The sequence below is a fragment of the Hyaena hyaena genome, unplaced genomic scaffold (genome assembly GCF_003009895.1).
Source record: "Hyaena hyaena isolate Hyena2069 unplaced genomic scaffold, ASM300989v1 scaffold_189, whole genome shotgun sequence".
Taxonomy (NCBI): Eukaryota; Metazoa; Chordata; class Mammalia; order Carnivora; family Hyaenidae; genus Hyaena; species Hyaena hyaena.
The window spans coordinates 1,549,269-1,620,146 of NW_024080821.1; the positions used below are offsets into that span (position 1 = coordinate 1,549,269).

Here is a 70,878-nt window from a genome sequence, read left to right on the forward strand (position 1 = left end):
ATAAAAATAGCCCACTTATTGGGGCGCCTGGGTGGCTTAGTCGGTTAAGCGTCCGACTTTCGCTTGGGTCATGATCTCGCCGTTCGTGGGTTCGAGCCCCGCGTCGGGCTCTGTGCTGACTGCCAGCTCAGAGCCTGGAGCCTGTTTCAGTCTGTGACTCCCTCTCTCTCTGACCCTCCCCTGCTCACGCTGTCTCTCTCTCTCTCCTAGAAATAAATAAAACATTAAAAAAAAAATAGCCCACTTATTAACTACTAGGTAAGTAAATCAAAAAGTGCACATCATTCAAATTTCCATTCCATTTTCTCACATGGTATATTAAGTCCTTTAGTTTGCATGCCAAAGATATGAATTATGAATTATTACTATTCCCATTGTGAACATTTATTTTTTCTTATTTTTTAATGTTTTTATTTATTTTTGAGAAAGAGAGAAAGCATAAGCAGGGGAGGGTCAGAGAGAGAGGGAGACACAAAATCTGAAACAGGCTCCAGGCTCTGAGCTAGCTGTCAGCACAGAGCCCGACGTGGGGCTCGAAGCCACAAACTGTGAGATCATGACCTGAGCTGAAGTTGGACGCTTAACCAACTGAGCCACCCAGGCACTCCTCCCATTTTAAAGATTTTTTTTTTTAAAGTTCAGATTAAGTAACCCAAGATTACTGGACTAATAAATGCTAATACTTTATAGTCAGTGGACACATTGAAAAAAAATTTTTGGTAAGTTTTATATTCCTGTAACCCTAATGCTTTAGGTCTTCTGAGTTATCATTAATGTTATGAGTGGTACACAATTGATTAAAATAGCATAAAACATCACACATTTTGGTACATAATTATTAAACAGGGAAAATAAAATAGACATGGAAAGATATCTATTAAGGAAATAGATGGCGCTGCTTTTTTTATTATTATTATTTATTCAAGTCTTTCTGTATGAATATTGGTAAATGAGACAGGGTTCCACATTGATTCTAGATCAATTGTTTGCTTTTATAGATGTAAAGTCGTAAGAAAACTTGTTCATTTATATAAGTAGAGAAGAATAGAAGGGCTTGAGGCACCTGGATGGTTCAGTCAGCTGAACGTCTGGCTTGGGCTCAGGTCATGATCTCATCGTTCATGAGTTCGAGCCCCACATAGGGCTCTCTGCTGTCAGCGGAACCTGCTTTGGATCCTCTCTCTGCCCCTCCCCAGCTTATGCACACATGTATGCATGCGCTCTCTCTCAAAAATAATAAATAAGCATAAAAAGAATAGAAGACCTTGTGTCATTGGCAAAGTTAACCAATTGTTTAAACTCCTTACAAATTACACGCTAAAGTTTCCTAGAGACCTTCCTTTAAAAATTAATTTCAGGAGCGCCTGGGTGGCTCAGTTAAGAGTCCAACTTCAGCTCAGGTCATGATCTCACGGTTTGTGGGTTTGAGCCCCGTGTGTGGCTCTGTGCTAGTAGTTCAGAGCCTGGAGCCTGCTTCAGATTCTATGTCTCCCTCTCTCTCTCTCTCCTCTCCATTTGTTCTCTCTGTGTCTCTCAAAAATAAATAAACATTAAAAAAAAAGAATGTTATATGAGTGAAATCGTGAAATATGTAATCTTTTAGAATCGGCTTTTGTTTGCCCCAGCAGAATTCTCTGGAGCTTCAACCAGGTTGTTGTGTATGTCCACAGTCTGCCTCCTACTACAGCCTAATAGCATTCCATGGCACGGACGAACCAGTCTTTTTGCCCATCTGGGTTGAAGGCCTGTTGACTCTGTTCAAGGCCATTTGGGTTGTTTCTAGTTTGGGGCTATTACAAATAAAGCTGCTATAAACATTTATTTATTTTATGGGAACATAAGTCTTCATTTCTCTGGGATAAATGCCCAGGACTACAATTGCTGGGTCATATGATAGTTGCATGGTTAGTTTTTTAAGACATCGCCAAACTGTTTTTCAGAGAAGCTGTACCATTCTGTATTCCCACTTGCAATGTATGAGGTGATCCCATGTATTCATATCTTGGCCACCCTTTGGCATCATTGCTATTTTTCATTTCTGCCTTTCCGACAGATGTGTAGTCATATAGTTTTAATTTGCATTTCCCTAATGGCTAATCATGTTAAACACATTTCCCTGTGCATATTTGCTATCATTTTCAGTGAAATATCCCTTCAAGTCTTTTATCTGTGTTCTGTGTGGATTGCTTGCTTTTCCTTACTGTTGAATTTTGAGAGTTCTTTATATATTCTAGATACTATTACTACTATTCTGTTAGATGTGGTGTTTGCAAATATTTTCTCCCACTCTGTAGTCTGTCTTTTCATTCTCTTAACAGGGCTTTCCATAAAGCAAAGGTTTTCCAATTTAATGAGGTCCAGTTTATCAGTTTTTCCTTTTGTAAGTCATGTTCTTGGTATCTTTTGATAACTTGGTACCTCTTTGCCTGGCACTGTTCCAAATTTTCTCTTCTCCCCTCCCCCACAAACTCTTATATTTTATATTGAAGTCTGTGGTCCATTTTGAGTAATTTTTTTAATGTTTTATTTATTTCTGAGAGAGAGAGAGAGAGAGAGCTTGAGGAGGGGAGGGTCAGAGAGAGAGGGAGACACAGAATCTGAAACAGGCTCCAGGCTCTGAGCTGGCTGTCAGTACAGAGCCCAACACGGGGCTGGAACCCACAAACTGTGAGATCATGACCTGAGCCAAAGTTGGACACTTAACCAACTGAGCCATCCAGGTACCCCTGAGTTATTTTTTTTTATAAGATGTGAGACTTATATTGAAGTCTCTGGATATCCTCTTTTCTTTGCCTCTGGATATCCAATTGCTCTAACACCATTGGTTGAAAAGGCTATGTTTCCTCCATTGAATTGTTTTTGAACTGTAGACACTGAGGACACAGGTTGCCCCAAGATGGGCCACTTTGACATGAAGATTATTTTGAGCTGAAGGCAATCGAGACCCTATAGGCTCAAGAGAAAATTTGCCCCTCCCTTAACTACATAGAAGAATCTAAGCTGGGGGTCTTTCCCAGGATAAGGATTATTAGCAGAGAACAATTTTATCTGAGTGACCCATCTGTATGTCAGGGCAAACATCTAATTACCTTCTGTCTGCTCTTCTTATGGCTCTTACCGTTTCCTCTGAAGTTCCAGACCCTCACTCCTTTCTCCTCAGTTCAGGATGACATATGTAACTCATTTTGCTTGTCTGGAATTTCCATGCCTGTGTGGATTCCCCGTATGTAAGCTATTACATATGATTTTCTCCTGTTAATCTGTATATATATCTAGCTGTATATCAGCTAGAAGCACCTTTGAGGGGGGCAAGAATTCTTGCTCCTCCCAAAAAGTTTGTCAAAAATCACTTGGGGAGCAGGGACAGAGAGAGAGAGGGAGAGAGAAAATCCTAAGCAGGCTACATGCTCGGAGCAGAGCCTGATGTGGGGCTTGAAGCCACAAACCGTGACATCATGACCTAAGCTGATATCAAAAGCTGGACCTTTAACTACCCGGGTGCCCCCTAAGATTTTATTTTTAAGTAATTACGCCTTAGGTGAGTCTCAAGCCCACAACCTGAGATTGAGACTCATAAGCTCTACTGACTGAGCCAGCCAGTACCCAGGAGTGTGATCTTTTTTAAAATGTTTATTTTTGAGAGAGACAGAGCATGAGTGGGGGAGAGGCAGAGAGAGAGGGAGAAACAGAATCCGAAGCAGGCTCCAGGCTCTGAGCTGTCAGCACAGAGCCCGACTCGGGGTTTGAACTCATGAACCGCGGAGATGATGACCTAAGCCGGGGTCGGACACTTAATCAACTGAGCCACCCAGGCACCCCAGGAATATGATCTTTAGTAGTCAAACTAGAATCTCCTGGTCAACTCTAGTTAAGTAATCTACATGATAACTCCCCCAACACACACACACACAAGAAAGGCCTTGCCTGAAACAATCCTTTTCTTTTGTTGGTAACTTCCTTACCCAGAGGTTTCTGCCTACAAAAGCCTCCTATTTTGTACAGCTCCTTGGATTTTCTTTTTCTTTCTCTCTTTTCTTCTTTCTTTCTTCTAGACGGTATGCTGCCAGATTCATGAATCACTGAATACAACCAATACGATCTTTAAAATTTTTCTCAGTTGAGGGGTCCCTGGCTGGCTCCGTTGGAGAAGTGTGGGACTCTTGAGCTCAGGGTCGTGAGTTCGAGCCCCATGTGGGGAGTAGGGATGACTTCAATAGAGTAAAACTTAAAAAAAAATAATAAAACTTACTCAGTTGAATTTTATTTGTTCAACACACCTATATGCAACATTACCATTACTTCAGGAAATTACCTTATGTTCCTTCTCTGTCAATGTCTGTCATTTATCCCCCAGAGCACAACCATAGTTTCTAGTTGATTTTACACTATTGTTTTATCTATTGATTTTACACCAGTGAGTTCCCTGGCCCTCACCTGTATTGCCATCATCTCTACCGTTTAAGCCCATCCCATGCTTTAAAGTTATATAATACTGTTTGTCGACTTCTATGCAATTGTATCACTTCTATTCTATTTTAGAGAAGTAATCCCAAATATGAAAAATACCATACGGAAAAATATATTTATTGTAGTTTTATTTTTGCAATGAAAACATGAGACCTTGAAAGTGTAGCTGTAATGGAATGTCTGAGAGTATTCTGAAGCTCTGGTGACAGAGGCCAACTTGGAAGCTTTATTTATTTATTTTTTAATGCTTAAAAAATTTTTTTTTCTTTAGAGAGAGAGAGAGCACCCATGAGCAGGGGAGAGGGGCAAAGGGAGAGAGAGAAAGAGAGAGAGAGCGAGAGAGAAACTTAAGTAGGCTTCATGCTCAGTGAGGAGCCCTACACAGGGTTCAATCTCATAAACCTTGAGATCATGACCTTAGCTGAAATCAAGAGTCTGATGCTCAACTGACTGAGCAACTCAGTCACCCCCAACCTGGAAGCTTTAGATAGGAAAAACTTAAAATAATGTTTGTAACACAGTTATTTCTGTTTGACTAAGGGTGTAACTTGCATGCACATCTTCAATGTTCCCTCAGTACCCTCATTACTGTATTTTACACATTCTGGGACCACCCCCAGAGAAACCAGTTGCCTAATTCTTTTCTCTGGCCCAAATCTCAGTGTGCTTGCCCTTCACTGGCAGGACTATGATTTCACAAGGCTGCAGATAAAAACATCTGTCCATTTATGAGAGGCAGGGGGAGAGGGATACAGAGGAGCCAGAAAAAGACTTGTCACATGGACTTTGTTTTTGTTTCATTTTTTGTCATGTGCATATTTGAAATAGAATATATGGAAGTAGCCTGACTCTCATACTGTCCCTGTATTATCCTGTTTCCTAGCTCTATGAGGTGAGTTATTCAGTATACTCAGAAAAAAATAAACTTTAGACACAGATACACACACACACACACACACACACACACATAGACACATATACACACACATACACACATGAAACATCCGTACCATTCTTTCCCTCCTTTCCCCTTTCCAAACCTTTAATTCCCTCTTTAAAATGACTGTTGTGAAGCACCTGGGCATTAAGCGACCAACTTTTGATTTCCGCTTGGGTCATGATCTCACAGTTTGTGAGCCCCACATCTGGCTCTGCACTGACTACAGGGGAGCCTACTTGAGATTATCCCTTTCTCTCTCTGCCCCTCCTCCACTCACACTCTCTCTCTCAAAAATAAACATTATAAGTAAATAAATAAACTTAAAAAATAAAGTTAGGTTTAAAGAAATTTAAAAAATAAAATGATATGAAGACAATGTTAACACAGAATGATGCTAGTGACCAATTATCAACATAAAAAAACAGAATAATATTTTTAATGTTTTATTTATTTCTGAGAGAGAGACAGCGTGAGCAGGGGAGGGTCAGAGAGAGAGGGAGACACAATCTGAAACAGGCTCCAGGCTCTGAGCTAGCTGTCAGCACAGAGCCCGAGGCGGGCCTCGAACCCACGAACCGTGAGATCATGACCTGAGCCGAAGTCGGACGCTTAACCGACTGAGCCACCCCAGGCACCTGCAGAATAATTTTTTTTTTATTATTGTACTTAAAATGGTGAAGACAACAATGGTTTGTTTTTTAGGATCTAATTTTTTTTTAATTTCCAAAATGTTCATAATATATGCAATTTTATAGTTAAAATAATTTTAAACACAGGTCTATGAAAATGGAATCGCAGTTTTCAACGACCTTCAGGTCCAGGCTTCATGTGTTTGGAGGTAGATGCAGTGGCTTTTGAAATATCAGGCCTGTTGCCGGGGAGGGAAGAGATGAGCGGGGCCGGAAGGACGGTTCTCGTCGTTATTTCTCTGCAGCGTCTCAGTCCGGTCCCACGACCCAAGTCAAGCAAATGCATTAAACGCCTCGACCTCTCTGATCCATCCCCCAAACGGCGACGGAGGACGCGGTGGGGCAGACAGTGCGCCCAGAGCGCGGCTGCCTGGCTCTCGGTCCCGAGGCCCAGCAGAGCCGCCCAGGCGCCGCCCACGCCCCGCCCACGCCCCGCCCACGCCCCGCCCCGGCGGAGCCAGGCCCCGCCCACCGCCGTCACGTGGTGGGGCGCGGGGTTCAGCCTTCGGCTGATGCCACCGCACCGCATTCGCCATGGAGCTGGCGCTGGGGACCTCAGCCACGGTGCTGCCTCTGCTGTTGCTGCTGGGCCTGAGTACCGGTAGGTTCGGGCAAAAGGTGCATCAGCGGCCGGTCCATCCTTCTCTCTCCAGGGAGGAGAGTCTGTCAGTGGGTTTGTGCTCTTTAGAGCAAATCTCTTTCCCCGTTTCTACCTTCCGTGATCAAGTGCTTTAGGACCTCACTTTTTTTTTTTCTTTTTTTTAAAAATAACATGCTGAGTGCTTTTTTCTACCCCTTTCTGGCGCTGAGTGGTCTGGCGCTTCTGGCTTCCCTCAGCCTAGGGAGCAGCAGTTGTGCTAAATACTTGAGTTGGGGAAACTACTGGTGGGTGAGGTTTCCAAGATCCTAAATCCGCCTCCCTTTTCCTGCCGTGACTGGCTGCTGACTGGGATTTTGGGGACTTCTTCTTTTGAGCTGGAACGTGCGGTCCAAAGGACCCGGAAAAATCCCACCTCGAATGGTACGTTTCATTGAGATCAGACCTTTCTCTAACTTGATCGGGACAGGATAATCTCTCCCTTCACTACAATTCTTTTGAACAAAAACGAATTCGTGTTTAATGGGATGACTTGCAAATTGATTTTCAGTCTTTCAGCAAAATGGTTTATGATCTGAATCAAGATCAGAGAACTCGAACTGGCCACAAACTTGCCTTGTGACCTTAGGCGGATTGCTCAACATTCCTCCTCTTCCCTTGTGTAACTGGGGATCCTCTGGCCCTTCAGCTTGGGTCGGGGAAATGTTGTCAGATAGGTTGGGTCTCGCCCCCCGCCCCCTAAATTTTAGCAGTGCTCACTGCCAGGGAAGGGAGGAGTGCCAGCCATTAAGTCAAAATGGACCCAGGCCGTTTATTTTCCAGAGATTGTGTGATCTAATGTCACTTGTACCTGAAATCTTCCAGCCACGTCCGTGATCTAGCCATTCTATTCTGCTCCTCAAGCCACTTTCTGGTTTTCTTAATCAGTTACAAAACCCCTTCGTCTCCTCATCTACTCCCTTCTCTTCTTTTTGAGATCAGTTTTTGTTCTTTTCCTTGTCATGGGGGCTTGAAATTTAAGAAAAGAGGAAGTAGAAGGCAGGAAATGCCCATCATCCAGGGTGGCTTCTCATCATCTTTGGATTTTAGCTTTTTTTAATTTAATGTTTTATTTATTTCTGAGAGAGAGACAGCGTGAGCAGGGGAGGTTCAGAGAGAGAGGGGGATACAGAATCTGAAGGAGGCTCCAGGTTCTGAGCTAGCTGTCAGCACAGAGCCCGACGCGGGGCTCGAACCCACGAACCATGAGATCATGACCTGAGCTGAAGTCAGACGTTTAACTGACTGAGCCACCCAGGCGCCCCAGCTTTTTCTTTTTCTTTTTTTTTTTTTAACCCACAGAGGGTATTTGAGAAAAACAATGTAACTTGAGAGTTGTTACTCTCAAAGGTCAGCAAAGGTGACATAGAAAATGTACATAACTTACCCTTTTCTGATACATATCTTGCAGATGCTACAAAGATAACTAAGGAAAATTGGAGTGGCCAGAGTGAAGGATGTACATGTATATATATGGCTTTTAATCTGTGCAATATCTTTTGATCTTTGGAAAGCCAAACTACCTTCCCAAAAAGTGATGCCGGGTGCACCATTCCCAACAGTGCTGAGGGCTGGGCTCCTGTCTCCCTGTGGACATTGATCACCTGTTGTCTATCAAATAAGCAAAGAGTTTTTTAGGGACCTCATATCGTTTTAATTTTTGTATCTTCATATTAGTGATGTTAACCCTTTTTTCTCATATTTATCAGACTTTGAATTTCTTTTTCATAAATGATTTCCTCACAGGCTTTACCCATTTACCTATTAGGATCTTGCTTTTTTATTTTCTTTTTAAGTTTATTTATTTTGAAAGAGAGAGCGCCAGAGAGAGCAGGGAAGGGGTAGAGAGAGAGGGAGAGAGGATCCCAAGCAGGCTCCAAGCTGTCAGAATAGAGCCCGACTTGGGGCTCAAACCCACTGAGATCTGAGCCAAAATCAAGTGTCAGATGCTTAACCAACTGAGCTACTCAGGCACCCCAGGATCTTCCTTTTTTAAATTGATCTACACAAGTAAGGACAATTGCTGATTTTCATATTTGTCACAGCTCTTTCTTTGTTGTCTGCCTTTTAATTTTTGATGTACATAAATTTTATTGTACAGAAAATGTAACAAGTTTCTGTCCTCAACTCTGTTGATATTTTTCTTTATGGTCTCTGGGTCATGCTTACATCATTTCCCCATCCAGAGATCAGAAAAACATTCAATTATATTTTCATATTATTTTTAATATCTAAATTTTAAAATTGAAATACTTTATCCACTTGAAATTGATTTTGGCATATAGTGTTATGCAAGGACCTACATTTTTGGGGGCACCTGGGGGGCTCAGTCAGTTAAGAGTCTGACTGTTGGTTTTGGCTCAGGTCAGGATCTCGCAGTTCTTGAGTTTGAGCCCCACGCCTGGCTCTGCATGGACAGGGCGCTGAACCTGCTTGGGATTTTCTCTCCCTCTCTCTGCCCCTCCCCAGCTTGCTCTCTCTCTCTCTCTTTTTGTCTCTCAAAAAGTAACAAAAGTAAACATAAAAAAAGTTTTAATAGGACTTACAATTTTTTCCCTTCACAAAAGCTAACAGTTGCCCCAACACAAGTGAATATTAGTCCCTCTGATTTGGGCTACCTCTTCAATAATATACTAAATGAGATAGAAAAACCAGCATTTTGCATTCTGAGATTTTTCCTTTTTCGCCTCAAAATGTAAATCTGTCTTGCTTTTCAAAACAGAATTGTAGGAGTGCCTGGGAAGCTCCGTTGGTTAAGTGTCTGACTTTGGCTCAGGTAATGATCTCAAGGTTTGTGCGTTCAAGCCCCACATTGGGCTCTCTGCTATCAGTGTGGAGCCAGCTTGGGATTGTCTGTCTCTCTGTCTCTGTCTCTGTCTCTCTCTCTGTCCCTACCCCACTTACATTCTCTCTCTATCTCAAAATAAATAAAGTTTTAAAAAACCACCAGAACTGTAAACATGTTTCATGCTTCCTGTTAAAAATTCAAATAGTACACAAAGTGCAGAGGAAAAAGTGAAAGCCTCCACCCTCCTGTGCCACACTATTAAGTTTGATTTGTTTTTTCACAACTGAAGTGTCTTTTCCTTATCTCCACAGTACATTAATGTGAGTACATCGCTTAAAATACGAACCACATTATCTCTGGCTTAGCACGGCCATCTCTACAGCCTTGGAATTTACCTGCGTGGTTGGCACTCTTCAAGAATTCATGTTGTGCTTCTGTTTCAGGAACAGTCATTGACTGGCCTGCAGAGGAGGGAAAGGAAGTATGGGATTATGTGACTGTCCGAAAGGATGCTCACATGTTCTGGTGGCTCTATTATGCCATGAACCCCTGCAAGAACTTCTCGGAGCTGCCCCTGGTCATGTGGCTTCAGGTAAAAGTGGCCTGGCTGGCTGGCCAGGTTTTCCCCACTTACCACTTTGCTTGCTCATAAAGGCTCACCGCTCAGAAGGGGCAGTAGTGATCTGGGGGGGCTCCTAGGCTGAGGGGTTTGGTGTCCTGAGGCAGGCAAAGACAATTGTATACTAAGGAGGCCAAATCAGAGAGCGAGGGCTGCTAGCCTTTGCAGAGGTCTTTTTATAGTAAGCCCAGTCAAGGGGCACCTGGGTGGCTCAGTCAGTTGAGCGTCCGACTTCGGCTCAGGTCGTGATCTCATGGTTTGGTGAGTTCGAGTCCCAAATCCGGCTCCGTGCTGACAGCTAGGAGCCTGGAGTCAGTTTTGGGCTCTGTGTCTGCCTTTCCCCTGCTCATGCTCTGTCTCTCTCTCTCTCTCTCCAAAATAAGTAAACATTATATTGAGCCCAGTCAGTGGCAGGATGCCTCTGTGGCGGCTCCTGAAGGCACACGTGACTATATGCTGACAAAGAGTCCTGAGCAGCCCTCCCTCTCTCTCTCTTCTCCCAGTCCTTCCTAGACCTCAACTCCTTGCCCCCAGAAAAGCCCCCTTTGGAAGGACTCAGCCTTGTTTTTGTATCTTAAATGGTGGGTCCTATCCTTCTCCTTGGGTTTTAATCTGGAGCTCTGTCTATAGGATGGAAGGCTGGGAACTGGTTGAAGGCAGTTTTACGGGGCAGGCAGAGGAACCTCTGATGCAGTCCTAAAATACCTGCCCAGAGGTGGCCCACACCCACCTGGACCAGTCTCTGGGGCGGGGCTTGAGGAACAGGGTCTTGCTTCAGCCTCTGGAAACCTGCGGTCTGGCCCAGATTGGGCTCCAGGTTGCTCACCGGTAAGTGGGGTGTCCGGTCCTCATCTTTATGGGATTATGGGATGCATGTGTCACTTCCTCCCCAAATGCCAGTATTCACGGGGTACTGCCAGTGCCTTTGAGCTGGAGGTGAGACCCAGGCTGAGATAAAAGTGTCTGAGAAGATCCTGTGGGTGTACCCAGTGCACTGCTGTCCGCCCAAGGCTGCCATGGGTGAAGATGCAGCAGGGCTCTGTTTTCTGGGCTTTGGGTATTTTATTTTTAATTAAAAATTTTTTTAATGTTTATTTATTTTTGTGAGAGAGACAGCACGAGTAGGGGAGGGGCAGAGAGAGAGTGAGATGCAGAATCCAAAGCAGGCTCCAGGCCTGAGCTGTCAGCACAGAGACTGACGCCGGTCTCGAACTCACCAAGTGTGAGATCATGACCTGAGCTGAAGTCATACATTGAACCGACTGAGCCACCCAGGAGCCCCTGGGCTTTGGTTTCTAATCTGAGGGATTTTACGGTTTTTCAACTTTTTCCTAATCCACAAGATTTTTCCCTCCCTTAAGTGAAAGCTTCTACACAGCTGAGCAGAGCCCCGAAAGCAGAAGGGCTGGAGGGCCGGCCAGATCCCACCCAGGCTGCATTCCCTCCCTCATGTGCTGCCCCTCAGGCACTTTCTGGGCTCTCTGGAATTTAAAAACCATCGAATTTCAGAAGTAGCAAAACCTTTCTTTTGTTTTATCTGGATTGGTTGCCAACATTTTAAATTCAAGACATTTCTTTCTTTTTTCTTTTTTTTTAAATTTTTTATTTATTTCTGAGAGAGAGAGGGAGACAGCATGAGCAGGGGAGGGTCAGAGAGAGAGACACAGAATCTGAAACAGGCTCCGGGCTCTGAGCTGTCAGCACAGAGCCCGACGTGGGGCTCAACTCACAAACTGTGAGATCATGACCTGAGCCGAAGTTGGACGCTTAACCGACTAAGCCACCCAGGCGCCCCATTTCTTTCCTTTTTCTAAAATTCTAGAGACTTGGCAACCTGGGGCCTGAATTTGCTATCCTAAAGCTGAGTTTCAGATAGGACAGGAGCTTCTGGAAGAGGGGATCCCTCTTTCCTCGCCTGTTCTCTTCTCCACGCATACACTTCTCTGCCCCTGGAGGCTGCCTACTTTGTGACCTTGGGTTAGGTTAACCCTCTGAGCTGAGATACCATTTGAAGGTTGTCAGCTGGCTAACGAACCAACCTGTCCTTCATTTCCTCAGAGGCACACAGGAGAAGGAAAAAGACTGATGAGGGAAGAGACGATTAATTTAGATTAAAAGGAGATCTACTCTAGCAGCCTCCTGAGTATGAGTTCTCTGGACAGGTCTTTGAGAATGGAGGTCTGAGTGAGGTAACTCTAGAGTAGTGAACCGTTTCAGGTACACTTTCTTCTTTTTTTCTTTTTTCTAAAAAAATTTTTTGAGAGGTTGTGCAAAACTATTGTGTTGACAGAAATGGCACAGTGAATTCAGCGGTCAAGGCGCATGCTCGCTGCATTCCCGTCTTCAATGAAACATTCTCTAACATTGTAGAACTAAGAATACTAGCTTAAGGGGCAGCTGTTAAGCACTAGAGTCACATAAGACTGGGCAAGTATTGCCCAAGTGAAATTCTGTTGTTAGGGGCACCTGGGTGGCTCAGTCGACTGAGCTTCTGACTTCAGCTCAGGTCATAATCTCGTGGTTTGTGGGTTCGAGCCCCACATCGGGCTTTATGCTGACAGCCAGCTCAGAGCCTGGAGCCTGTTTCAGTTCTGTGTTTCCCTCTCTCTCTGACCCTCCCCTGCTCACACCGTCTCTCTCTCTCTCAGAAATAAATAAACATTAAGAGTTTTTAAAAAATTCTCTTGTTAAAACTGAAACAGGTTTAAGGCCATTCAAGTTCAAACACAGTGATACAAATCTTTCAGAGCCCCATCTATTTTTGTTTGAAGAATGTGACCTTTCTTCCAATGTGTGGTCTTAAACTTCTGTTTTACAAAATCCAAAAGGAAAATACAGAATAAATCAATACAGTAGAGGTTATATTAAATAAGAGTAACATACAAAGCTATAATTGAGATGAGTTAAAGAAAACCAAAGCATTACAATCATAAAACTTGTTTGTTACTTGTTGAACCAGTCCTACACGAGGAGTTAGGTAATATATACGATTATCTTCAAGTTGATTACTTTATGTCGCTCTAACATGTTCTCTTTATCTGCAGACTGTTGAACTATAAAAAAAGCTCTACACATGTATATTCCCTTACAATAACAGCATGCACTACCGCTACCTGAAAAGCTGTCATTCTCTTCTTTTTTTAATTTAAAAAATTTTTGATATAGAGAGAGACAGACCATGAGTAGGGGAGGGGCAGAGAGAGAGGGAGACACAGAATCTGAAGCAGGCTCCAGGCTCCGAGCTGTCAGTGCAGAGCCTGATGCGGGGCTTGAACCCATGAACCGTGAGATCATGACCTGAGCCAAAGTCAGACGCTTAACTGACTGAGCCACCCAGGTGCCCCAAAGCTGTCATTCTCAAATGACTTAGTGAAAGAAAGGAAAAAGCAGACAAAGTAACACATTAAGGAGAAATAATGGGAATGGGAGGATTCATGCAGTTCAGCTCTGTTCATCATCCAGCAGCTTGCTAGCAGCGGGGGGTGGTTCCCATTGGGGAAAGTCCTGTGGACTGGGACTGTGCTCACCAGTGACCTCTGTCTTACCCGGAGCCGCCCTGGGAAGCTGCTTGTGCTTCATGTTTGCTTCAGCCAGGTGTATCCCCCCAGACTCAAAGTATTTTTGCCCTTTCTGCAGTCGTTTCCTAAAGAAATCTGAACCTCCAGGCTTTTGTCCTGAATGAGGATACCTTGGTTTTAATTTTGATTCTTCCACTTTCGCTGGAGTAGTCACTTCATCTTCCATTTCCTTCTGCTCCTTAGCAGAGGTTGCCTCGGGCACTTCCATGGACATAGTGCTCCCTCTTACCCCGCTTCTCTCCCCCAATTTTTTTAATGTTTATTTATTTTTGAGAGAGCGAGAGAGAGAGAGAACATGAGTGTGGGAGGGGCAGAGAGAGAAGGAGACACAGAATCCGAAACAGTGTCCAGGCTCTGAGCTGTCAGCAAAGATCCTGACGTGGGGTTTGAACACACAAACCATGAAATCCTGACTTGAGCTGAAGTCAGACTTAACTGACTGAGTCACCCAGGTGCCCCTTAGGTACACTTTTAAGCCATTTAAGCATTTCCGTTGGTCTGCCGACACATTTCCCATACTTCAGAGTCACTGCATAGTCCTGGACCATGGCCAGCACCCCAACCCAAAGTTCTAAAGAAAAAAGGATTTTGCAGTAGCATGTTCTCAAATAGCATAGAAAACCTCCAGCCTGTTTGTCATTGCCATGGGGGTGGGGTAGGGAGGTGCCCTCTCCTGCTGCCACCCACAGCCTATCAAAAGCAGGACCGGAAATTGGGATTTGTCCCACAAAAGCCAAGCCCCTGGAATTCCCAGCTTCCCACCTTTCTCTTTGGTCCTGTCCTGTCTCCCAGTCTGTCTACTCGGAGAACGGGACCCAGCACTCACCCGATTGTACACACTTGCTCTTAATTTATTGCACGTTGCATTATAAGCGTTTTTCAAAGTTGTCACATAGTTTTTCTATAGTTTGTGATTCTATATGGCCGTTTCACATTCCATCCTGTGGACATGTTGTAACTTACTCACCTGTTCCCCCAGCGAGGGACACCGAAGGTGCATTCTTCCGCAGTTATAAATAACCTTGTGCTGAGTAGGCCCAGCCCGGCCCGGCCCTGGTCCGTGAGCTTTTTGCCACGGTAGTAGGAAAGCTTAAGAGACCGAGTGCATATACTTAGAGGGATTTGTAGCCTCCTGGTTTTACAATAGTGTGGTCTAGTTTCAAAACATTACATAGTTTCTTACAGTCTTTCTCTGTTGGGGTCCCCTGGTTACCCCTGACCCTATGTTGTCTTTTTTTTTTTCCTTAGATTCCCTATACAGATAACCCTGGTTTCTGTTTCTCCAAGGCTTTCCTTTCATCTCTCTGCACCTCCCTTTTCTGTCCATCTTGCTCGTGCACAGGGAGTCAGTATCCTTTTATCCGAGGCCCTACACATTTCCCCTTGGCTCAGCTGGTTCCCGAGACTTTGTCCTGAAAAGCACTGACCGTGCTTTTCCCTGACCATCTCCTGAAGGGGCTCCTCCCCTCGCTTTGCCCTTCACAGCTCATAGGGCCTTTGCCTGTCGTGGCTGGGCCCCAGCACTGAGCTCCGTTCACAGTCCTGCCTCCGCCCTTGACCCTGGATGCACACAGTATTGAGTCCTTCCTGCCCTAGGACTTCTACATTTGCTAAATTATATCCCAGGGCTCCATGTGATCAAACTGCCCCCTCGGTCTGTGTCCCTTATCAGTCTGCAGGGACAGAAGAGAGGGTGGTGGGGTGAAGAGTCACAGGGCCCCACTTCCAGGCCTGGAAGACCCCTAATGTCATGTCCCTTCCCTGGGCCTTACTGTTCATCTTGGAAATGAGAGGGGTTGGACAAGGTGTTTTGAAGGTCAGTGAGCCCCACGTGAGGTCAGGGTTCAGTCTCAGAGGATCAGAAGTAGGAAAGTTCCTTCTGGGGCTCCGAAGCCAGGTCTTTTCCATTTATTTATTCATTTTTAAGCAATCTCTTTACACCCAAGACGGGGCTTGAATTCACAACCCGGAGGTCAAGAGTCACATGCTCTGCTCACTGAGCCAGACAGGCGCCCCTGGGTCTTTTCCCTTTAGAAAGACTTCACCAGTTTCGAGGGGCTCAGTGGGTACGGACACCCCTGGTTCACCGGGTCAGTCGTGTCTTTTGTAGGACCTTGACCCGGCCATCACGAAATCATAAATCGTTTCGAGTGAATGTGGTCATTATTATCATGACAACGATTTGACTAATGCTTTCTCTGGGCGTATTTTGTTGTTCATTTTCTCTTCCACAGGGCGGTCCCGGCGGTTCCAGCACTGGATTTGGAAACTTTGAGGAAATCGGGCCCCTTGATAGTGATCTGAAGCCGAGAAGAACTACCTGGGTACGGTGAGCACAGCCCCTAACTGAAACTGCCCTGTGGCCTCTCCAAGGCTGAGCCCCCCCAAACCCCTGCCCTACCCCATTCTGGGTGGGGTCACAGATGATGCAGCCCCACGCCTTCCTCTTCCCCAGGGTCCTGGGCCTTGTGTGCTTGTCCATAGGCTTCCTCTCCAGCCAGCCTCTTCCAAAAGCCTATTTCAGCAGACACCCTGACCTTGCATTTCCTGCCTATTGGCCGCCTCTGCAGTCCAACTGCAGGGTCCCATCCTCTGGCCACAGCGTCCAATCCTGTCCCCTCTGCCTTCTCCTACCCTGCTTCTTGACTCCATCAAGACTTCAGAGCTTGTGTCCTCTGCCCTTTTGGTGTCTCTCTTGTTCTGTTTTCACCCCCCCCCCTTGTTCTTAATTTCACATCCTGCCTTAACCCCACTCTGCTCATCCCCTGGCTCCTTCATCCTTCTCCAGGGACAGCTTAGCCACCCCCAGGCTTGGGTCAGTCGCACTGCGCACCTGTTTGGCCCCTGCTCCCAGGAGCCAGACACCGGTGGGCAAAACCACAACCCGGCTGTGGGCTTCGCCTGGGCTTGTGGCCTCTCTCTGCTGTGTGCTGCTGCTCAGCTCCCTCCCTCTCTGACCTGTGTCCTGGCCTCACCGAGAAGACAGAGCCATCGCCTATTTGGCTGTCCCTGGTCCTTACAACCCCTCGGTGTCCCTTACTACCCTCCTGGCCATCTCAACACAACACACAGCTCGTCTCTGCTGAGGTCCCCTCTCAAAGATTCCGCTTGGACAGTTAGCTCCTGTCTGCATCCTTATGCCGTCTTTAGGCTCTCTGTTCCCTGGGGTGCAGGCGTGCACGGGTCTTTCCCAACCTATTACTAAGCCCCTCCAACTACCACTCTTTCTTCAAAGAATTCTTAATACAGGCATACCTTGGAGACATTGTGGGTTCGGTTCCAGACTATTACAGTAAAGCGGGTCAAATGAATTTCTCGATTTCCGAGAGCATAGAATAGTAATGCTTACACCATGTTATGGTCTATTACATGTAAAACAATGTATGTGCTTTAATTTAAAAATAGCTTATTGCTAAAATACGCTAACCATCATCTGAGCTCTCCATGAGTTGTAATCACTGGTTACAGAGCACAATATAACAAGTGCAATAATAATGAAACAGTTTGAAATATGGCAAGAATTACCAAAATGTGACACAGAGACACGAAGCGAGCAGACGCTGTTGGGAAAATGGTGCCTGGAGACTTGCTCAATATGGGGTTGTCCACAAACCTTTAATTTGTTTTTTAAAAAATGCAGTAAAGTAAGGTGTGCCTGTATTTACTGCTGTCTAGTCTTTACCTCCTAATTTTTTTAAACATCAGAGTTAAAAAATTATTTTTGACATTTATTTATTTTTGAGAGACAGATAGAGACAGAGCATGAGTGAGGGAGGGGCAGAGAGAGAGAGATACACAGAATCTGAAGCAGGCTCCAGGCTCTCAGCTGTCAGCACAGAGCCCAGACGCAGGGCTCAAACCCATAAACTGTGAGATCATGACCTGAGCTGATGGAGGAGGCTTAACCAACTGAGCCACCCAGGTGCCTACCTCCTATTTTTTTTTTAATTTTAATGTTTATTTATTTTTGAGAGAGAGAGAGGGAGACAGAGCAGGAGCGGGGGAGGAGCAGAGAGAGAAGGAGACCCAGAATCTGAAAAAGGCTCCAGGCTCCAAGCTGTCAGCACAGAGCCCAATACGGGCCTCGAACCTACTGACTGAGAGATCATGACCTGAGCTGAAGTTGGATGTTTAACCGACTGAGCCACCCAGGCACCCCTGGTCTTTACCTCCTGTTGAAGCCTTAGCCCAGAGCTTTCTAACCTGGGGCCTGGGGGCTGGGGGCAGGAGAGAGTGTGTACTAGGGAACCCAGTGCGCATTAGCTCTAAGATGCAGTACACATACCTCCTCCATGGCCGTGACAGGGTTGGGAAGCACTACCCTAACCCACTGTAGTCTGTCCCCAGAGCTCTGCTGGAGCTGTGGTCCCCGAGGTCATGCTGGCTTCCCAACTCCAAGTCCATTAGATCCTTCATGGGATTCTTTTCGTTGTGCTTCTTTGCCAAGCTTTTGGCCACGTCCGTGTCTTCTGGTGTTGGTGCTCCCTGTACTCTGTCCTAGGCAACATTCTCTTCTATGTGTTCTTGGGGCAGCCTTGTCCTTTCAAGCTGCTTTAGTGACACCTAGAAGGTGACGCGCCACAAGTCAGTATCTCTCGCTCAGAACTTTGTGCTCCAGAACCGTTTTTCCATCTGCCTCTGAGATGCCTCCTTGCGGGCGTCCCTCATACATCCCCTGTGCGACATATCCCAGGCTGTTTTCCTTATTACACAAGACCCTCTGTCCACGCACAAAACCAGCCAACTCTCCTGGGTCCCTTGTGGTAAATGGTACCACCATCCAATCAGGTGCCTGAGCCAGAGGCCGGAGAGCCGCCTCGTCTTCCCCTGCTCCTCCCTCTCCTGCCCTCCCCCTTATCCGATCAGTTTTTCCTAAAAAAGAATTTTTAAAGTACCGCTTTATTGAAATATAATTCACATACCATACAATTCACCCGTTTAAAGTATACAACTCAGTGGCATTTAGCATAGTCAGAGTTTCACAACCATCACCCCCATCAGTTTCAGACCATTTTCATTATTACCCCCCTCCCCCCCATCCCAGGAAACCTTGCACCCCTTGGCAGTCAACTTTGTAGACTCGGCTCTGTTGGCCATTTTGTAACAACGGAGTCACACAGAATGTGGCCTCGGGTGTGTGGCTTCTTTCACTTAGACGTTTTCAAGGTTCATGCATGTAGTATGTACCACCACTCCCCTTTTTGAAGGCTGAATACTATTCCATTGTATGGATATGCCACGTTCTGTTGATGGACGCTTGGGTGGTTTCCACCTGTGAGCTGCTGCGAATAGTGCAGGGAACACTGGCGTACAAGCATTTGACTTGAGTTCCTAGTCTCCGTTTCCGAGTGGAATTGCTGGGTCATATACTCTGTGTTGAATACCCAGGTGCCATTAATATTCTTCATCCCTTTTCCATCCTCTCTAATGGCTTTCAGAGTGCATCTCCAATGCCAATCACTCCTTAGTTTAGTATCTTTCAGTTTGCAGAAGATCAGATCCAGATTCCTGGGCGTGACCCAGTCTCTGCCCACCCCCTGACACATCTCCCAACATCTGCCCACGTACACTGTATCTTCAGGCCCTGGCCTGGGCAGTTTCTTGGCTCGGACTTTGTTCCTTTGGCCACTCATTCACACCTAGCTTACCGTACTCACACCTACCATTCAAGACTCCGTGCGGGATCACCTGTTCCTTCAGGGCCCCTCTGAATCCTTTGATTCTCTTTGTCTGTCTCCCCTGCTGGTCTTCCTTCAGTGCATTTTGCTTTTGCCCCAGGGTCTTTGCACATGCTGTTCCCTCAGCCTGGATCATTCCTGAACTTGTTTCTGACTGAAATATCACTTCCACTTGGTTTGTCCCCAAGCTTCCCGGAGCTAGAAGGGTAGTACGGCTCAGGCAGAGAGCCCGAATGAGAAGTGAGGAGACTCGGGCCTCAGTGCTGATGCTGCCACCTCCTGCCCAACTTTGTGACCGTGGACAAGTCCTGGGCCTTTTCTTGGCTTTAATTCCCTAATCAGTAAAGGACCTGGCTGGACTGTGCCATCACAGAAGATACTTCAGATGGGAGATTCTATAACCCTGAGCCTCTTTGGAAGAGGCATTAGGATAAATTCCATACTTGTAGTGTACCGGGAGATGAGGCCAGTGTGGAAATGGGACTCGTCTTCAAGAAAACTGATATGTGGTATTCAGACCTTGGATGTACTGTCACCACATCCAGCTGTTGCTCAGGCTGACACTGCATGGTTCTACCCGAGCTAACGTGATTATACTTAGGACAGTGTTGTGTGAAAACTGACAGCTTCGGGGCACCTGGATGGCTCAGTCGGTTGAGTGGCTAACTTCGACTCAGGTCGTGATCTCGTGGTTCGTGAGTTCGAGCCCCGCATCGGGCTCTGTACTGCCAGCTAGCTCAGAGCTTGGAGCCTGCTTCAGATTCTGTGTCTCCCTCTCTCTCTTGGCCCCTCCCCTGCTCACACTCTCTCTCTGTCTTCAAAAATAAATAAACATTAAAAAAATTTTAAAAAGAAAAAATGGACAGCTTATGTGTTTTGATCCCCATGTTTGCTAACCTTTCCTTCTTGCCTCTCCTTTTCTTTGTCTTAGTAGCCTATGTTTATAATTTTTTGAAATCCCTTTTAGCAGTAGGCTTGTAAACACAGTGATATCCTCACACGTGTGGGTTTTGTTGAGCTCATAGAAGGCAGTGGAAAGACGGTTGGTGACTGACTGAGTGATTGTGCCACTTGACTTTCCTGTGTGACGTGTAGCTCCAGTCGGCCAGTCTCCTATTTGTGGATAACCCTGTGGGCACTGGGTTCAGTTACGTGAACAAGAGTGATGCGTATGCCAGAGACCTCGACATGGTGGCGTCAGACATGCTGGTTCTCCTAAAGACCTTCTTCGATTGCCACAAAGAATTCCAGGTACGCAGTAACTCAGGGACAGCTAAGCAAGGGGCTCGCAGTCACACTCTTACATGCATCCTAATAAACTTAGATTTCCCCAAGAGTTCCATGTCCAGCCATTATCAGAGAAAACCTTTCTGCACCTGAGATCAGGTGTGGCCCTCTGTTTCTATCCTCTCTATAAAGGTGATTTTGAGCTTGAAAGAATGACCTTGGAGCCTGGTACTCTAACCAGATGGTGGGGAGGCAGGGTTGGAGGTGGGGTTAGGGTGAGGGTAAGGCAATATAAAAGCAGATTCGTTTTGTCTGGCGTTTACATGCAATATAAATTTGAAATTAATTCATATGGGAAAAAAGGCATTTGGGACATTTAATTCTGTGTAAATTCCTTTTCTTGCTAGACGGTTCCATTCTACATTTTCTCAGAGTCCTACGGAGGAAAAATGGCTGCTGGCATTGGTCTAGAACTTCATAAGGTAAACAGAAAGATGACTTTGTTGTTTTGGTTTCAGACAAACTGATTCTGTTCCTTTTTATATCATGTGGTATTAAATATAGTATGAATAGCACCTTGTGGTACCTTGTACGTGAGGAGTAAGGTGAAGTCTCTAATAATAACCATGAAAAGTTTCAAAGGGAACAGTGAAGGTTGCCTACTGGATATGAAACCAGTTATAAGGAAGCTGTAGCGAGTAAAACAATGTGGTACTAGCTTGGCAGCAGACTTGAATGCAGCAGGACAAAGAACCCAGAAACAAATTTAAATACACTTCTGTGTGTAAATGAGAGGTATGTGTCATGGATATGATCATGTGGCATTATCATATCAAGTGATAACATGGCATTTCATATCACTGAGCCGCAAACAATATTCAGCAAATGGTACAGAAATGAATGTATCTCACTTTGAAAAACAGTAACATTGAGTTCCTTCCATAAAACATCAATTGTAGATAGAATAAAAGTCAGAATATAAAAAGATCTAGAGGCACCTGGGTGGCTCAGTCAGGTAACCCATCTAGCTCTTAATTTAGGCTCAGATCTGTGAGCTTGTGGTTCATGGGATCGAGCCCCATTTCAGGCTCTGCACTAATAGTGTGGAGCCTGCTTGGGATTCTCTCTCTCCCTCTCTCTCTCTCTCTCCCTCTCTCTCTCTCTCTCTCCCTCCCTCTCTCTCTCTCTCCCTCTCCTTCTCCCTTTCCCTCCCTTCCTCTCCCTTCCTCCCTCTCTCCCTCCCTCTCTCTCCTTCTGCCCTTTTTCCCTGTGCACACTCTCTCTCTCTGTCTCTAAAAAACAAAACAAAACAAAACAAAACAAAAGATCTATCTATCTCTATGTATAAATATAACAGAAAAGGCATTCTTATTGATAATCTGTAAAAAAGACTATATCCTAAGAAAGACATCTCCTTCACAAATTGGCAAACAATGCAAACAAGCAGTTTATAGAAGAAATGCAAACAGCCTGTGAACATGTGGAAAATGCTTAACTTTTATTAGAAGCCAAATCTATGGGATTTACAAATATTTAAAAGATTGGTGATACCCAGTTTTGGTTAAGAAATCAGGGAAATGAGGGGCACCTGGGTGGCTCAGTTGGTTAAGGGTCCGACTTCGGCTCAGGTCAGATCTCATGGTTCGTGGGTTCAAGCCCTGCATCAGGCTCTATGCTGACAGCTCAGAGACTGGAGTCTGTTTCGGATTCTGTGTCTCCCTCTCTCTCTGCCCCTCCCCCACTCATGTTCTGTCTCAAAAATAAATAAACTATAAGAAAAAATTTTTTAAAAATCAAGGAAATGAATAAAACATTTTAAAATGGTAATCATTTTATTTTATTACAAAAACTTTTTTCTAGTGTTTATTTTTGAGGGGGGAAGGCCAGAGAGAGAGGGAGATGTAGAATCCGAAGCGGCCTCCAGGCTCTGAGCTGTCAGCACAGAGCCTGACTTGGGGCTGGAACCCATGAACCATGAGATCGTGACCTGAGCCGAAGTCGGATGCTCAACTGACTACGCTACCCAGGGACCCCTAAAATGGTAAATCATTTTAAAAGGGCAATTTGGCAGTATCTGTCAACTTTTAAAATCTATATGCCCTTTGACCCAGTAATTTCAGTTCCAGGAATCTGTCCTGTGGGAATTCTTAGACGTGTGTGTGTCAAGGATGTTTAATACACTATTGCTTACAATCAATTGAAAACAAAGTCAGTGGCTATCTGTAGAGGATTACTTAAATAAAATAGATATTTCTTTCCATGATGGACCACTTTGCAACTGTCATAAAGATTGGATGCATCTCTGTATACATGTATGTGTGTGTGTGTGTGTGTGTGTGTGTAAGTAAGTTTGTGACAGCAAAAAAAGGGGTTAGAAGGGTATGTAACATCTTAACTGTGGTGCACTGGTGGGTGGAGTGGGTGCACATGGGACAGAGGACAAAGTTTTTCCACATTTTCTCCTGTCCCCTGTGGTGTTTAAGTTTGTTTACAGTGAGCTTGTATGAGCTTCACTTTTTAAAAACTGTTTCTTTATTTTTGAGAGAGGGAGCACGTGTGCCAATGGGTGAGGGGCAGAGAGAGACGGAGACAGAGGATCTGAAGCAGGCTCTGTGCTGAGATCAGAGAGCCCTATGCAGGGCTCGAACTCTCGAACCATGAGATCACGACCTGAGCCAAAGTCAGATGCCCAAGTGAATGAGCCACCTGGGTGCCCCTGAGCTTCACTTATCTAAGATTTATGAATTCTCTTAAAAAATGAACCTTTCATAAGTAATAGTATATGTACATAACAGGGAATTAGAAAATAAAAATTAAAATGTCACCTTCCCACTAGATGGAGAGCGCCATTAACACCTTAACGGATAGCCTTTAAATCGTTTTCTGCTCTGAGGTCATCTCAGATGTAATGTCTATAGCCTGCTTTCTTCAGTCATTGGTCTTCACCTTCCCATTTCAGTACATTTTCATCTCAAATATTCAGACCTCTTTTTTTTATGTCTTTATTTTATTTTGAGAGAGACAGAGAGAGTGAGTGGGGGAGGGGCAGAGAGAGAGGGAGACAGAATCTGAAGCAGGCTCCAGGCTCTGAGCTGTCAGCAGAGAGCCTGAGGCGGGGCTCAAACCCACAGACTATGAGATCATGACCTGAGCTGAAGTCGGATGCTTAACCAACTAAGCTACTCAGGTACCCCTATTCAGACCTCTTTAATGATCCCAATGCATCCTTGATAGCTGGTTAGCCTAAGCCATTATTCAGTCCAGACCCAGAAATTACACCTGGCCACGATGTCCCTAAAGTCTGTGTTCATCTGGCACAGTCCCTTTTTTATGACTTCTGATTTGGTAAAGAAACCAGTCTACCTGACTTGTAGAATGTCTCCTTTTCTGGATTTGTCTGGTAACATTTCATTTCTCTTTTTACTGTATTTCCTACAAAACTGTAAGTTATATCTAAAGGTCTAATATATTCAAGGTAAAAGTTTGGATAGTATGTATTATAATAGGTAGGGTTTTGGGAAACTATTGCCCATAGGTCAAATCTCACCACCTATTTTTTTTTTTAACTTATATTTTAATTTTAATTTTTGAGAGAGAGAGAGAGCATGAGCAGGGGAGGCGCAGAGAGAGAGCGGGACAGAAGATCTGAAGCAGGTTCTGTGCTGACAGCAGTGAGCCCGTGTGCAGGGCTCGAACTCATAAACCAAGAGATCATGACCTGAGCCAAAGTCGGACACTTAACCGACTGAGCCACCCATGTGCCGCCACTGCCTGATTTTACATGACCTGTGAGCTAAGAAGGGCTTTTACATTTTCAAGTGCTAGTGGTGCGGGAAGGAGTTTAAAAGCAGAGTAGTATTTCATGCCGTGTGAAAATTACATGAAACTCAAAATTTCAGCGTCTACAAATAAAGTTTTATTAGAACTGTTCCTTTGTTTACATATTGCCCGTTGCTGCTCTAGTGATACAGTGGTAGAACTGAGTATTTGCAACATGGGCTGTTTGGTCTACAAACCCTATAATATTTCAAATTCTGACCCTTTATAGAAAAAATTGCCAACCTCTGATATACGTGATGTGCACTTCATTTTTAAAAACTGTTTTATTTATTTAGGAGACATAGTGTGAGTGGATGAGGGGCAGAGGGAGAGGGAGAGAGAAAATCTTAATTAAGCAGGCTCCATGCTCAGCACAGAGCCCCATGCAGGGTTCAGTCTCACAACCCTGGGATCATGAGCTGAGTCAAAATTAAGAGTTGGGCGCTTAACCAGCTGAGCCACCCTAACGCCCCTGTGCACTTCATTTTGCTTCAAATCAGAAAGGACATAATATCTAGATCTAGTCTGATTTTTCCACTGGACTCTTTCACCCTGCCCCTGCGCAGAAAGTTACCTGAGTGGTGTTATCTTCACACTAGATGGATGTCCCCATTCTTCATTCATCTTTCACCTAATGGTTTTAACATCAATTTTTGATTCTCACGTGAGTCAATTATGTCATTAGGAGTTACAAAATGATGGTTTCCCCCTCCTGTCTTTTTGTTCACATCCATTAGCTGGGATTCTTCTATAAACTGGAACTTTCCCCCATCATCTGGGCTATTTAGGTAACCTATGAAATAAACTCCTTGTGGAAAACCCAGATAAATGCATAATTCTGTCTCTATAATTACTAACGTTCAGAGCCAAGATGGTCACTGTGTTCTTATTTTAGATCTCTGAATAGTTTGTGCATATGCACATAATTCAAAATTCAAAATAGGTAAAAGGTATGCTGTAAAAACTCTCACCCTTGCCTCCCCCTCTCCTCTATGGCAGCCTCTGTTGTTAGCCTGCTGTAGCTTTCCAGAGGTATTCCATGCCTGTGTTAGCTAATTCATGTACAGTTAACCCCTGGACAACATGGTGGTCAGGAGCCATCACCTCCTGCTCATTTGAAAATCCCCATGCAATTTTATTTATGTATTTATTTATCACATGCAACTTTTTTTAAACAAAAAAAAAAAGGTGGTTTTTTTGGTCTGAGGCATTGTTACATTAGCTTCAGATGTGCAATATAGTGATTCAGTTTCTCTGTATAAGTAAGTCAGGCGACAGAAAATCCACATATGACTTTGGCTTTCCCAAAACTTAACTGCCAATAGCCTGCTGTTGACCAGAAGCCTGACTGAGAACCTCAACAGTTGATTCCTGTCGTTTGTATGTTACATGTATCCTATACTATATTCTTAGAGTAAAGTAAGCTGGAAAAGAAAACGCTAGTAAGCAAATGATAAGGAAGAGAAAATACATTTACAGTACTGTGTTGTATTTGTTGGGAAAAACCCGCATATGAGTGGACCTGTGCAGTTCAAACCTGTGCTCAAGGGTCCACTGAATGTTCTTTTTTTCTCATTTTTGTGCAAATGACAGTATAGCCCTGAGGCATCCATCCCACCCGCAAGGTTCTCCTGAGGAGGCCCCCCACCCCTGCAGTGACTGCCCTATGGTCAGTGACCGTTGTACCCAAGGTCCCCCCACCCCCACCCCAGCACCTTGTGAGGCATCACAGACCTCGGGGGAAAGGGTGCTAGTGACCCTTCCAAAGAAAATAGGGCTGTACCCCTGCCCATCCTGCCAACACTCTCAACAATTGTAGAGGGGGGCGCCTGGGTGGCCCAGTCGGTTGAGCATCCGACTCTTGATTTTGGTTCAGGTCACGATCTCACAGTTCGTGGGTTTAAGCCTCACATTGGGCTCTGCACTGATAGTGTGGAGCCTGCTTATGCTCTCTCAAAAATAAATAAATGTTTAAAAAAATCTTTAAAAAAAGCAGTAGTAAGACGCTCAAACAGTTCTTCCTCATTTTGCATATGGCAGCAGGAAAGAGTTACTCTTGCTCTCTAGTGGGTTTCTGAGGTCTTCAGAAAGGATGGGCAGAAGTTTTCTATGCTCAGGAAAGGTGGTGCATAAGGTTGGCTCCCTCCTACTGAGGAGAGGATGGAGGTCCCTGGGTTCCCTTGGCAAGGATGTTGGCTCCTCTTTCAGGCCATTCAGCAAGGGACCATCCAGTGCAACTTCGGTGGCGTTGCTTTGGGTGACTCGTGGATCTCCCCTATAAGTAAGTACAGAATTTTCATTTCTTTAATCCCGTTCTCCATTCTTCCCCGGGACTTTGGGCTGGGTTGTCCAGATCCTAGAACAAGGCAACAGAATCTTCTGGGTCGTTAGAGATGTCAACCCAGAAAGGGTTTGCCCCAGGAGTGTCTGAGAAATTTGCGGATGAGAGCTCACTTATGGAGCTCCTACATGGCCCTCTGCCGGCCAGACTGAATTCTCTTCTTTGACTCTTAGAACAAAAGAATCAAATGTTACAGTTGAAGACCTTCTAAACACTCAGAAAGGTGATGGAATTTTCCCTCTGACACATAGCGTGAGTGGCCTGGTCAGGATTCAAACCCGGTTCTGTTGGTCATTTGTCTCCACTGCTAGCATGAGGATTTGGGGTGACACTCCTGTCTGTTGCTCATGTTGGTGATGAGGCAAATTTTCCATCAGGTATGTAGTTTCATCACCTGAGTGTCCTCTTTGGGAATACAGATGAGGGTTGCTTATGTTGCAGACATCTGGGGTGTGGCTTCCGACACCTGAAATAGTCACCTTGGTGGGGTTCCCTCTAACACAGGATTTGTAAATCTCAGGGCTATTAACATTTCAAGCCACGTAATTCTTTGTTGTGGGGGCTGTCCTGTGCATTCTCGGATGTTAGTGTCTCTACCTGCTAGATGCCGGTCCGCCCACCCTGGTGTGACACACAAAAACACCCAAGATGTCCCTGGTTGAGAAGGTAACTTTTCACAGGCAAGACCAAGCCACAAAGTTAGAAATTAGAAGAGAAGCTACCCTCTGGAGGAGGGAAGAGAATAAGCTGGAAAGGGATACCAAGGAACTTCCCAGGCTGCCTGTGTTCTATGTCTTCATTGGGGTGGTTATTACATGGGTATATGCATTTCTCAAAATTTCTGGGTTTTGTTTGTTTTAAGTAGGCTCCAGGCTCAGCATGGAATCTAGTGTGGGGCTTGAACCCACGACCCTGAGCTCAAGAACTGAGCTGAGATCAAGTGTCTGACGCTTAACCAAACGTTGAGTCACCCCGGTGCCCTGCATTTATCAAAACTTCTAAATTTACATTGATGATCTGATGTTTGATTATGCTTCAGTTTTTAAAGATAGTAATTTATAGGGGCGCCTGGGTGGCTCAGTCGGTTAAGTGTCTGACTTTGGCTCAGGTTATGATTTCATGGTTCATGGATTCAAGCCCCATATCAGGCTCTCTGCTGATAGCTCAGAGCCTGGAGCCTGCTTCGGATTCTGTGTCTCTGTCTTTCTCTGCTCCGGCCCTGCTCATGCTCTGACTCTCTCTGTCTCTCCAAATAAAGAAATAAACATCAAAAAAATATTAATTTATAAAAAGTAGTATTTTTTCCGTAAAAGGTAGAGATGTGGTTTGTTACAGAGCTGTGTCCCTAATGGATTCGAGATATTCTGATGTTACTTGGAATGGTATTTCTTGCCCTTATTCTTGGCAGTATCTGGACCGAACTGGAGGTCTTGAGTTAGCATCAGGAAACGGGCCACCATGTATTTTCCTTCCCGGGTGGACCTCCTAGGACATCAGGAAACTGCAGAAGCCTTGATCAGAGGTGTGAGGTTCACTGTCTCACTTAGAATCACATGCTGCTTTCTGAGGTCTTATCAGTTTCCTAAGAGCACTCAACACTTTGTCTGTGTTAACTTCCTTTAACACTTAGGACAGCTCCATGGATGGTTGCTGTTATTATCACAGTTTTGGAGATGATGAAACAGAGACTCAGAGAGGTGAAACAATTTTTGTAAAGTCACACAGCTGAAGTCAGTATTCATCTCTAGGCGGCAGACCCCAGAATCTATACCCTCGCCCATTCACACAAGACCAGGAAGCTTCGTCTCATGGCTTCGCAAGTGCTGTTCATCCTATCCCAGATCTACCTGTTTTCACCTTGCTGTGACCAGCTTCCTCTTAGAAATTTTCTTGCCAGGGATGCCTGGGTAGCTCAGCCGGTTAAGTTCTGACTTTGGCTCAGGTCATGATCTCACAGTTTGTGAGTTTGAGCCCTGTGTCAGGCTCTCTGCACTCAGCACAGAGCCTGCTTTGTATCCCTCTGTACCCCCCGCCCCCCACCCATAAACAAATAAAAAGGAAGGAAGGAAGGAAGGAAGGAAGGAAGGAAGGAAGGAAGGAAGAAAGAAAGAAAGAAAGAAAGAAAGAAAGAAAGAAAGAAAGAAAGAAAGAAATTCCCTCCAAGATCAATATCCCTCCTTTCAGACTTTCAGATCCACTTAAGTTCCACCCCTCCATCCCAGAAATACTCTTTTTTTTTTTTATTGTTTATTTATTTATTTTGAGAGAGAGAGAGTGCAAGCAGGGGAGGAACAGAGAGAGAAGGAGAGGGCATTCCAAGCAGGCTCTGCACTGTCAGCAAAGACCTGGACACGGGGCCTCCATCTCATGCACCGTGAGATCAGGCCCTGAGCCGAAATTTAGAGTCAGATGTTTAACTGACCACGCCACCCAGGGGCCCCCGAAGTTATTCCCTTTTTGAGAGAAAAATACTGTTAATTTGCATGCACAGTTATTAATTATTTGCTAGGTAGTAGGTGTGCTAAGTGCTAGGAGAGACACACACGTGTGCCCTGTGTCCCTGTGTCTTTAAGAAGATCTACACAGTTCAAGATGGTAGCCGTAGCCATATGCAACTAAATTTAATGAAAACACAATAAAAGTTTCAGTCTTTCAGTGGTATTATCCACATTTCAAGTGCCCAGTAGTAGCCACACGTGGCTATTGACCTGTTCGGGACCACGTAGGTACAGAATATTTCTATCATCACAGAAAGTTCTGTTGGACATCAGAGGTTGGCAAACTACAGCCTACAAGTGGAGTCTGTCCTGCTACCCATGAGTTTTTTATTGGGACACAGTCACGCCCGTTCATTTGTGTGTTGTCTCTGGCTGCTTGGAGGCTGCCACAGCAGAGCCGAGTAGTTGCATCAGAGACCGGCTGGCCAGCAAAGCAAAACAGTGTTTACTACTGGGGCGCCTGGGTGGCTTAGTCAGTTAAGCGTCCGACTTTCGCTTGGGTCATGATCTTGCGTTCGTGGGTTCGAGCCCCACGTCGGGCTCTGTGCTGACTGCCAGCTCAGAGCCTGGAGCCTGTTTCAGAGTCTGTGATTCCCTCTCTCTCTGACCCCCGTGTCGGGCTCTGTGCTGACTGCCAGCTCAGAGCCTGGAGCCTGTTTCAGAGTCTGTGATTCCCTCTCTCTCTGACCCCCGTGTCGGGCTCTGTGCTGACTGCCAGCTCAGAGCCTGGAGCCTGTTTCAGAGTCTGTGATTCCCTCTCTCTCTGACCCCCGTGTCGGGCTCTGTGCTGACTGCCAGCTCAGAGCCTGGAGCCTGTTTCAGAGTCTGTGATTCCCTCTCTCTCTGATCCTCCCCTGCTCACGCTGTCTCTCTCTCTCTCCTAGAAATAAATAAAAACATTAAAAAAATTAAAAAAAAAAAACAAAAAAAACAGTGTTTACTGTTTGTTCTTGACAGAAAAATTCTGTCCATGCCTGGACTAGATCAAGCGGGGAATGGGACACATTGGAGAATTGCAGACGATTCTGTATGTCAGGAAACACACAGAATGCATGTATGTAATGTATGTATGTTTGTATGTAAAGCACACACTTGCCAGTCAAGCAGGGGAGGTGAATGATAGCTCGGTTCCAGAGGACCTGGTGTGCCTGCCTTTTTTGGGTGTACTCTGAGGAATACCAGTCCAGTGAGGGGCCATACAGAGGGCTCCAGAGTCCAGTCAGTTTTGGAAGCGCTAAATACTGGCTCCACCTCTTCAAGGCTTCGCAGACATGTTAAAGGCTCTGAGAAGTCCTGCAGGAAAAACAAAAAAAAAATTTCTATTTTGCATAGATTCAAAGCTATTGAACTGAAGGATCATTTTTTCTTCTCTAACACCTAGACTAAAATCCTGCAAAACTGAGGTTCCTTCAAACATACTTTGAGGTGCTTACCTTAGGGAACCATTGAAGGTTTTTAAGCAAAGGAGTGACGTATTCAAATGTGCAAGTTGTGGTCCTTGGTCCTTTGCTGGCACACCTCAGTGGTACAAGCCTTACCTATAGGTAGGGGAATTGTGAATCTGCCAAACCAAGCCCAGCTGTTGTCTTTGAGGGAGAAGTTTTTAAAATTTATTTTAATTGATTTATTTAATTAATGTATTTATTTTTCTTTTAAACAGAGAGGTGGCAAATGAGCGAGGGGCAGAAAGAGAGAGGGAGAGAGAGAAAGAAAAATGGGCTCACCCGGGGCTTGTGTTTTTACCCGAAGCAGGGCTGGAGCTCACAGGAGGCAGGGGCTCATGCACATTGTACGTGGGACTCAAACTCACCTGCAGTGAGATCATGACCTGAGCCGAAGTCAGATGCTTAATGACTGAGCCACTCAGGCACTCATTTTATTTTATTTTATTTTATTTTATTTTATTTTATTTATTGTTTAATTTGCATCCAAGTTAGTTACCATATGGTGCAACAATGATTTCAGGAGTAGATTCCTTAATGCCCCTTACTCATTTAGCCCATCCCCCTCCCACAACCCCTCCAGCAAACCTCTGTTTGTTCTCTATATTTAAGAGTCTTTTTATGTTTTCTCCTCCTCCCTACTTTTATATTATTTTTGCTTCCCTTCCCTTATGTTCATCTGTTTTGTATCTTAAGTTCCTCATATGAGTGAAGTCATTTGATACTTGTCTTTCTCTGACTAATTTCACTTCGCATAATACCTTCCAGTTCTATCCATGTGGTTGCAAATGGCAAGATTTCATTCTTTTTGATTGCGAGTAACACTCCATTGTATAATATACAACATCTTCTTCATCCATTCATCCATCGATGGACATTTGGGCTCTTTCCATACTTTAGCTATTGTCAGTAGTGCTGCTGTAAACACTGGGTGGTTGTGCCCCTTCAGAACAGCACACCTGTATCCCTTGGATAAATACCTCGCAGTGCAATTGCTGGTTCATAGAGGGCAGTTCTGTTTTTAACTTTTTGAGGAACCTCCACACTGTTTTCCAGAGTGGCTGCACCAGTTTGCATTCCCACCAGCGGTGCAAAAAAGATCCTTTTTCTCTGCCTCCTCGCCAACATCTGTTGTTGCCTGAGTTGTTAGTGTTAGCCATTCTGATGGGTGTGGTATCTCATTGTGGCTTTAATTTGTAAATTTCCCTGACAGTAAGTGATGTTGAGCATTTTGTTGTGTGTCTGTTAGCCATCTGGATGTCTTCTTTGGAGAAGTGTCTATTCATGTGATTTGCCCATTTCTTCACTGGATTGTTTGTTTTTTGGGTGTTGAGTTTGATAAATTCTTTACAGACTTTGGATACTAACCCTTTATCTGATATGTCATTTGCAAGTATCTTCCCCCATTCAGTCAGTTGCCTTTTAGTTTTGCTGATTGTTTCCTTTGCTGTGCAGAAGCTTTTTATTTTCATGAGGTCCTAATAGTTCACTTTTGCTTTTGTTTCCCTTACCTCTGGAGGAGACATGTTGAGTAAGAAGTTGCTGCGGCCAAGGTCAGAGAGGTTTTTGCCTGCTTTCTCCTCGAGGATTTTAATGGCTTCCTGTCTTACCTTTAGTTCTTTCATTCATTTTGAGTATTTTTGTGGATGGTGTAAGAAAGTGGTCCAGGTTCATTTTTCTGCATGTTGCTGCCCGGTTTTCCCAGCATCATTTGTTGAAGAGACTGACTTTATTCCATTGGATGTTTTCTCCTGCTTTGTCAAAGATTCGTTGGCCATACATTTTTGGGTCCGTTTCTGAGTTCTCTATTCTGTTCCATTGACCTCAGTGTCTGTTTTTGTGCCAGCTTTTTTTTTTTTTTTTTTTTAAATTTTAGAGATTGGGGCGCCTGGGTGGCTTAGTCGGTTAAGCGTCCGACTTTCGCTTAGGTCATGATCTCGCGGTTTGTAGGTTCGAGCCCCGTGTCGGGCTCTGTGCTGACTGCCAGCTCAGAGCCTGGAGCCTGTTTCAATCTGTGACTCCCTCTCTCTCTGACCCTTCCCTGCTCACGCTGTCTCTCTCTCTCTCTCTCTCTCCTAGAAATAAATTAAAAATAAATAAATAAATAAATAAATACATTTTAGAGAGAGAGTGTGTGAGCAAAGGAGAGGGGCAGAGAGAGAGAGAAAGAGAGAACCCTAAGCAGGGCCACACTCAGCACGGCGCCTGACAAGGGGCCAGATCCCATGACACTGGGATCATGACCTGAGCTGAAATCAAAAGCCAGACACTCAACCAACTGAGCCACCCAGGCGCCCCTTGTTTTACTAGTTTGTATCTCTAAAGCTCCTTGCTAGCCTCAGACCCTTAGTAAATTCTCATTATGTTTGTGGAATAGAAGAGAATTGGTTGGCAGTGTAGTCACAGACATTGAATTACAAAATCGTTAGTCGTCTTCCTTAATGAGCTCCTTGGGAGAAGCTAGTGTCCCCAAACTGGAGGAGCAAATACAGAGCAGAAATGTGAGGGTGGAGAAAATATTTTAAGTTGTCAAAATACCTAGAGGTCTAGCAAAGAGGAACCTGCATGCTCACGCGCACACACACAGACACACAGACACACGCACGCACACAGCCTGCCTGAGGGATGCCATCACTGGCTGCCACTCACTTGCTGGACCAGTATCAGGTCACATTACAATGCCATCAGTCCTGAGTCAACAGAAAGGCTTCCACATCATCCCACCTCCCAACTCCTGAGACCTCAGCCCAGCACAGAACCTCGAGACCCAGAGCCAGCAGGTGTCTTGCATCTGTCTCTGCCTTGGGCGGGGAGCTGGTGTGGTTTTGCTTCAGGAGGACAGAGCCACAGCACACTTACTTTGTACATATGTGCTCTCCTTTAGATTCGGTGCTCTCCTGGGGACCCTACCTGTATAGCGTGGTGAGTAGATGTGTCCCTACCCCCGCACCCTCCTTGGTCAGCAGCCCAGGTGACGTCTTCTGGCGCTGTCTCCAGGAAGAACAGGCTAGCTGAGTTTGCCTGTGAGGTTGACACTGCCCCTTGGGGGCAAACGTAAAGAAACATCACCATAGTTACCCATTTTCTCCAGGTGCCAGAATTTTTTTAAAAATCCCCCCAACTTTTAAGTTTTATTATAAAGATTTTATATATAAATATAATTTTATATTTTATATTTATATAAATTTATATTTATTTATATTTATATAAACATTCAAACATAAATGTATTTATATTTTTCATAAATATATATTTATAATTTACAATAACATTTATAATAAATTTATAACAAAAATATTTATTATAAAATTTTTCAAATGTGCAGAAAAGGGGAAAGACCACTGTGAACACCCAAGTGTCCACCATCTAGACTCCATTAACATTTTAATGTATTTCTTTCATCGATTTCATGACTTACAACAATACGCTTTTTTTGTTGTTAATGTTTATTTTTGAGAAAGAGAGAGAAACAGAGAGATAGGGTGCGAGTAGGGGAGGGGCAGAGAGAGAGGGAGATACAGAATCTGAAGCAGGCTCCACATTCTGAGCTGTCAGCACAGAGCCCGACGCGGGGCTCGAACTCACGGCCCATGAGATCGTGACCTGAGCCGAAGTTGGATGCTTAATCGACTGAGCCACTCAGGTGCCCCAACAATACACTTTCATATGTAGTCCCCTTTCTCCCTCACACTTTGTCGGCATCCCAAGCTGTAAGTGATGCCAGGTCTGTGTCTCTGAGCAACGTGGGCCTTTTCATTCTTGGTTTATGTTCCAGTCTCTTCTCGATGACCAAGGTCTGGTAGAGGTGTCACAGATTGCAGAGCAAGTCCTGGATGCTGTGAATAAGGAGCACTACGTAGAGGCCACCCAGCTGTGGGGGAAAGCGGAAATGGTCATCGAACAGGTAACAGGACATACCCGGGGGCAGCCCACTTGCCTTGTTCCCACGGAGGAAGGGCCCCTGGTTGGTATCATCGGGATTCGGGTCTATTCCAAGACTCCCTATGAATCTGAAAATGATCACCTGCTAAAAGGTAAAGCTGACGAGTCTGAGCAGTGACGAGGTTAGAAACCCACCCAGGACTGCAAGAGCTGCTTGTTCTTGGCTGAGCATATGGACTCTGTAAGAAGCCACGTGTCTTGCAGACATGAATGTTTGGATCCTTGCTAAGCAACGTGCCGACCGCAGTGTGCCAGAAGGGAAGGACGCAGGGCCGAGGACTTCAGTGTACAGGGCACCCCCGCAGCCCTGTTCTCCCTGCAAACCAGCACACAGGCCCTTGTTTTCTCCAGCAGCTGAGCTCCACTCAGATGAGCCGCTCACTGCCCCCCGGAGACTGGGCTGACAGCTGGTCTCAGGCCTCGGAGCTGCTGTTCCGGTCCAAACACATTTACAAAGTTAAAGCTGCCCTTGGATAAGATGGAGAGCCAATTGTCTTTCTGTTTTGCAGCTTTGACCATGCACAAATAAAACAAAGAGCCGCATATCATTCTCTATTTCAGAATACGGATGGAGTGAACTTCTACAACATTTTAACTAAGAGCACTCCCATGGCTACAATGGAGTCGAGCCTGGAGTTCACCCAGAGCCACGTAGGTAAGTGGACCTGGAAGTGGCTAGACCCCGTCTGTCTCCTACAAGAGGAAATCAGGGGGTTTTAGTTTTATTGACATCATTTACATACCATCAATTGCAACTGTGTTAAGTGTATGATTCAGTGGTTTTAGTGCGTTCTGCACTGTTCTGCACTGTTCGGCTGTACTGTCATGATCACCATCCAGTTCTTTTTTTTTTTTTTTTAAATGTTTTATTTATTTCTAGGAGAGAGAGAGAGCGTGAGCAGGGGAGGGTCAGAGAGAGAGGGAGTCGTAGACTGAAACAGGCTCCAGGCTCTGAGCTGGCAGTCAGCACAGAGCCCGACGCGGGGCTCGAACCCACGAACCGCGAGTACATGACCTAAGCGAAAGTCGGACGCTTAACCGACTAAGCCACCCAGGCGCCCCCACCATCCAGTTCTAACGCCATCCACTAATCTAGGTCTCCAAGGCAGCCCTTTCCGGTGTACTTCATGTAAATGGAAGCGTGCAGTGGGTGGTCTCTTGCACTTGGCTTCTTTCGCTTAGCATGGTATCTCTGAAGTTTGGAACTCAACGTCTGCCCATCGGATTACCATGTCAGTCCTGCTGAAGGCTGGATTGAGTTGTCTTTCCAGCTGACCCAGCTTCACTGTGGACAGGCATGCCTGGAGTCTCCCACACCGGGAGAGGCCTAGAAAGGCTGCAGGAGCCCCTCAATTCCACTTCTCAGCCGATTTCCATTGGTCTTGCTGGAGAAACCCATTGGCCCCCAAAGTACATAAAATGCCGCAATCAAAACTAATAAAGCATCTCCACTGTCCGTGTGTTTCAGGCTCTCTTCCTCCATCTGGGGTGAATGAAGGTGACACTTTTCATTTTCCAGCTGAAAGCCTCCCTCTTAGACACAGTGTCCCAGCAGCTTGGGAAAGGCGTGCTCTTGGTCTTACTTCTGGTCCTTTGAACTCACCATGTACCAGTTTGTTTCAGTTCGCCTCTACCAACGCCACGTGAGACACCTGCAACAGGATGCCCTGAGTCAGCTCATGAATGGTCCCATCAGGAAGAAGCTCAAAATTATTCCTGATGATTGCTCCTGGGGAGGTGTGTGACCTAATTAAGTGCCCTTTGTCCCTTTGTAGGGTTGGGGGACAGGAGAGGTGCATGCAGACGTGTTGATTTGAAGAATGGGTGTGGTTGCTGGGGGTGACATGTTGTAGGCCGAATGGCATTACTGTCCCATCTTACAGATGAGCAAACAGAGAGATAAATAATGCGCTAATTGATTGAGAATAAGAGGCTGGTAGGGAAGTGGGGGGAGGGGGAGGAAGGAAATGAATGATGGGTTAGGTGTTGAAAATTGACCAAGCCAGATTGTGGGCACCTGAGAATCTTCCCTCTCTTCTTACTTTTGTATCAGTTTGAAGTTTCCCATAATGAACAAAACTGAGATTTAAAAAAAAAAAAAAAGCCACACCCAAAGCCTCCGTTGCCTGTGGGTGTGACTTCCAGACCAAGGTTCTTTGGGGCAGGTTTTGACCCCTTCCCTGGCCGCCCTCCCTGGGTCCTGATGCTGGATGTGTTCTGGGGTCTACTGCCTTCTCTTCTGGGGGCCATTTCTGGGGAAAATATTTGGGGTCCTCAGACGAAAACCAGGTAGAAATCTTGGATACGTTCCTGCTTAGTCCTATAGGGAGGCTGTGAGCAAGCGGGACTCCCAGATTCCTGGAGGGGAAATACTCAAGCTGAGGAGGGCTTCCTTTGTCTGAGGTACCCCAGGGCTCTGTATTTCTAGCAGCCCCTTGACAGCTAAGACTCGACCCTGGCCCTTGCTTCCTCGGGGACACAGGCCACCCTCCCAACCTACAGTTAGAGAATTCATCATAGCCCTGGTGTCTTCATTTCTGCCTCACCCCTTCGAGTTTTCTAGAAATGAGGGGCAAGTAAATTACTAGATTTTTAACATTTATTCATTTTTGAGAGACTGCACGAACAGGGTAAGGACAGAGAGAGAGGGGGAGACACAGAATCCAAAGCAGGCTCCAAGCCCTGAGCTGTCAGCACAGAGCCCAAGGCAGGGCTTGAACTCACAACCTGAGCCAAAGTCGGATGCTTAACCAATCAAGCCACCCAGGCACCAAGGGGGCAAGTTAATTGGATCAAATAATAAGACTGTGGTGTCAGAGCTTTAGGGAAGTACAGGCCTGGGGACCTGTCGAGGCACTGAGAATGGAGGTGTGAGCTGTCCCAGGACATCAGCGAAAGGCCAAGCCTGCAAGAGCACCTTTCCAGCTCAGCCCCTTCAGTCTGTCCTTGTGATGACAGCATTTTCCAGCCCCAACTTCTCTAGTTACAGGGACCCTCGCTCCCTGACGTGCGGCTGGACGGGCAAGGGGTCGACATTTTTGCCACCATTGAATGATAGAGAAAACTCCTTTTTTGGCTTCAGCTCTATCTGTGTGTGGTCTGGAAAGGACAGACTTGCAGGTGGTCCCCGCACCCGGGGTCTTGAGCTCTGTTTGCAGTTAAGCCTGCATACTTCGGAGTCAGCCAGGCCTGTGTTCCTGGCGCAGCCTGCCACGGACTAGCTGTGTCCCCCTGGGCATGTCTCTGAGCCTGTCTGAGCCTTGTTTCCATTAACCCCTGCACTAGGTTAAGACTCCTCACCTCCCAGGGTTGATGAAGAGGAAATAGCATGTGGTTTGTAAAGTGCTTGCCGAAAGCAGCGACTAGCACATAAAAATCAATAACGGCTGTCGTGGTTACTGCTGTGTTCGATGTAATGGTGATGACGGTCAGGAATCTGGCAGCACCGTGGTACCAACCACCTTCTCTCTTGCCTGAGGCTGATCATCCCTGTAATCTTACTGTGAGCTCGCTCAGAATTGGTTTAGGTCTGATTTGGCCCCACTTGTTCAGAACTTAGAACTTGGCCCCGGTGCTACTTAGCAAAGAGGAAAACTATCACTTGCCCCAAAGCAGAGTTTGTTCCCTGAGAGGAGAGCATTTTCTGAAGCTCCCTGTTCGCTCGGGCGCTTGCCCTCTCTGGCTTTCAGTTCCTCCCGATAAACGATGTGCGCTGTACGCTCGTGCACTTGAGTGAACAGAACACATTTGCCGATAGGCTTCATTTTAGGTGACTGGCTCCCGGCCGGGGTTTCGGGGCCGGCTGCTTCCTCCTGGTGAAGCACATGTGTCTGCAGCCTCTCTGAGGTGGAGCGCAGTGGCCCCTCGTGGGCGCCGGAGCCCAGGGTGCGCTGGACTGAGCAGTGCCTCCTGTTCAGGCAGGATGCGAGCTGTTCGCTCTTTCTGTTTCCCCACGTGCAGGCCAGTCTGCCAGCGTCTTCCAGAACATGGAGGGGGACTTCATGAAGCCGGTCATCAGCGTCGTGGATGAGTTGCTGGAAGCCGGGGTCAATGTCACTGTGTATAACGGACAGCTCGACCTCATCGTGGACACCATGGGTAGGAGCACACAACGCGGGCCCGCGGAGGCAGTCAGGTCCATGGGTGGAGCTGGAAGGGAGCCGGCCTTGGACGTGTCAGTCTTGGGGCTGGTGACGCAGAAATGCCAGGAGGAAGGCCGTTTCCTGTTATGTCCACCTGCCCTGCCCTTGACTTCTTTAAAGAGGACAGAGCTGTGGCCCCTTAGAGAAGCCTGGGTCTGGCAGATATTGAGGCCCTTACATATGATGAAAGGAAAGGAAACATTTTCTGGCCATGGGATAAACGCGTGTGGAACCGAGGGAAAGCCCCGACTTCGTGCCCTGTCACAGTCGGTGTAAGCCCTACAAGCTGAAGTGAAACTAAACCCTGCTGACTGCAAACCCAGGGAAATGGGTCCTTTGTGGCTCTGGTTGCAGTCAGGCCGGCTGAAGACCTAGAGGCGGGTTCTCAGAACCGGCAGGCAAATCAGGGCATGCGGTTGGACAAGTGTGATGCCTTCTCAAGGTCAGCAGCCTTGCGTATTTCTGCCGCTTGTAAACCAAGGGCACTAAGGACATTTTGAGAAGGTTCTGCATTCTTCCGTGACCTGCCCGGGAGGTTAGCCTCTCCTGACCCTGAGACTTCTCAGTCCTCCGGAGACTCTCGCCACCTCCCCCAGTTTCCTTCCATCAGAGCAGACAGAGAGAGAGAGCCAGAGGCGAACGCAGCCTCGGAGCCTCTAAGTGCCTCCTAGGCGTCATGGGGATCACTGGGAGTTTGCTAGAAATGCAGTCTCTGGCCTCGCCCAGACCTACTGACTCAGAATCTGCGCTGTAACGAGACTCAGGATGAGCCTTCTGCACATTACGGTTTGGGAAAAGTGAAAATACGGGCCCTGGATAGTTGTTTCTGCCCCACCCAGCTGTTAATGCCAGACCCTTCTCTGTCCCTCCCGCCAGGTCAGGAGGCCTGGATGCGGAAACTGAAGTGGGCTGAACTGCCCAAATTCAATAAGCTGAAATGGAAGGCCCTGTACAGTGACCCTAAATCTTCTGAAACGTCTGCATTTGTCAAGTCCTACAAGAACCTGTCTTTCTACTGGATTCTCAGAGCCGGGCACATGGTGAGAGAGCGTCCGGCAGCCTTTGTTGTGGACTCTTGGCTGTTCTGAGGACAGAGCCGTGGGCCATTAATTATGCATGGGCACGCTGCCCGTTTTGGCTTTAGAAGTGCTTTGGGCTTGGGAGTGTTTTGAAGTCTTTAATGAATTTCTGCTATTAGTGCTTCATTCCTTTGAGTCTAGAAATTCTCATTTATTTATTATTATTTTTCAGGTTAAAAAAAATTTTTAAGTAACTTTTACATCCAGTGTGGGGCTCGTACTCCCAACCCTGAGGTCAAGAGTCGTATGCTCTACCAACTGAGCCGGACGGACGACCCTAGAAATTCTCCTTTAAAAAAGTAAATCCTTCTGAGAGCATTAAGCTGGGCTTGCTGTCCTCTACTCCTTAGTTTAAACGAATTTAGTGTTACTTTCCTCTTAATTTGTGCTGGGGGAAGAAGGGAGAAGTTGTACTCCCCTGACATTTTCAGGGAACAAACCCCAAAGTTGAGTGCTCTGGAAAGTGGAGTCCCCAGGTATGGTACAAGGCAGGAGGGAGTGTTTTCGAGCAACAGTAGCTCCAGAATTTTAGTTTGGAAGAGGGTTTCTGTCCAAAGATGAGGCCGCCTCACTCCTGCACCTCTAAGCAAACACACTCTTTCCCCTCAGGTTGTATGTTGACTGAGTGGCTTTCTGTGCATCAAGGGACATTATGGAGGGATAAATCCTCTGTGTACACACGCGTGTTCAGGCACGTGTGCAGGCAGACACCTGCGTGGGCTCCAGAGGAGCTGGTGCCCTGTGGGTTATGCTTTGGTCTGGCCACTTAAATACAGGGTTTTTCTTCTTCCCAGGATGGTGGCTTCCTGGAGAAGATTCGGTGGGAGGGCTGGTAAGGTGGCCTCTGGCCTGTCCTCCGCGCTTGGCGCACCTGTGCTTAGGACAGACTCCATAGAGAAGGGGCTCAGGGCCAGTTGTCTGCTTAGAAAGTGGGCTTGGCGGGGCACGTGAGTGGCTCAGTCGGTTAGGCATCTTGACTCATGGTTTCGGTTCAGATCATGATCTCGCGGTTTGTGAGCCTTGCGTCCGGCTCTGCACGGACAGCTTGGAGCCTGCTTGGGATTCTCTCTCTCTGTCCCTCTCTGTCCCTCCCCCACCCTCTCTATCTCTCTCAAAATAAAAAAACTTAAAAAAAAAAAAAGTGGGTCTTCGAAACCAGTCTTTAAGCTCGGTCTGTACATCGAGCACATAGTTCGCACGTTAACCACACACAGCATGCTTACTTAGATGGCCCAGGAGGTGATGAGAGAGATCTTGGCAGGGACCTAAGTGCCCCATCCACAAACCACTCCTCAGAGGTATCAGCTCGGCAGAGAGGAGGCGTAGGAGCAGGGAGAGCAGTGTGCGCAGGTCCAGAGGAGCCTTCTGACTGTCGAGGCCTCAGGAGGGGTGCTGGGGAGAGACGAGGCGGGGGATACCGAGTTAGGGAGCTCACATCTATCCTGGGAACCTGTTGAGGGTCCTAAAGCAAAGGAGTGAAATTACCAGATTTGGCTAAGAAATAACATTCTAGCAGCAAAGGGCCTGGGTGGGACAAGACTGGGGCGAATAGCTGAGCTGATCTGATGCTTTTATAGGGGCTCCTGGGTGGCTCAGTTGGTTAAGCATCTGACTTAGGCTCACATCATGATCTCGCAGTCTGTGAGTTCTAGCCCCGCGTTGGACTTTGTGCTGACAGCTCTGAGCCTGGAGCTGCTTTGGAATCTGTCTTCCCCTCTCTCTGCCCCTCCCCCACTCATGCTCTGTCTCTGTCTCTGTCTCTCTCTCTCTCAAAAATATATAAACACGAAGATGCTTTCATAGTGATCCAGAAGGGAGAGAAATGGAGGAATTTTGTACAATGTCAGAAGGGAGAGTGACTATAAAACAGCCTAGTGGGACACCCATAACACAACTGAATATATGTGCTGTGCTTATATGACCTGGAGTCAAATTTTTGTCTTGGGAGAGAGAGATATGGGAGTGAAATATGAAAAAGGCCTGGGACCGGGCCCTGGACACACCGGGTATAAGAGGAAGGAGGCGAAAGAAGGATCTACAGATGAGACTTGCAAAGGGGCAGCCGGGAAAGGAGGAGGGAGGCCAGGGACCTGGGCATCTGCCGAAGAGAGGGGCCAGGAGTGTGGCAAGCCGCCACAAACTCAGATAAAAGAGTGACGTGTCGGCACTGGTTTGGGCACACTGGTATCCACAGTGATCATGGCAGGCGCGTTCAGTGCAGTGGAAGGGATGGAGCAGATGAATGAGCAGTTTTCCTTCAGAAACCGGAAGTAGAGCCCTGCCCTTTGAAGAAACTTGACCTGAAGGGGCCATGAACAAGGCAGCAGGACATGGGTTAGGATGGCATTTTTATTAGGGCTTTGAGTATTCTCAGTACTGTCAATATCAATGGGAAGAAGCTGGTAGGAGGTCTTAGGACCCAGAGCCATGACTCTAGACGGGTCCCCGCATAGGCAGCTGGGAGGGGAAGGGGAAGGGGACTGGCTGCATGCTCTCACTAGCGTTTTGGCGTTCAGGCCCGTTTCCTCTGGTTTGTCACTGAGAGAACAAGAGATCAGTTGGGGCGGCCCTAAAATAGCTCTTGGAAACTGTTATTAAATTCTCCCCAACCACTTCCCCTTTAGTTGATGAAATGTCATTCTGCTATACCCCACTGTGCCTGTTCCTCCTGGGGACCTTACAGGGCGAGAGGGTTGGGGACAGCAGTGTGCCACAGAGAATCAGGGAGCCATGGATGTCAGAACTAAGTGCCATCAACTCGACCCTGATCTTGGCAGAGAAACTGAGGCCTCCGCCCCTCCCCTTTTTTGATGGCATGCGGGTAGGGGGTTTATAAAGGAATTTTTCGAAATATCTAAGGGAAAGACAAAAGAAAGTTGAATGTAACGATACAAACATGGGGTGTCACCCAAAAACAAAGTGTTTGTTTGTTTCCTATCTGTTGATAGATTTGCTATTAGCTTCCCTCGGCTATACCGTACTCCATTCCCATCTGAGATCCTCCTACACAGATAGTCCTTGAAAATGCATAGCATCTTCCCTCTTCCTTGAACAGGCTGGGTCCTGGTAACATAAGCATGGGGCTTATAAAGAAATCAACCGGGGCTCCTGGGTGGCTCAGTCGGTCAAGCATCTGACTTTGACTCAGGTCATGATCTCACAGTTTGTGAGTTTGAGCCCTGCATCGGGCTCTCTACTGTCAGCGCAGAGTCCACTTCGGATCCTCTGCCTCTCTCTCTCTGCCCCTTCCCTGTTCTTTCTCTCTCTCTCAGAAATAAGTAAAAACATTAATAAAAGAGAAAAAATCTGAAATCAACCAATCAGCCCCAAATAGAATGTAAGGTTCTTTCCTAAATGCTGACTTGTTTAGATCCTCACAACCTGACAAGCTTTTGTCCCATGCAGGGGTCACTTTGCAGACGAGACCCTCCCTTTAGGGACACACTCAGGTGCTGCTGTCTTCTCGGGCTGCTGTCCCAGAGCTGCACTTTGCCCGGGAACAGGGTCTCTGGATGTCACCCGTGACCCCAGAAGCAGGGACAGAACCAGGAGGGCTAACTCGGATACTGTTTGGCTCTAGGTTCCTTCTGACCAAGGGGACATGGCTCTGAAGATGATGAGGATGGTGACTCAGCAGGAGTAGGCTGGACCGGAGGTGAGTTGCTTGGCCGTGGGGCGCAGGGGCCGAAGCCAGCACGCTGCAGCTGTGAGAGGTGCTGCTCTCCCCCTTGAAGCCGTTCACCTGTGTGCCTGAAGCTTCCTGCTGCTTCTCCAGAGAACAGAATCACCACCTCTGTGGCCACCTGGAAATCAGTTCTGCTTCTGAACAAGCCTGAGTTGTTTTCTTTTTTAACAGATTTGTTGTCATCAAAATGGAGGGTTGAAATAAGGTAACATGTTTGTATTACAAAAGTAAGTTATGTGATTTATGAGGAAAAAAGAAAAAGACACGTAAACAACAGAATAAATACTGTTTTACTCCCTTCCGTGGGATAAACTCTATTGTCCATTTAGTATCTATCTTTGGAAGTCTTTTTTTGCTACATATGCATATATATTTTTTACAAAAATGGAATCATTACCCTATGTTGTTTTACTCCCTTATTCACGTATTCGTTTCTCCCAACCTCTTCACGTCAATAAATGTTCTTCTGTAACATTTCTTTTTAACGTTTATTTATTTTTGAAGGAGAGAGAGCGTGAGCAGGAGACGGGCAGAGAGAGAGGGAGACACAGAATCCTAAGTAGGCTCCAGGCTCTGAGCTGTCAGCAAAGAGCCTGATGTTGGGCTTGAACTCACGAGCCCTGAGATCATGACCTGAGCTGAAGTCAAATGCTCAACTGACTAAGCCACCCAGGCGCCCCTTTCTATAACATTTTTAATAGCTGCTGAGCATTCCATTTTGTGGATGTACCATCATTTATGTACCAAATGCACAGCTGTTTCACGTAAGCAATGTCTAGTTTGTTCTGCTATAAACAGTGCTCTGGTGATTCAGCCTGACAGTTATATTTTTATATACATTCTTCTTATTTTCTTACAGTAAATTCCCAAAATCATAACTGTGATGTCAAAGAATCAGAACTTTTCTTTGAAATTAAAATGAGGGGCACCTGGGGGGCTCAGTTGATTGAACATCCAACTCTTAATTTCGGCTCAGGTCATGATCTCACGGTTTGTGAGTTCGAGCCCCATGTTGGACTCTGGGCTAACAGCGCGGAACCTGCTTGGGATTCTGTCTCTGCCTCTCCCTCGTGCACGTGCTCACTTTCTCCCTCTCTCTCTCAAAATAAATAAAACTTATAAACTTTTTCTAAAGTTTGAGAGAGAGAGAGAGTGAGAGTGAGAGTGGGGGAGGAGCAGAGAGAAGGAGAGAGAGAATCCCTCCTCACTGCAGCACAGAGCCTGACGTGGGGCTCTGTCTCACCAACCGTGAGATCATGACCTGAGCCAGAATCAAGAGTCAGGCGCTTAATCAACTGAGCCACCCAGGCGCCCCGAGGTCTTTAATTTTAAAATCTGGACTTTTAAGTTTTAGTTTGTGGCTCATAATCTGCAGAAGGGATGTATGATAGCCTCTATGATGACCCTGAAAGGGACACTGTGCTGTGGTTGCAGGGCTGAGATACTGAAATCCAAACCCAAAGTCTTCCTGCGGCACGTGAGGAGAGAGTTACGAGCGGCTTGTGCCTGAACGACCAGCCCTTCAGACCTGAGACTAAAGCAGGGACACCCCAACTTACCCATGGTTCGCTGTTGGAGGGCAAGCACCCCTGCGTGCCGTAGACAAGACAGACGTGTCTGTCTGTCATGCTTAATCCCCCTGGACTCCACCAGTGTATATTCTCCTGCGGCTTCTGCTGCACATCCTTTGCTGGGAAAAGATTTAGCTGTGAGTATAACTAGTCACCAAGTCTTGTGAGTCCTGGCATTGAATTACAACACAAACTAAATGCCCAGCCTCACAGGGAACCTCTCTTTCATCAGTAGTTAAGGTACCAGGGGGCGCCGGGCTGGCTCAATCAGTAGAGTGTGTGACTCTTGATCTCAAGGTCGTGAGTTCAAGCCCCACATTGGGCGTGGAGACTGCTTTTTAAAAAAATCAAATAGAAGTTAATGTATTAGTTGGGAAGGAATGTGAGTTTGAACATTAGGATGGGTCACATAGATTCCAGTGAAGGTAGGGACAGCGAACCTTTTTTGCTACTAGAAACAGCCCTTCCATCCCTGCCTAAGGAAGGGCACCAGGATCTTGTCCTATGATCCTGTAAGCAACCCCAAGATGCCCAAAGCTCTCTTTTGCTACATTATATTCTCTTTCAACCCACACCCATGCCTTCGTGGGAATTCCCTATGATCAGCTCACTGGGGAAGAAGTCTCAGGCTTGGTTTACAGATAACTCTCTGTGGGGGGCACACATCCCCTGAGAGTGGACAGCTATAGCACTAAAGCCTTCTCTGAGACAGCCCTGAATTGTGGTCAGGGGAAGTCCTCTCAGTGGACAGAACTGGGCACACTGTACCTGTTTGTTTACTTTGCCTGGAAAGAGAGATGGTCAGAAGAAAGGGTCTGCACCAAATCATCATTTAGTGGGTTAGTTGGGCTTGGAAGGAACACAACTGAAAAATCAGAAGGTCTGAGGACAGACCTCTGAGTGGCAGACTAGGAAGATAGCCTGTGTTCATGTGAATGCTCACCAACACGGCGAGGAAGATTCTAATGATCAGCTGGTTAGGACGACCCATTCTATAGACATCAGATAGCTTCCTTCCCCAGCAACTCCTGTGAACTCAATACCAACGGAAGTGGCCATTATGATAGCAATGGCGATTATGCATTTGTTATTGGACATGGACTTGTGCTCACCGAGACTGATCTGGCTGCAGCTACTGCTGAGTGCCTAATCTGCCAGCAGAAGAAACCGCACTGAGTCCCTGATGCGGCACCATTGCCTGAAGGCATCCGCTGGCTATCTGGTGTTCCGTTGATTACATTGGACCACTTTCCTTATGAAAGAGGCAGCGAGTTGTTCTTATTGGAATTGACACTTGCTCTGGACATGGATTTGCCTTCCCTGCCTGCAGTGCTTCTGCCAGAACGACCATCTGTGGCCATCATGTGTCGTCCGCCATCATGGTATTCACAGCAAACGAAATGCAGAAGTGAGTTCATGCTCTTGGAATTCACTGGTCTTCACCATGTTCCCCATCATCTTAAAGGAGCTGCCTTCACACAGAGTTGAATGGCTTTTTGAAGACTCAGGTACAGTACCAGGTAGGTGGTGACACCTTGCGGGGCTGGGGCACCATCCTTCAGCTCTGAAGGTGTGGTGTGTGCTCTGAATCAGAGACCCGCTTCTCCCATGAGAATCTCCTGGATTCAGGAGTCTGGGAATCGGGATACAAATGGAAGTAACTCCTGTCACTATCAGCCCTGTCGGTCCAGTCGCCAAATTTTTGCTTCCCATCCCTGCAACATTAGCCTCTGCTGGTCTAGAAGTCTTTGTTACAATGGCAGACATGCTTTCATCAGGAGACACGGCGAAGATTGCATTGAACTGGAGCTTGAAGCTGCCATCTGGTGTCTTTGGGCACTGAATAAACAGGCAACGTCCGGGCTGGCGTGATTGATCCTGGGAGATCAAGGGAGAACTGGGTTGTTACTACACAGCAGGATTAAGGAGGGAGGGTGCAGGAGATCCTTTGGGGTACCCTGTAGTGCGCCCATAGCCTCTGATTAAAGTCCATGGAAAATGATAATAACCCAATTTAGGCTGGTAATGGCCCAGACCCTCCACAAAGGTTTCGGTCATTCTACCAGGCAAGGAATTATGACCAACTAAGGTGCTCACTGAGGGCAAAAGAAATATGGAATAAGTAGTGACTGATGCTAATTATTAATACTAGTTGTGACCTCATCACCTGTTGTAGAACGGAGACTGCTATGAGTATTTCTTCCTTATTTTGATGTGAATATATTCTAAATATTAACCAAAAATGTTTAATCTCTCCCTCAACTCTTTATCATCTAATTTAATAGGTGCTCATAATAAGTAACTTTACACATAAGTATTTAAGTTACAAGATGTCAGACAGGGAGTATGAATCAGCTAGGAAAAGAATGCACATTATCCAGAGGCAAAAAAGGGACTCTGGTGCTGTTCTGGGGGGAGAAAGTCCGTTGGTCCGGGCCGTGTGGGGGGTATTGTGTCATGTTCCACAGAAGCATGATTTTGTTGCTGTCTTTATTTGGAGATTAAGCGTAGTTTACGGCAATGTGTTCAGGTGCCAAGTCAAAAACGGATGGACTGTGGGGGCTTTTAATGTTCCCACCTGCCCAGGCCAGATTGTATTTTCTGGAATCACCTCTCCTGGATGTTTCTGATTAGAACGGCCCACAAGACTAGAGCTTCTCATAGAGACTGGGAGGCTAGAAATGAGGCAGCGGCCAATGTTAGTGCAAACGTGCCGTCATTTACCTGCCAGCTCAGCTCAGGAGCCGCCAGGCCTCAGCAGTCCAGCTTGCCTTGGGTCCTGGAGCATCTCTGTCCCTTGGGCCCGGCGAGTGTGCTTAGCTCTGACGAAGACCAAACCGGCATGTGTTTCTGTTCCGTAGACTGTTCTCATGGACTCCGGCTCTTGTTCCTTTTTTTTTTTTTTTTAATGTTTATTTTTGAGAGAGAGAGAGCAGGGAAGGGGCAGAGAGTGGAGGGGGAGGGGATCCGAAGTAGACTCTGCACTGACAGCAGAGAGAGCCTGATGCAGGGCTCGAACTCATGAACTGTGAGATCATGACCTGAGCTGAAGTTGGACGCCCAACCGACTGAGCCACCCAGGCACCCAGTTCACTTAGTTCTTACTCGGGAAGATTAGATGTTGTGGATCTATATGGTCTATTTAGTCTTTCAGTGGCCTGAGGGAAGGATACTGGGGTGTTAGGCAGTGATGATTGGGAACTTATTCCCTGTGGCCCACTAATGGCAGACAGCACTCAGATTTTGTTGTGTTCCTTGCTTCAGGATGGACCAACCATTTTGTTAAGAAGTAAAGTCAAAAGAGATCTAGGGACTTATTTGGTGGGCATTATAGTTATCTATTGCTACATAATAAATCACCCAGAAATCTGTGAGTTAAACAGCATCGATTACCTGATAGTTTGTGGGGGTCAATTACCTGGGCATGGCTTGCTGGGTCCTTTACTTGCTGCCTCCTCACACGGTTGCCATCAAGGTATTGGCTAGGGCTGCTGCATTTGGGGGGTGGGGGCTGTTCTCAGGGCTCCGGTGGGGAAGGACCAGCTTCCAGGTTTGCTCATGAAGTTGCCGGCGAGATTCAGTTCCTCACAGGACGGCCTCCCCCAACCGCTTGGCGTGTGAACCTCTCCATGGGGCAGCTCACCTTGTGGCAGCTTGTGTCACCAGAGCAAGCAAAAGAAGAGTCAGCGTTCAGGCAAGATCAAGGTCACCGTCTTTTATAACTGATCTCAGAAGTGCTGTCTTATCACCTTGGCCTATTCTGTTCTTAGGAGCAAGTCAATAACCCAGCCCACACTCAGGCAGAGGAGATTATGCAAGGGCATAAATGCAGGAGGTGGACCATCACGGGAACCATTTAGAAGCCAGCTACCATGGTGGTAGAGGTCTTTCCTCACTTCAGATCTCTTCTAGTCAGGGGCAGGGTCTGCAGAGAAAGCATGGTGACACGTGGCCTTTTGGGCTTTCCTTACTCCCCACACGTGGCGGGTGAATGGACACAACAGGGTGTCTTAAGTTTCTCCTGGGACCTGTCTGACTTGCGGCCCATCTTATAAGTGTGAGGAATATTAGTGTGACCCTGACAAATTGCATCCCCCCACTTTGCACCATGTTTCCTTCCTGCCTTGAAAGGGGGAGCTTAAGTGCCCAGGTGTCTCAGTCAGTTGCGCGTCTGAGTTCAGCTCAGGTCATGATCTCACAGCTCGTGAGTCCGAGCCCCGCGTCAGGCTCTGTGCTGACAGCCCGGAGCCTGGAGCCTGCTCTTCAGATTCTGTGTCTCCCTCTCTCCTGCCCTTCCCCCACTCACACTCTGTCTGTCTCTTTCAAAAATAAATAAACATTAAAAAATTTTTAAAAAAGAAAGAAAAGAAAAGGGGAGCTTGTCTCAAACCTGCTCATCCTCTGGCAATTTGGTCCAGATTCACATTTAACATTCACTACATATCAGTCATTGAGTGTTTATTATCTACTAGATGCTTCATATGGATTTGCACATCGAATTCCCCCAGGCTTCTGGAGTACAGTAATTGTTGCCATTCTAAAGAACAGAAGAGGGGGGCCTGATGAGGTTGCATAACTTGGCCACAGCACCACTAGGAACAACAAATCTGGAGTGTTAAGTGTGTAACCAGCATATAAAGTTTCAAAGACTCTCAAGCAAACTCATTGTTTGGGGTTTGGTTTCCCTGAGAGGGCGCTTTAAGTTACTGTGTTTTCATCCAAATTCATTTTACGAACTTGCTTCATTAGCGATGACAGTGTTGGATTCAGATTCCACCCTTTTCTGCCCAGCACCTTTCTAAGCAGTTTTCCCCTTTCTGTTCTCCTGAGATTAAGATTTAATTATGTCCAATTTACAGACGAAGAAACTGAGACCCAGAGGTCTCACATCTCATAAGGGGCAGAATCAGAAAACCAACTTTTTTTACTTCCCACAATGGTTTTTCTCCTTGTTTGCTTTTTTGGGCATTGAATGCTTTTTTCACTTTTGGCTCATCCCTTCAAACGTGATCCTCTGATGGCTTTCCCACAGCCTTATGTTCAAACCCACAGTCCTTTTTTAAGTGTACTTATTTTGAGAAAGAGAGAGTGTGTAAGCGTGTGCACACAAGCGGGGGTGGAGAGAGAGAGAGAGAATGAATTCCCAGCAGGCTCCACGCTGACAGCACAGAGCCTGACTCCGGGCTCAATCCCATGAACCGTGAGATCGTGACCTGAGCCAAAATCCAGAGTTGGATACAACCAATGGAGCCACCCAGGGGCCCCTCTTAGGTTTTATTATTTGTTTTTCCTTTCCTGTTTTTCATCGAGACGTAACTGATACCTAATCTGGTGTGTTAGGTGTACAATCTGTGGCTTTGACACACTGACATATCACACTGCGCCTCTCAGTGCCGGGTTAGCTAACACCCGCGTCCCGTCACGTAATCATATGTGTGCGGTGAAAACAGTTAAGCTCTAATCTCTTAGCAACTTTGAACTTTATCGTACAGTTGAGTATCATCACGGTGCAGTGCGTTAGATCTCCAGAACCTGTTTACCCCACTCTTATGTTTTAACTTCACCAATAAAGAGTGAACCCATGGGGCACCTGGCCCCCACCCTCAACCCAAAAAAAGGCAGAAGCCCAGGTCTGCAGAGCTCTGTCTTTATCCCTGACCTCAGTGTGGCCCTCAGGCTGCTGCGAACCCACCAGGTCTTGTGAGTAATAAGCCTTATTTTGTTAGAGTCCCTGATGGTTGTCGTGAGGGGTGTCTTGCAGCCCAGCAGCAAGGTGGGCCCCAGTGCAGGGAGAGGAGGCTCCCGGCAGCAGTAAGGGCCCAGGCGAGTGCCGCCGGACGTTCCTAGCTGGTAGCATCACAGGCGGAGACTGACATAAAAACAGATACCCATCAAATAACTCACCCTTCCTCTCTGGGGAGGATTAAGGGAGGGCAAGAGGCCAAGTGTCTTTAGGGAAGACTGAAAACCAAAAACAGGGAAGAGACATTTCTCTCTAGCCCAGCATCCAGCACTGGACTGGTCCTGTGCCCCTCCTGCTGGAGTACCTCTGGCCCCTCCCCAAGCTGGCTGCTTCCTTCCTTACCTTTCAGGTCTCAGCATAAACAGGACGCCCTCGGATCCCCCAGACTACGTTGGGAGCCCCCTCCCTCACTCTCCTGGCACTCTGCCCATACCCTGTAATCCCCAGGCTTTGCCATTATGTCCTTGTGTTGCTGGCACAGAGCAGGCCTTCAGCACTCATTGCGTGGCCGGCTGACCGGCCGTCCACGCAGGGAACGGAGGAAGAGCACGATGGACCTCCAGATTGTGGGGTGTCCCGAGCTGCCCACTTGGCCGACTGGAGCTTGCTCCACTGCAGGCTCCTACCTGCCTCATTTGCTTTGGCTGGGATTTCAGCGTTCAGTGAGGACACCCACTTTTTGCCTCATCTGTTCATGAAAATTCGCCACCTTTCCTCCTTCCGGAAACTTGGTCTCCTTATTTGTGCCGCTCCCTGTCCAACTCTCTGGGCAGAGGAGGTTCACTGTAGCAGAGTCCCCGGGAGTGATGTCTTCAAGGACAGCAAGAAGAAGGGCATTGCTCACAAGGAACTGTGCTGTCACCTTAGGGCTGTCTGTTGCAAGGTTGGACTTGATGGACATCGTACCTGTGCAGTAGTGTAGATAAGCAAGCAGGTTGTAGGCAGAGTGTGCCAGAATTAAGAGCCTCTTCTATCTTAAAATGGATTTGTACCCCATTTGTGCCCCATGTTGGGATTCTCTCTCCCTCGCTCTCTGACCCTCCCTCACCTGCTCTCTCTCTCTCTCAAAAATAAATAAACTTAAAAAAATAAAATAAAATGCCCAGAGGAGGATCGGAGCCATTAAAACAGAGCCATTAAAACCTGGCATGCAAGTCTTGATCTTGGGGTCTTGAGCTTGAGCTCCAGGTTGGCTATAGAGATTACTTAAAAGCAAAGAAAAAAGAAAAGAAAATAAGTAAAAAGAAAAGAAAAGAAACAATGGGAAACAATAGCTGTTGATTTGCAACAAAAAAGAAAAAGTATTTGAGAAAAAGACTGTGCAAGGAAAGGGCAGAGAATGTATGCCTTAATAACAGATGGTGTCAAAGTTCAAAAAAGCTGAACCCCTAATTAGAGCATAGATCTAGGATGGTAATTGAGGATAATAATGTCGTGGCAATAGGGAAGTGAACTCAACTTCAGTTTGTGCAGGGGCCTAAAATAGAGTTATACATTTGGGATCAATGGTGTATAAAATGGCTTGTACAAATTTATACAATTTGTCCAATATTGGTTCTCTTCTTGTCTTCTAATTGAGATACAATGGATGTAACAGTATGTAGGTTTAAGTTAGGCAACATGTTGGCTTGCTACATTTATACATTGCAATATGATTACTATAGTAGCATTAGCTAACACCTGTCACGTCACACAATTCTTTCTTGTGGTTAGAGCAATTAAGATCTAGTCGCTTAGCAACTTTCAAGCTTATAATTCAGGATGGCTGACTGTAATCACCATGCTATGCCTTAAATCTCCAGAACTTATTGACTAGTTGCAAGTCTGTAACCTTAAACATCTCCCCAGTTCTCCCATCCCCGAGCCCCTGATAACCACCACTCTACTGTCTGTTTTTCTGAGTTCAGCTTTTTAAAATTCCACGTACGAGTGATATCATATGGTATTTCTCTTTCTCTGTCTGGCTTATCTCACTTAACGTGATGCCCTCAGGGTCCATCCATGTTGCTGCAAATGGCTGGATTTCCTTCTTTCTCGTGGCTAGATGATATTCCAGTGTGTGTGTGTGTGTGTGTGTGTGTGTATGTATATGTATACACACACACACACACACACACACATATAAATTCTTTTCATTCTATCAGAGTCTTAAATTTGTTCAGAGTGCAATGTGCCTAGTTAAAGATACCTTCCCAGACTTTCTGGCTGCTAGGATTGGCCAGCCCTGCCCGGAGCCAGGTAAGCAAAGTAGGTGGATAGATTTCCGAGAAACTTTATACAAAGGGATAGATTAGACCCTGGTGCACGTTTGTCTTCCCCCTGCCTGCGTGTAATGTAAACCTCCTAGAGACAGAGCATCTGCCTTGCTATATAAGGCAAAGAGAGCATGCACCTGTGAGCTGCCTGTGAGCATGGTGGAGAAAGACAGAAGAGGGTCCCTAGAACAGTGATGACACTGTAGAGCTGCTGTGGAGGTCCTAGACCATGTATTTTTAGTCCTACTACAAAAAGAAGCCCCCATTTGGTGAAACTAGTATAGTCACTTTTTCTATTATACAGAGTCGAGTGCTGCCCTGATGCTGATAGCACCTGAGCCCAAGGGCCTTCATGAGATTGCCCAGGGAGAGTCTAGACTTTGAGGAGAGGGCGGTCCTGGGAAGAATCCCAAGGGAACTTGTAACACTTAACAGCCAACCAGAGGAGGCCGACCTGCAAGAGAGCTTGGAGGAGTAGAAACCTGAACCCAGTGTTTAGGAAAGAGTGCTTGGAAGTATGTATCGGCAAGAGCAGGAAGCAGAAAGGTTGAAAGAACCATCTCATAACCAGGTTACCTGAATTCAACCCCGGGTCAGGTCACTGCGGTCCAGGTGGCCTGTGCCTCAATCTCCTCATTTGTAAAATGGGGATAATAATAAGGTTATTGGGGCATCTGGCTGGCTCAGTCCACGAAGTATGGGACTTTTGATCTCGGGGTTGTGAGTTCGAGCCCCATGTTTGGTGTAGAGATTACTTAAAAAAAAAAAATCTTTTAAAAAATCAGGTTTATAATTCCACAGAAGCAGGAAGGTGTTTTTTGTTTGTTTGTTTGTTTGTTTTGTTTTGTTTTGTAAGGGCCAAACCCTTGGGAAGCCTGCAAATGGTGTTGTCCTCCATGGAATTATCAGACATTAGTCATCAGACGGGCCTAATGAGAGTTCCCTCTGGGGTATTGCGGAAGGCTCCTCCTCTGAGTCTGGCTGGCTCATCTTGTGTTTGTACACTGGCAGCACGTTTTCCTTTCAAACAAGCCAAAGCATTTGCTGAACCCCTTCCACGTGCACAGACTGTTGGATGACGGTGGGATACAAAGATGAATACAATATGCTGGGTGTGCGTGTACGTGGGTGGGGAACTCCCTCTGGGGCACCAAGCAGCAACTGCTACCTTTTTTCTGCTGACCTTGAACCAGGACAGATGTAGCCCTGAAGAGACCTCTCAGGAAACCTGACGACAAAGCTAACTTGGCACAAGGCAGAGCCAAGGGATGGAGAGAAGTAGAGTCGCAAGGCAATGACATATTTGAGCCCTGAATCAAAGGGAGAAATATTCTCCAACTCTTCATTTATGGGATCCAATAAATTGCTTAAACCATTTGAGTTAGCTTTCCCTTCACTTGCAACTGAAACAGCCCTAAAAGATGCAAGTGATGCCTAATTAATATTTGCCTCCCGCCTTAAAATTCACTGCTTTATTCACAGTTGTTAGTGCTTACTTAAGGGAACTGTTGACATTGCGTAGCTAGCCGAGTCCAGAAACTTGCATACCGGTTTTGGTTTTGGTTTTGGTTTTTACAAAATTATGTTATGGAAAATTTCAAATGAATACAGAAGTGAGACAACTGTATAATGAGCCACCGTGCTCCCAGCACTCTGTTCGGACAATGGTCAACGCATAAACAAACTTATTTTACCTATTCTACCTTCAAACCACCCCCCTCCCCCAAAGTAGATTGTTTTTAAAGCATATCCCATGCTTCCTTTCATCTGATCAGTGTGCTCAGGTCACAGGACTGCATTATATCTGCCAAGGAGCAGACAGCAGAGATCTAGCCCCCTTTGGACTATAAGACTTTTCTAGCAGAACATTCCCCTTGATGCTGGCAAGTCAAAATGGTGACTTTCTATCACAAATGATCTTAACAATGGTGCCGAAGAGGGAGGAAGGGACCAGGGAAAGCTTCTGGATAGGAAGAAGGAGTAAATTGAGCCCTAAGACATGGCCAGAATGTAGGTACCTAAGAGACTAGATGTATTTTATTTCTAATAAAACAATAAGTGTATAGTAAGAAAATTTGGAAAATAAGGAAGTGTAGGGAAAAAAATAGTCATTCAAAGTCTCATTAGCCAAAAAAGCCAACTGGGGTTGGCTTCCAGTCTTTGGTTGTTTTTGTTTCTGTTTTTCTCTCTCTCCATAGGTTAGTTGTCACTGTACTGCAAGTCTACATCCCAGGATTTTTATTAAGCAGGATAAGCAGTTTTCTATGTTACTGTGGACGCTGTGTAAACATAATTTTTAACAGATGCATAATAGTTCATTAAGAACGTATCCCATAGTTTATGTGACCAATCCTCCATACTTTGGCATTCTAATTCCAATTTTCTGTATAATTATAAATAACCATATGATGAATATTGTTTTGCTTACAACTTAGAGTTATTTAATTACTATGGACTACGCAAAGCAAAATTACTGGTAAGAGAGTATAACTGTCAGAGCTCCTAGGTGGCTCAGTCAGTTAAGCGCCTGACTCTTGGTTTCAGCTCAGGCCATGATCTTGAGGTTCATGAGTTATAGCTCCTCATTGAGCTCTGTGCTGGCAGCATGGAGTCTGCTTGAGATTCTCTCTTTCTGCCCCTCCCCTGCGCATGCTCTCTCTCTCCCAAAATAAATAAACTTAAAAAAAAAATAGGAACATGGCTATTATGAAGAGTGGGGCATTTCTTTTTAAAAAAATTTCTAAGTTTGTTTATTTTTTAAATTTTAACATTTATTTATTTTTGAGAGACAGAACATGAGAGGGGGAGGGGCAGAGAGAGAGGGAGACACAGGATCCCAAGCAAGCTCCAGACTTCTGTCAGCACAGAGCCTGATGGGGGCTGGAACTTACAAACTGTGAGATCATGACCTGAGCTGAAGTCAGACCCTTAACTGACTGAACCACCCAGGTGTCCCATAAGTTTATTTTTGAGAGAGCAGGGAGGGGCAGAGAGAGAGGGAGAGAGAGAATCCCAAGCAGGCTCCGTGTTGTTAGTGCGGAGCCTGACGCGGGCTCAAACCCACAAACCTGTAAGCTTGTGACTGGAGCTGAAACCAAAAGCCAGACACTTAACTGACAGAGCCACCCAGGCCCCCCAAGAGTGAGGCATTTCTAATACTGATTTTACACCATCTTGTATTGTTTTATAGTAATCTCAAGAGGCGTTTCAGCTTTTTCAAGATAAATTGATAGAAACTGATGAATTTTAAGAATATAAGCCCTAGGGAATATGACATAGAAATAGGATTTTTAACTGGGTGTGTGGCCATCTAGAATAAAGGACTACATTTCCCAGCCTTCTTTGTAGCTCAGGGTGACCATGTGACTAAGTTTTGGCCAGTGGGATATAAACAGAAGCGTTCCCCCTGGTAGTGGCTGGCAACCTTCCCCATTAGGTTCCTTTTGCCACTCTTTTTCCCTTTCTTTCATTTACTAGAAGGTGGATGCCACCATTTGGGGTAAAAAGCATAAGGACCCAAGCACAGGCATGGTGGAGAGAGAAGCTGGAAGGAGCCAGGGTCCCTGAGAACTCTGAAGAATAGAGCTACCATTCCATTTTCCATCACTTCCTTCTTTTTGTGGGGAGGAAAGTTCTATCTTAAGCCCCTGGTGGTTTGGATTTTCTACCATGGATAGCCAAACCTAATTCTAGTACAGTGTGGTTTTAGAAACTAGGAATGGCATGCTGCACTCTTTTTCATAAGCTCGGAGAAACTGATTACTGCCACAAGAAGCATTTCAGATGTATTTTGAGACCATACCATTAGGTTTAGCTTCTTAAATATCCCAGATCCTAACACAAAAGAAAACTTGGCATCAGCAGCAGGTAAGTCCAAGTTAAACTGTAAGATTCATGGCATCCTGCTTCTCATATGTATAGTTGCCTCAAGTGTGAGGGGAAAGAAAGGAGTTGGGGCAGGGTAATCTTCTCCCAGTTTATCTTGTTTCCAGAGACTGACATCCCCACTCCAAGAACTATTAAAAGGCCCTCTTGCAAGAACAGTGACCAAAAATAAAGTGGCATTTGGCATCTCTGTGGGAGCACGTTTAACTGCTCCTAGAAGAATAACCTGTTTTAATTTGCTAAAAACCTCAAGTCAAGCCGTGTTTTCATCTGGGCTGGGAAAGGGAAACCACTGAGAAAATATTGTAAAATGAAAACACCGATCTAAAAAAGAAGCAAAATGCCAAGTCCAAAGAAGGTTGTGTTAGAATGTACTTTGGCTACAGTAAATCAAGTCTGGTGAAAACACAGACACTATGGTAGTCTGATTTAAAATACATTAGGATTGGGGAATCGGGTTTGTTGGTGGTGGTGGTGTTCCTCAAAAAAAGGTGATTATTGGAGTGTCTGGCTGGCTCAGTCAGTAGAGCATCTGACTCTTGATCTTGGGGTAGTGAATTCGAGCCCCACACTGAGGGCAGAGATCACTTTTTTAAAAAGTTATTTGTGGGCGTGGCAAAGGGAGTGCACTGTTTTGCTGTGATGTTTAGAGCAAGCCTCATGACTGCTCTTCCTGCCAACGTTAGACTCAATCAGCAGTGAAAATCAGGGTCAGATTTGGCAGCAAAGAGCTGCATCTGGGTGATTCTCTCCAGATTTAAGTAGTAACGTCAAGTTAGCTTAATTTGATGTCCTCTGGTATACAGAACTCTCTTTTCCAATCTCCCTGCTCACTGCTTCCTCCCTCCCCCCCCCCCCCCCCCCACCGTACCAAACCACGTGTGATGGCTCTGGCCAGTTTCTGCAAGGTTCCCTCTTCCCACCCTAACTCACTATGGTCTGAAGCTTCAGGTATGTGCACAGTCATCTCTCAAGTGAGCCAAAGAGAGGCTATGCAGTCTGATTTGCACAGGGCAGCGTGTTAACCTCACCAGCCGTCCCCCCCGCCAGTCTGCACACCTCTGGATGACTCCAGCCTGTTGCTGCTCATCTGGGGGAAAGCAAACAAAGTTAAGTGTTGTTTTAGGCAAAGCCTAACAGAGGCAGCAAATCTGTGTCAAAAGAAATCATGCAGCACATCCCAAAGCCAATATGATTAAAAAAGAAACATGCAGGGGCCCCTGGGTGGCTCAGTTGGTTAAGTGTCCGACTTAGGCTCAGCTTACAGTCTCACGGTTCATGGGTTTGAGCCCCACATTGGGATCTGTGCTGACGGCTCAGAGCCTGGAGCCTGCCTCGGATTCTGTGTCTCCCTCTCTGCGCCTCCTTTCATGCTCTGTTTCTGTCTCAATAATAATAAACATTAAAAAAAAAGAAAAGAAAAGAAACATGCAACTGTCCTTGGCCATTCTCTTACCATGCTAAGACACCTACCTTCAGCAGGTCAAATTATCCATTTATGTATGGACTTTCGGAGGTGTCTGATATTATAAGTCTTTTCCAGAATAGATCTTTCACCTCTAGGATAAGGAAGAACCTGGCAATGAAATCTATACTCTCTTGGGGACAGGGGCGGGGGGGGGGGGAAGGGGAGGGAAGGGCGTGGAATTCCCACATTTAATCCGTGATAGGTTTTAACATTATATTCCAGAATGTTCCACCAGGGTAACAGCTCTTTATTACCTTGTGCTTTTTAAAAGCTACCCGCCTGCAGCCACAGCACCAGAAAGGTTGCCGTTGTTCCTTGCTCACTTTCCCTTTAAGCGGTGTTAGCATTTCAGCTGGTAAAGTTCCAAGCACCCTCTGGACTAATTGGCAGGATGTGAGAAGTTTCCAATTTGAAAGAGAAAGGGCCTGTTCTCCAGGGAAGGCTCTTCAAGGTAATTGCTCTCTGAGAGATTCCTGCCACTACCTTTGGCAGCCTTTGCCAGAGACAAATCCCTCGTGCTGTTAGGGGGATCTGGAAACCCACAGATGGAAAAACAGGAGCTCAGGACAAACTTGCTGAGACCTTTGAAACCAGTGACCTTTCAAACGAGAGGAAGTGGGGAAGAGGCCAGTGCAGGCAAAGGCGGGCGCACCCCCACCCTCCCCAGCCCCCAGCACAGCAGCTCAGGCTAGACTTTCCCTGGTCTTTCTTTTCCTAAAGTGCTTCAGTGAGGACAGGGGGCGCTAGAGGGAGCTCATGGACTAACCAGGATTCCAAGCAGGAACAAATACCTTAACAAAAACCACAGGTGCTGGAGGGAGGACCCAAACAAGATACTGTATAAGAAAAGATAATGGTTGGGGCATCTGGCTGGCTTGGTCTGGTAGAGCATATGACTTTTGATCTTGGGGTCCTGAGTTCAAGCCCCACATCGGAAGCAGAGCTTAATAAATAAATGATAGATAGATAGATAGATAGATAGATGATAGTGGCTTTCCCAAACAAGGCTCCAAGAGGAACCTGTGTGTGTGTGTGTCTAGGGGGTGAGTGGGGAAAGTGAGAAGAAAAGACAGAGTCACCATCTGCCACCCCAGAGTGCAGGGGAAATGTGTGGGGAATAGGCGGAGAAGGGGATGACTTTTCTGGGTGGAAAAAAAAAAAAGAATGGTGTTGAACAGAGGTAGGAAAGCCCCGGCTGGGGCTGGGACACTTTTGTTCCTCTGTGTGTTCACATGACAATCTTGGGAAATGGAAGAAAGGAGATTAACAGCCAAGGGTGTTCTGGGGTGGAGAAGTGGAGGCTTGAAGCTGGGCTGAGAGGCAGCCCCAAGGTGGGATCGCCAGCTAGATGTAGATGCAGCACTGCCGGATTCCAAAGCTTCTGTCTTAATTCTCTGCATGGCCGTGTGCCTCCTCCTGGACAGGGCTTTGGAACTGTTGAAACTAGTTTCTAACAGCTGCTGGCCTCTGTTTCCATTAGGAGGAGCATAGCACAGGCCATATACAGGTTAATTTTGGAGCCAGATTCTCGGGCACCGGTATTTACTAGACCTTAAACAAGTTATTTTGATTCTCTGTACTTCAACCTCCTCATCTGCAAAAGTAAGAAAATAATAGTACCTTCTATATCGGGCTATCACAGGGAGGAGATGAGATTATGTACGTAAGAATTTTAGCACAATGCAATAAATATCAGCTCTTACTTTCATTACTTGTTAACAATACAGGACCATGCCATGAACAGCCCTGAAGCTCAGCAATGCTGATGCTATCCTTTTTTTTTTTTTTAATTTAATTTTAAGTAGGCTCCATGCCTAATATGGGGCTCAAATTCATGACCCTGAGATCAAGAGTCCCATGCTCTACTGACTGGGCCAGCCGGCCACCCACTGATGCTCTCCTTTTATCTGTCTGATCCACAGAAAGAATTCAGGTTCTGGAGTCAAACAGATTTGGTTCCAGTCCCAGCTCTGGCCACTCCAGCTGGGTCACTTGGGTCACATGACTTAACCTGTGGGCAAAAGTGGTGAAAAGCACCTCCCCTGTCCTTCAGGGTTTTGGGGAGAATGAACGACTGTGAAAAGTGTGGGGCCACATCCTGTGCATCTGGTCCGACCGTGAAATAGTCCGGTGGTTCCCTGCCCCACTCTGCTTTACTACACGTGGATTCTGAACAGCTCCCGGGGCTCCTGGACTTTTCAGACTTTTCCCACACTGGGTTAAGTTTGGCTGGAGTTACACTCACTCAGGGGTAATTGTCCCCTCTGTGTTGTCTGGGCACGCAGTTAGCCCCCACCTAGACCTTGCTGGGCGGGCTGACTGAAACAGGACTGGGTCGGTTCAGCCATACAGGCTCTCTCGAGAACTGCTAGGAAACCATAGTGGCAACGATGGAAAACACGAAGTCAAACACGTGTATTGTGAACCGTATGTTTCCCTTTTTCCTCCAGCTTTGGGTTCATGTCCATGTTAGCTGTTCCTCCCCTGCTGCTGGGGACTTCCCCAGAGGCTTCTGTCACTGGATGCTGCCATTTATAATACGTACTCCTCATGGGATGCCAAGCCCCATTACAGTCCTTCGAGAAGGTTTGATCTCCCCCAGGATGTGCATGGGGACCAAGATGTTCTATTTGGCTGTTGGAAGAGTGAACTACAGAAAGCTAAAGGACTTGGGGACATATATCTCTCTATATGTGGCCAGAGATGCATTAACGTTGCCTTAGAGGAATATATCCAAAGGCTAATGGTGGCTTTCTCTAAATGTGGGATAACATGGTTTTTTTCCTTTTTAAAAATCTGTACTTTATAATCTTTCCTACAATGAAAAGGTATGGTTTATGCAAGAGGAGGAAAATGACTGTTTAAGATGAAATTGATACTCTTAGCTAGAAAATTCATCTGACAGATATTTACAGAGTCTGTGTTATGGCCAGCACCAGGGTTGGCCCGGGATGACCAAAAGGGAGAAGAAAGACTCATGTACTCAAACTACAAAAAACTGGGGAAAGCCTTCAATAAACAAATATGTCATGACAGATTGAGATGCAGGTGACAAGAGAAATGACCTGGGTGGCACCTGGGTGGCTCAGTCAGTTAAGTGTCCAACTTTGGCTCAGGTCATGATCTCACGTTTCATGAGTTCAAGTCCCGCGTCAGGCTCTGTGCTGACAGCTCGGAGCCTGGAGCCTGCTTTGGATTCTGTGTCTCCCTCTCTCTCTGCCCTTCCTATGCTCATGCTCATGCTCTGTCTCTCTCAAAAATAAATAAACATTAAAGAATCTTAAAAAAAAAAGATCCGTCTGATGTGGTTGACCTTAATGAGATTATGCTCAATGGAACCTACTTTAGAAGGCAGTTAACAGGAGATGTGTAGGCCCAGACCTAAAGGAGAAAAAGGAAACTGCAATACAGAGAATAGGTGGCAGAGAGTTCCAGATGCAGGAGGTGCCTGCGGGATGGGCCTGCGGCAAGAGTGAGCTTGGCACTTGAGGGGTAGGGGCCAGCCAGCTCATGCAGAGACTCTGAGTCTTGGCACAGATTTTGGTCTTTATTCTAAATGCAGGAGGAAGCCAGTTAGGAGGTTCTTGAAAGTGAAGAGGCCAGAGTGGCCCTAATGGAGCTCAAAAGAGGGGTGTGGGTTCAGGGCATTTTAAAGGGAAAACCAAAAACAAAACATGCTGTCGGGTCAGAGGTGGGACTGAGAGGGAGGAAGGTACCGTGGATGGCTTCCCATTTTCTGGCTCGGAATTAACTACCAGAGTGAGGCCGGCTGTGGGAGGAATAGGTTTGGGCATGTTCAGTTTCAGATGCCTGGGTTTATTAAAAGGGTGGCATTCAGAGGTGACTCAGCCCTGTGATGTGATGAAGTCCAATGCAAACAAGAGAAACAATTCACCAAATTGCTCTGGCATAACTTAACAGCTTTATAAAGGTTTAGTTCCCTATTTATAGAACTGCTAGGGATCTAAAAGAGTCATGTATAATTTTCAGTTGTACTTTATTCTATTTTATCGGTGACAGTATGTACTATGGGGGCATTTGCTAGTTTGGGGTTTCATAAGGATAATGGGTATAATCCTCATGAATGTCAAAGGTCTACCTATAGCTCTACGAGACAATATATTGGACTGATTTCCAGGACAACTTCATGGGAAATGTGAAGTGGCTGGTTGCTGTTTAGCCGGTGGATAGATCAGAGTTCTCCTTTATCTAGCACTCAGTATGTGCTACACATTCCGTTACACACTCTATAAATCCCCTGTGGGCCCCACATTATTTATCATCCTGTTTACACGTAAGAAAAAAAAGCTCAGGTTCAGTAACTTGCCCAGGGCAAGTAAGGGGGGGAGCTAGTAAGGGGCGGAGTCTGTATTGTACCCAGGTCTGAGCTGACCTGAAAGGTTGGCCTTCTCTGAAGCAGATGTTGTCCTTGGTTCCAGAATGGGTGGAAGTAGAGGCTGAGATGTGGTTGAGAATGAGAGAGGTTTATTAGGGAGGGAAGCCCATAGACAGACAAGACCCAGTGCAGACCGGTGAAAGTCTCTGCCAGCCTAACATGGAGCTCCGAAGGGAAAGACCACCCATTCAGGAGGTCCTGCCTTGGGCAGAGATGGGTGGGCCTTTTTCCACTATGTCAGCTCACCCGTTGGCTGGGGAGAGCACCCCGAGAAGAGCATGATCTCAGCTTGAACACTGGGCTGACCCCTCAAGGCTGTTGGTTAACTGTGCTCCTTGCCTCTGGGCATTTAAGATCATTTAAGATTTCTGCCACCTCCTCTAAAAATTGCCAGTGCTCCTTTCATCCGTGAGAACGCTACGTGTGTTATCTATTGCCATGTAACAAATTGTCCCCAAATGGAGCCACTTAAAACTGTAAGCATTTGTTATTTTATAGCTTCTCTGGGCCAGGAGTTCAGACATGGCTCAGCTGGGAACCTCTGGCTGAAGGTCTTTTGTGATATTGCAGTCAACTGTGGCGGGGGTCACAGTCTCATCTGAAGGCTCAACTGGAAAGGTAATACCCATCTGAGCTCCCTTGCATGGTTTTTGCCAGGTCTTGGGCCCTCATCGCCTGGGCCTGGACCTTTCCACAGCACTACCTCATGACATGATGGCTGACTTCCCTCAAAGTAAGCAACCAACGAGGCAGTGAGAAAGAGGACCCAAAGTGGAAGTCTTGGCTTTTTATGATCTGCTCTTGGAAGAAACATCCCATCACTTCTACCACATTCTATTTGTTAGAATTGAGTTAGTAAACTCAGGCCGTATTCAAGGACATACCAGGAGGCAGGGTCACTGGTGACCATTTCAGAGGCTGCCTACCACAGGCAGGTGCATATTCAAATAAGCAACACTAATGAAGGGTGCCTGGCTGGCTCAGTTGGTAGAACATACAACCCTTGAGCTCAGGGTCATGAGTTCTAAGCCCCACATTGGGCACAGGGCTTACTTAAAAACCAAACCGAAACCAAAACCAAAACTAAAAAACAATACACTAGGGGCACCTGTGTGTCTCAGTTGGTTAAACATCTATCTGACTCGGTTTCTGCTCAGGTCATAATCTGTTTGTGGGGTTGAGCACGAAGCCTGCTTGAGATTCTCTATTCTCTCTCTCCCTGCCCCTCCCCCATTTGCTCTGTGTCTCTCAAAATAAATAAGCATTTTTTTAAAAACCACTGATGACAGTATAATGATTTTACCTGCCACATGTTGAACATTTGCTATTAATCAGGGGTGGTATTAGCGCTTTGCACGTATCTCCTCATCCCTACCCCTTTGTTCACTCCAGATCCGTAAGCCAGCAGGCACTGAGCTGTTGAGAACAGAAAGACAAAGGAAGCATACTTCCTGCTCTTGAGGTGCTCGTGTCCAGAGGTATAATTTGATTCCATTTTACAAAGGAGGAAAAGAGGGGTCACCCAGGTAGTAAGTAGGTGGCTGAGCTAGGAGGCCAAAGCTGGTCAGTGCGACATCAAGGCCTTTAACTTCTGTGATGATGGCATACCCCCAAATCCACAATCTTGAAAACATTGCCAGTCTCGGAACAATCATGAGGAAGAAATAAGCCCCAAAGAACACATACAATATAATTCCATTTATATGTACTTCAGAAACAGGGGCTTGCTTGGTGGGATGCAATAGCAATCATGCTGAATGGAGTGGCGAACACTAATGTCCAAAAATTAGGATAGTGGCCATCCCTGAAGGGAGGAGGGGGGGGGGTATGTTGAGGGCTGGGTACACCAGGGGCTTCTGGTGGAGCTGAGTACTCTTCTGGACCTGGTGGTGGTTACGTGGCTGTCCAATTTATGACACATGAACTTTCATGTACATATGTTCTGTTTACTCCTCTGTGTGCATGACTGAGTTCACGATAAGTAAGATTACAGTAAAAACAATTGTGTCACGAAGGATGCTATTGGCCAGGTGCGGGCACCTGTGATGGCAGGTAAAGAGCTCTCTTCTTCAGAGACATGGGGTCTTTTTGCTTTCCACAAATGTCCCACACAGGTGCACCTGCAGACTGGCTCACCGTTGTAACGTGCACTCTACCCAGAATAAATTCTGAGGAGGACAGCGCTTGGTGAGATCATCTAGGCATTTGATCCAACGTGCCTGAGCACTCCTAGAAGAAGGAGACCCCATTCGCATGGTAACGATAGCCACTTGGAGCTTAAAGGTACCACTCCCAGAGTACCTCAGAATAGTTAGCCTTTAGTTTATTCTCTTTCTGAGCCAGTCAGCAAAGCAGAGGGCAGCGCCTGGCTGGCTCAGTCAGAAGAGCATGTGACTCTTGATCTCAGGGTTGTGAGTTCGAGCTGCACATTGGATGTAGAGATAGATGATAGATAGGTAGGTAGGTATATACTTTTTTAAAAAAAGCAGAGGGGACTTTTGGGTTGGATTTTGTTTGAGACTCTGGAGCCAGACCAGTTGGCAAACCATAAGAGGAATTGGGAGGTCAGTCTGTGTCCAAAGGAGGATGGGGCTGTGGGAAGGGGGAGGGGGACTAGGAGGGGATGTCCTATCTCCTTTGGGGACTTTGATTTTATGCTGTCCAGTCCCACCTTGGTCAAGATGGAGCTTTGCCTTCTGAATTGCCAGCCCTCCAGATGCCCCTGGGCTCCATGAGAGTGCTCTCTCTAGAGAACTGGGGATGGGTACCGGAGGCAGGGCTCCATGGAACCGAGGTGTGCTTAGAGTCTAGAAGAACATCTTTTTGGTATCAGATTGTGGGGGGGGGGAGAGGTGTAGGATTGCCAGATAAAGTACTGGACACCTCTTACATGTAAATTTCAGATAAACAATAAATAACTTTTTAGTATAAGTATGCCCCAAGTGGTACATGAGATATACTTAAAAATTATTCATTACTTGGGGCGCCTGGGTGGCTTAGTCGGTTAAGCGTCTGACTTTCGCTTAGGTCATGATCTTGCGGTTCGTGGGTTCGGGCCCCGCGTCGGGCTCTGTGCTGACTGTCAGCTCAGAGCGTGGAGCCTGTTTCAGTCTGTGACTCCCTCTCTCTCTGACCTTCCCCTGCTCACGCTGTCTCTCTCTCTCTCTCCTAGAAATAAATAAAAAAACCTTAAAAAAATTATTCATTACTTATCTGAAATTCAAATTGAACTCAATATCTTGTATTTTTATTTCCTAAATTGGGCAACCTAGGGGGAGAGTGCTCAGCATCTGACAGCTGGGAAGAGGCGGGCTTTTCCCGAGCTCTGCAGTGAGCAATGGATCCCACCATGATCTTTGCTTGAACTGCTCATGATCTCCACTTCTGTCCCCTTCCCCAGCCTTTGGAGTTCAGCTGTGCGCAGACCGTGCACCTGATCCACATGGAATGTTTCATACTGTTTCTTAAAATTTTTAATGCTTTTATTTATATTTGAGAGAGAGAGAGAGAATGTGAGTGGGGTAGGAGCAGAGAGAGAGGGAGACACAGAATTTGAAGCAGGCTCCAGGCTCTGAGCTGTCAGCACAGAGCCTGAGGCAGGGCTTGAATTCACAGACTGGGAGATCATGACCTGAGCCAAAGTTGGACACTTAACTGACTGAGCCACCCGGGCACCCCAGATGTTTAATAATATTAAAGAATTATTTCTATTTATGTTGTGTGATAATGGTATTTTTTTCAATTAATTAATTAATTTTTGAGAGAGAGATCATGAAGGGCGAAAGGCAGAGGGAGAGAGAGAATCACAAGCAGGCTCCCTTCCTAGAGCGGAACCTGATGTGGGACTCGATCTCATAACCTGAGCCAAAGTCAAGAGTCAGAGGCTTAACTGACTGAGCCACTCAGGTGCCCCTGTTTCTTTTGTATTTAAAAAATTTTTTAGCATTTATTTATTTTTGAGAGACAGAGAGAAAGAGAGTGCAGGCAGGGGAGGAGCACAAAGAGTCAGAATTCGAAGCAGGCTCCAGGCTCTGAGCTGTCAGCACAGTCCCTGACGCAGGGCTCGAACCCACAAACCGTGAGATCATGGCCTGAGCTGAAGTCACATGCTTAACCAACTGAGCCACCCAGGCACCCTCCTGTGTTTTTTTTTAAAGGGCATCTTACCTCTTAGGGTTGTATACCAAAATATTTATAAACAAAGTGATAAGATACTGGACATTTGCTTCAAAATAATATGAGGGGAGATATGTATAATGGATAAAGGCAGATCGTGGTGGTCTCCGACTAGCAGCAGCAGAAGGAAGAGGCTGCAAAGGGATGCTGGGGAATTTGGGGGACGCTGGAAATATTCTATATTTGAGCATAATAAATGAGTGGTTTCATATATATATATATATATGTTAGATCTCATCTAATTGTACACTAAAATGGATGCAATTTATGGTCAATGAATTTTATCTCCATAAATAAATAACCTCAATAAAGGGATACCTCAAAAAAAGTACTAGTTGAAAAACTAAAATATGGGAGGGGAAGTGGACGGGGTTATGGATAAGACGGTGTTGACCACAGGTTCCCAGCTGGTAGGAACTGTCTACATACAAAATGTTCCATAATAAAAAGGTTTTCAAAAGATAATAAAGAAAAAAAGCCAAAAATTCTAAATTAGATGTTTCAGAATTTCACAGTAAGGTCAAAAAAAAAAAATCATTGGAGTTAGATTTGGCTGATGGAATCTAATTCGCTGAGATTGGTAACTGTGAATGACTGACATAAAATTTTTATTATCTAGAAGGAGTCTTTGTTCAGATTTCCTCTAAGTGACTTTTAATTTTCACTGCATATTAAGAAAAAAATGAGAATCCAAAAAAGCAAGAATGCGTGACAGTACAGCCACTTTGGAAGACAGTTTGGCAGTTTCTTAAAAGCTAAACATAGTCTTACCATACGATCCAGTGATCACACTTCTTGGTATTAACCCAAATGAGTTGGAAACTTATGTCCACATATAAACCTTCATATGAATGTTTATAGCAGCTTTATTTATAATTGCCAAAACTTAGAGCCAACCAAGATGTCCTTCAGTAGGTGAATGGATAAATAAGCTGTGGTACATTCAGACAGTGGAATAGTACTTGATGATTTTTAAAAAAATGAGCCACTTGGGGCGCCTGGGTGGCTTAGTCGGTTAAGCGTCCGACTTTCGCTTAGGTCATGATCTCGCAGTTCGTGGGTTCGAGCCCCGCGTCGGGCTCTGTGCTGACTGCCAGCTCAGAGCCTGGAGCCTATTTCAGAGTCTGTATCTCCCTCTCTCTCTGACCCTCCCCTGCTCATGCTGTCTCTCTCTCTCTCTTTCTCCTAGAAATAAATAAAAATATTTAAAAAAAAAATGAGCCACTAGAGGTTTGGGGTGAGGGGACATGAGGAGTCATTGGTCAAAGGGCACAAACTTCCTTTTATAAGATTAACAAGTTTGATGACCTAATGTACAGCATGGTGACTATCGCTAATAATATTGTGTTGTTGAAGAGGAATAGAAGCAGAAAAATGTTCACCTTTAGCCCAGAAGGCTGACCTATGACCTGCATAGTTTTGATAAGGATCACATACCTGCTGCTTGCTGCATTACTTTTTTAAAAATGTGTATTTATTTATTTTGAGAGACAGAGGGACAGTGTGCAAGTTGTGAGGGGTGCGGAGAGAGAGGGAGAGCGAGAATCCCAAGCAGGCTCCATGCTGTCAGCACAGAGCCTGGCGCGGGGCCCGATCTCACGGATTGAGAGATCATGACCTGAGGAAATCAAGAGTTGGACGCCTGACTCACTGAGCTGCCCAGGCGCCCCTGGCTGCTGCATTCTTAAAGGGTCTCATGACTGACCTCTCACTAATACTTAATATCAAACTAAATAATAAGCACCAGAGAAATCTTGTGAAAGTAGTTTTATGTGTAGACATTCGAAGAAACATATATGATCTCCCTGCACATTCCCTCTCCCTTGAGCACTAAGCATATAACCCCCAGCTTCATACAGTAAAAGCGCAGCTCGGGACGCCAGGGCGCTCAGTCCATTAAGCATCCGACTTTGGCCCAGGTTATGATCTCCTGGTTCGCGAGTTTAAGCCCCGCATTGGGCTCTGTGCTGACAGCTCAGAGCCTGGAGCCTCCTTCAGACTGTGTCTCTCCTTCTCTCTGCCCCTTCTACCCTCATTCTCTGTCTCTCTCTGTCTCTCAATAATGAATAAAAACATTTAAAAATTATTTTTTAAAAAGTGCAACTCTTTCTGCCCATGGGTCCTGTCTCTGTGCTACTTAAATAAACTTACTAAGTTCCACCATAAAATATCTCAAGAATTCCTTCAAAGATGCCGAAACATTTCTAGTGGCCCATATGGGGACAACAGAGTGAGTCCAACAGCACTGGAGAGATTTGTTGAGTCTTCTTTACCTCCAGTCTTTGTTTCTCACCTGAAAGGGCCAGGTTGGAGCTATTCCCCAGGTGAGGCACTCATCCAACAGGGACCCTTGGGACTGGATCATGGCTACAGCTCATGAGAAAGTTGCCCAGATTAGATAGGAGTTCCATACTTTTTTCATGTTTCTCATTTGTCCTTACCCATGGGCCATTTAGCATTCTCCATCCTGCTCTCAGATGGAAAGTACTTCTATTCTTTTTAATGTTTATTCATTTTTGAGAGAGAGAGAGAGAGAGAGAGAGAGCGAGCATGAACAGGGGAGGGGCAGAAAGAGAAGGAGACACAGAACCTGAAGCAGGCTCCAAGCTCTGAGCTGCCAGCACAGAGCCTTATGTGGGGCTTGAACCCACGAACCACCAGATCATAACCTGAGCCTAAGTCAGACACTCAACTGATCGAGCCGCCCAGGCGTCTGAAAGTACTTCTAGCTTAGGTATGTGATACTTAACTATGACACTTAATACGAGATACAATAACTGCCCCTTCTTAACAAAGCCAGGGCCCCTTCTTCATCCACTAATACTAGATCCAGAGGCTTACAAAGGGTATTATCGGTTGCTAAATATATCAACTCCCCACAAAATGGAAAGAGGTAGCCCCAATCTCGGTAGCATTTCTGTCCATTCCCCGGCACCTCCTGTAGCGTGGGATGCTGTAGGGAAGTCAGGTAGATGTCAGAGCAGTTGAGAATGAGGGACGCTTCCCTCCACTCTGAACGCCAGGAAGCTACGGCAATATGATGGGATATCATTTGGAAGCTGGGGGGCTTTTGATAACGGACTCCTAGTTAGTTATGTACTCTTCTTGTTTTATAGGAATTAAGTAGGGGATCTTCCCTGATCCCAGAAGACTCCACTTTGGGTCCTCTCCTAGCACACTGGAGTCAATTTGGACAACAGGACTTAAAGAAGAAGCACCTCGGGGCGCCTGGGAGCTCAGTCAGCTGAGCATCTGGCTCTTGATTTCAGCTCAGGATATGATCTCATGGTCGTGAGATCAAGTCCCACCGCCTGCTTCAGATTCTTTCTCTCCCTCTCTCTGCCCCTTCCCCACTCTCTTGTGCTCTCTCAAAATAAATAAACATTAAAAAAAAGGGGGGGCCTCATGTTCTGTAATAATGCCTGACCTCAATATTCTCTACAGGATGATGAAAAATGGCTCATTAACAGGTCCTTAATACTTCAGTACTATTTATCAATTAAACCTTTTCTGCAGGCAGCTGGGAAAATGGACCAAGTGCCCTACAACCCAGAACTTTATGCCACTAAGTCAGGATCCTAATCCAAGAGAGACTTGCAGGATGTATCTGATAAGATTCCAGGACCCTCTACCTTTAGATATATATTTTAAAATTTTACTTATTTATTTTAATTTACTTATTTATTTGGGGGGGGGTGTTATATGCACAAGTGGGTTGAAGGGCAGAGGGAGAGAGAATCCCAAGCAGGCTCCATGCTCACCAAAGAGCGGGGCTTGGACTCATGAGCCATGAGATCATGACCTGAACTGAAG

General features: G+C 46.1%; 2 protein-coding genes across 3 annotated transcripts; one reads left to right on the forward strand and one right to left on the reverse strand.

Moving 5' to 3' along the window:
• Window positions 1-6,592: 6,592 nt before the first annotated feature.
• SCPEP1 (serine carboxypeptidase 1) lies at window positions 6,593-44,045 on the forward strand. Of its 2 annotated transcripts, XM_039241166.1 has the most exons (13): window positions 6,593-6,697; window positions 9,965-10,113; window positions 15,953-16,042; window positions 20,492-20,647; window positions 21,031-21,105; window positions 26,651-26,723; window positions 33,608-33,645; window positions 34,499-34,627; window positions 35,227-35,320; window positions 36,289-36,402; window positions 38,626-38,763; window positions 39,684-39,847; window positions 43,467-44,045. In XM_039241166.1, the coding sequence occupies exons 1-13, from the start codon at window positions 6,631-6,633 to the stop codon at window positions 43,527-43,529; spliced, it is 1,350 nt and encodes a 449-aa protein (XP_039097097.1). In that variant the 5' UTR covers window positions 6,593-6,630; the 3' UTR covers window positions 43,530-44,045. The 2 variants fall into 2 exon arrangements, with proteins under 2 accessions (XP_039097097.1, XP_039097098.1); XM_039241167.1 differs by lacking the exon at window positions 36,289-36,402.
• LOC120237740 (cAMP-regulated phosphoprotein 19-like) lies at window positions 13,582-13,932 on the reverse strand. Its single transcript, XM_039241145.1, has one exon. The coding sequence runs from the start codon at window positions 13,930-13,932 to the stop codon at window positions 13,582-13,584; it is 351 nt and encodes a 116-aa protein (XP_039097076.1).
• Window positions 44,046-70,878: the final 26,833 nt, after the last annotated feature.

What these genes read in the sequence shown, in the direction of transcription:
- SCPEP1 (XM_039241166.1), top strand. Translation starts at nt 6,631, where the DNA reads ATGGAGCTGGCGCTGGGGACCTCAGCCACGGTGCTGCCTCTGCTGTTG. An exon ending in GACCCTACCTGTATAGCGTG is followed by an intron (nt 33,646 to 34,498) that starts GTGAGTAGATGT and finishes TTTATGTTCCAG; the next exon opens with TCTCTTCTCGATGACCAAGG. An exon ending in CCTCATCGTGGACACCATGG is followed by an intron (nt 38,764 to 39,683) that starts GTAGGAGCACAC and finishes CCCTCCCGCCAG; the next exon opens with GTCAGGAGGCCTGGATGCGG.
- LOC120237740 (XM_039241145.1), bottom strand. Translation starts at nt 13,932, where the DNA reads ATGTCCATGGAAGTGCCCGAGGCAACCTCTGCTAAGGAGCAGAAGGAA.